This window comes from Vulpes vulpes, chromosome 13 (genome assembly GCF_048418805.1).
Source record: "Vulpes vulpes isolate BD-2025 chromosome 13, VulVul3, whole genome shotgun sequence".
Classification (NCBI taxonomy): Eukaryota; Metazoa; Chordata; class Mammalia; order Carnivora; family Canidae; genus Vulpes; species Vulpes vulpes.
Window position 1 is genome coordinate 16327388 of NC_132792.1, and position 72089 is coordinate 16399476.

Genomic DNA, 72089 nt, shown 5'->3' on the forward strand with positions numbered 1-72089 from the left:
GTTTTGAGTTTTTCATGAAAGAAAAGTTTGAGATTCAAAGCACAAGCAAAAGTGAATCATGGGCTTGGTGCAAGGCCACTCTTCTCCATTCTACCACAATCTCCCATGCAATTATTGGAGCCCAGAAGATGAGGGTGGGGCCAGGGTGGGTAACAGCTAAGAACTTTTGGTTCCAATTAGCAAGCAGCATAAATACCTATGGCTCCCAGGTGAACTGTGCTTTAATGAATGACAGTGACAGGCTACCAGCCTAGAGTGAGCTTTAATCAACAGATATAAACTGCTCTAACCAGGTTATCCAGGTGATCCTTCCAAAGAAACAAATATAATCATGACAGGCCCTGTCTTATTCAATGGCTTTCCATTTCTTAGCGAATAAAAGGCAATAATGAGTACAATGGTATACATTCTGATAACATCCCCACATTAATTACTTAAGGATTGAGTAATTGTGTGATTAGTCATTTAATATTATTCTTCTTTCAGTGTTCCATAAAGTAGACACCATGCTTGTCTTTTCATTTATTCTCAGAAATCAGCATAGAGCCTAGCCCATTGGCTAAGTAAATGAACAGATGCTCTTCCTGAGTTTAGAGTTGGAGTTCCCAAGAAAGTAGTAGATATGTTCTCTATATAAAGATATTGACCCAATGGTGGTGGAAAGATTGAGTTTGTAGCGATAATCTCAGAGTTACATGTAAAAAGGGAAAAGATTTGAGTATAAGCACAGATGAGCTTCAAGCTTCTCATGTCAAATTTGCAAGTTTGGAGATGACATTGTTTGGCTGCAACTTGCAAGCATGGGGTCTGCCTTCCAGAGACTGCTGTTCAGTTCATCTGCCAAAGGGGATTCCTAAAGTGGTTTCTTCCACTTCTGTTATTACACAGGATTTCCCCTTCTTCTTCATGTACCTCCTTTGACTACTTCAGTTCCGGAAGCTTTATAGGAGCACTGTGGCTGTCTTTCAGCAACTCCAGTGATAACATTGGATTTTACCCTTCATTTCTAAGTTTCTTGACATTTATCTTCCCTCTGTTGGTCCTTTCAACCCCTGCTATCTTCCTTAGATGCCTGCTAATCTCTTCTGATAGTTACCATCCTGACAGACACCACAGCTCTACACACAGACTCTTATCTGCCCCAGTTCCTCCACCCCCATCTTTCACTACTGCATGTCTTAAAAAACCATATGTTCCAGAATGTCAGAAGTTCTGTCAAATGTTATGAAATCTCATGAATAACATAATTGAATCCTTGTTGCTCATGTCCCTTTCCTCTTTAGATTTCCTTACATCCTTATCCCAGGTGTTCCTGTGGTTCATGGCCTCTTTTTATAGGAATAATTTACAGAATTTAAGCAATACTTTATACAAATAATCATGACTTGTTAATATCTATTATAAAAGACATTAATCTGGGCACTTTGAATGCATTTCTGTAATTGTGAACAGTAGTCTGGCAAGGTAGGAATTACTATCCCATTTTCTAGATAAGGAACAACCAGACACTCTGAATTCCTTTTGACAGAGTTCACATCCTACACATCTCAGAAGACGAAATGTCCTTTCTGAGAGCACTTGGAAAGAAATGGTGATATTTCCTCATTCTCTGTGCCTCTCAGAAATATGGGAGTAACTGAACTCTCTACCCTTTTCACAAGGAGAGAATCAATAATTCCACAACACTACATTTAGGTAACCTGGAAGATACAGAAGGGGACTTATCAAACTAACTAGTAGATAAGGCAAAAATATACAATGGGAAAAAGACAATCTCTTCAGGAAATGGTGTTGGGAAAACTAGATAGCTACATGCAAAAGGATGAAACTGGGACACTTTTTTACACCATACACAAAAATGAACTCAAAGTGGGTTAACAACCTAAACATTTGTGACACACGAAATCACAAAATTTCTAGAAGAAAAGATAGAAAGTAATTTCTTTGACATCAGTCACAGAAACACTTTTCTGGATCTGTTTTCTTTGGCAAGGGAAACAAAGCAAAATTAAACTATTGGGACTGTGCCAAAATAAAAAAAAAAGAAACTTTTGCACATCAAAGGAAACCAAATCAGCAAAATAAAAAGGCAAACTTTGAATAGAGAAAATATTTGCAACTGGTATATATGACAAAGGGTTAATATACAAAATTTATAAAGAAATTCTACAACACAACACCAGAAAAAAAATCCAGTTTTAAAAAATGAGCAGAGGACCTGAATTTTTTTTTAAGATTTTATTTATTTATTCATGAGAGACACACAGAGAGAGGCAGAGAAACAGGCAGAGGGAGAAGCAGGCTCCATGCAGGGAGCCCGACATGGGACTCGATCCCAGGTCTCCAGGATCACACCATGGGTTGAAGGTGGTGCTAAACCGCTGAGCCACCCGGGCTGCCTTTTTCCAAAGAAATCATATAGATGGGCAAAAAACACATGAAAAGATACTCAACATCACTAAATATCCCAGGGAAACAAACCAAAACAACAATGAGATATCACCTTGTGCCTGTCAGAATGGCTAAAATCAAAACCACATGAAATAACAATTGTTGGTGAGAACATGGAGAAAAGGAACTCTTGAGCACTGTTAGTGGGAATGCAAATTAGTGAAGCCATAATGGGAAACAGTATGGAGTTTCCTCAAAAAATTAAAAATAAGAATTAGCATATGATCCAGTAATACCACTACTGGGTATTTACAAAAACACTAAGTTGAAAGGATATATACACTCCTATGTTTATTGCAGCATTATTTATAGTAGCCAAGATATGGAAGCAACTTAATAGATGAATGGATAAAGATTTAGGTGTGTGTGTGTGTTTGTGTGTATGTGTGTGTATATATATTTGGAATATTACTCGGTCATAAAAAGAATGAAATCTTGCCATTTACAATAATATGGTTGGATCTAGAGGATATAATGCTAAGTTAAATAAGTCAGAGAACAGTAAGTATTATATGGTTTTACTGATATGTGGTATTTAAGAAACAGAACAAATGAACAAAGAAAAAAGGGACACATGGGTGGCTCAGCAATTGGGCGTCTGCCTTTGGCTTGGGGCATGGTTCCAGAGTCCTGGTATCGAGTCCTGCATTGGGCTCCCTGCATGGAGCCTGCCTCTCCCTCTGTCTAGGTCTCTGCCTCTCTCTCTGTGTCTCTCATGAATAAATAAGTAAAATCTTAAAAAAAAAAAAAAAAGAGAGAGAGAGAGAGAGAGAGAGAGAGAGAGAAACCAAAAACCCTGGCTTATAAGTACAGAGAACAGACTGATGGTCACCAGAGGGGAGGTGGCTGGCAGCTGGGGGAAATAGGTGATGAGGATTACGGTACACTTATCCTGATGAACACTGAAGAATGTATACAATTGTTGAATCATATTGCATACCTGAAAACGAATATAACACTGTATGTTAATTATACTTGAATAGAAAAAAACCTGGTAGATAAGTCCCTAAATTTCCCTAGTTAACTGCAAAGATGACTTTGGTCATGACTGAGAATACAATTGAGCTTGATGTCAGTGCTGTTGTCATCAGGAAGTAAAAGCAGCATTGAGTCTATATTAGTGCCATGCCTTTGAAACTATCCTGCAGCTTTGTCCATGTTCTAGCTGTAGCTGCCCTTCTTAAAAATGTTCTTTCAAATGCCACCTGATAGAAATTTCTAAATGGAAATGTATTATCTTGATGTAAACGTTTTTCTGTGGCTCTTACTTACCTTGGTTAAGCTCAAACTTTTTACTGTGACATATAAAATGCTTCAGAATTTGTATCCCACTAGGTCTCCACACAATTAATACTCCTTTCTTCATATCCTACCTTCTGCATTCCAACCATATGAGTCAGATTTAGTTGTCTCTATACCTTGTCATGTTTGTGTGCAATGTTCTTTTTATGGCTTCTCTCCTATTTTTGACTGCAGGAGCAACTGTTACTAATGGAATTGTATCTTATCCTTCATGTGTTGGGGAGAGATAGGAGTTGAGAACCTCTGAATGTGATTTTCTACATAATTATGGTACTACGAAATTCTACAGCAATTAAGTGTTTACCTGACTATCTCTCTTTGCTAGGTTAAAGCTTTCTTTATTATACATGCTTGTATCTCAGTGCCTGGCACATGGTTGATTATAAGTTAGTAATTGAAAGTGTGAGTGTTGGAGTGCTTTCCAGAAAGATGCCTTGCACAATATACTTCTTTCTTTTTTAAGATATTCATCTTCAAGATTAATGAAAGCCCCAGTGTTTGAGTTTTTGTTTCCTTAAAGAAAGAACACTGTAGAAATACAAAATGGTCTTTATTAATACAGTGCTGCCAACTCAGTCTTGCTTCTATTAACTTGATTAATTTAACACTATTTTAAATGTCCCAAACACAAACACAGATATGAAAGAATAGAAGAACCAACCTGGTATGATTATATTCAGAAATAGCAAACCCAGGACATTTTTGAGAAATTAATGAATTTAATGGCATTTAGAACTTGATTTGTGAACAGTTGGGAAGAAAAATCTCCTGGGATCACTACAAGTATTACTTAGGGTTCTGTTTTTAGCAATTCATAAAATGCAGCTCCAAAAGAAAATCTCAAAGGGCACATTCTCAACCAAAGTTTGCAAATTGCACTGTCGTCTTTAAGGACTCCTCTTACTTGAGTAGGGAAGACTTTACCATGGGGATTTCTAGTTTCCAGTCATGCGCTCACCACCTCAGCCCTTCCATCTATATTAATGCCAAATCTGCTTGATGGTGACTGACATATTCTCTCTTTGAAATAGACAGGTCATAGAAAAAAAAGGCATTTATTTTTTTTTTTAAGATTTAATGTATTTATTCATGAGACACACACACACACACACAGAAAGAGAGAGAGAGAGAGAGAGAGAGAGAGAGAGAGGCAGAGACACAGGCAGAGGGAGAAGCAGGCTCCATGCAGGGAGCCTGACATGGGACTCGATCCCAGGTCTCCAGAATCACACCCTGGGCTGAAGGCGGCGCTAAACTGCCCAAAAAAGGCATTTCTTAAAACAAGGGTTGTTCTAAAGCCACAGATGGGTCTATGGCACCCACAATCCTACCTCTGTTTTACAAACAGTACTTGGCAGCCTGTGTTAGTTGAGGATTGCGTAGTGTCAAGAAATCTTGAGGGTCTCTATGGGCCTTCATGAAGACAGCCAGCATTGTCATCTGGTTGTTTCTATGAGGGAGAAGAGAAACCAAAAGTTTTGAATTCAATATTTGAATGAATTAAGAAATGAATAGCAAATGTTACAGTGAGACCAATTCCATCCCCAATTAGCCCATCAGGACTTTGTGTTTCCTAGTAGCAGAATTCATTGTGTCCTTAAATTTGAGCTTTACTTAAAATAGTTATTACAGCTTAATGGAGTAGAGTTTGGATTCTTTTTATTTTTTTTAAGATTTAATTTATTTATTAATGAGACACACAAATAGAGAGAGGGAGAGAGAGGCAGAGACACAGGCAGAGGGAGAAGCAGGTTCCATGCAGGGAGCCCGACATGGGACTGGATCCCGGGTCTCCAGAATCAAACCCTGGGCTGAAGGCGGCGCTAAACCACTGAGCCACCTGGGCTGTCCTGGATTCTTTTTATTTTTTATTTTTATTTTTTTCCTGGATTCTTTTTAAAAAGATAATAGGTTATTCAGTTATTTGTAAGATTTTGAAAGATAATAACTTTTAGGGCCTCAATAATATAGGGAATATTTACTAAAAACCTACATATTAGGTAAAGTAAGAAAAACAGTAAATAGAAGTACGAATATCTTTTTTGACTGTACTTAAGGACCTCAAAGTTAAGCAAAGAGTGACACGGAGAGGCCCATTTGTAAACCAACAATTATATTTGAAAAGTACATAGTCCGTATGTAAGAAATACCAACCCCTATGTATACTAGACTTGTATCTAAAGCCTATCACATAGTATGTACCCATTTTTGTCTGGCATCTTTCATTCAGGATAATTTTTTTGTGACTTATCCATTAATACTATGTGCCATTAGTTCTATTTGTTATTGCAAGTATATTCCATTTTATAATTTTTTCCACAGTTCACTTATTCATTCACCTATTGAAGGTTGTTTCTAGTTTTGAGATAATACAAATAAAGCCATAATAAATGTTCACATGTAGGTCTTTGGACATTCTTTTTCTCTCTTTTTAAAAATACTTTATTGGGCAGCCCAGGTGGCTCAGTGGTTTAGTGCTGCCTTCAGCCCAGGGCCTGATCCTGGAGACCCGGGATCAAGTACCACGTCGGGTTCCCTGCATGGAGCCTGCTTCTCTCTCTGCCTGTGTCTCTGCCTCTCTCTCTCTCTCTCTCTCTCTCTGTGTGTCTTATGAATAAATAAAATCTTAAAAAAAAACTTTATTTATCTGAGAGAGAGAGAGATGGAGCATGAATGGGGTGGAGGGATAGAGGGAGAGGGAGAAGCAGACTCTCCGCTGAGCAGGGAGCCTAATGCAGGACTCCATCCCAAGACCCCAAGACCATGACCTGATCTGAAGGCAGACACTTAACTGATTGAGCCACCCAGGTGCCCCTCTACTTTGTCTTCAGTAAATATCAGGAGCGGAATAGCTGGATTATATGGTAGGTGTATATTTGACATTTAAGAAACTACCAAGTCATAAAACAAAACAAAAAAAAAGTGAAAAAGAAACTACCAAATTGTTTTACAACAATGTTTGTACTCATATATATATGTTATACATATGAGTGTGTGTATATATATATATTCATATACATATACATAATGTATATACTCTATCTATATATAAGTTTATGTACTCATGAGTATGTATACTTTTGTATACAGGCATTGAAAGAGAGCTTTTAAGAAATTGCCTTATGCTGTTATGGGCCCTGGCAAATCTGAAATCTGTAGGGTAGGTCAGCAGGCTGAAAACACACACACTACTGTTACCCTTCACTAAGGAGACAGTCTATAATCATATTCAGTATTTGCTTCCAGTTTAAAGTAAAGGATTTTGAAGTGATCTTCATGCCTCTGTTAGATCAAATGTGACTCTGTTATTCTGTACCCTACAATTAAACATACAGCCACTGAAAAACCTTTCAAATTATAGAGGTCCAGGGAGAACCCCATTAAATCTCCAAGAACAGGAGCACCTGGGTGGCTCCGTGGTTGAGCATCTGCCTTTGGCTCAGGTTGTGATCTGGGGTCTTGCAGTGAGTCCCACATCAGGCTCCCCACAAGGAGCCTGCTTCTCCCTCTGCCTCTCCCTGTGTGTCTCTCATGAATAAATAAATAAAATCTTAAAAAATAAATCTCCAAGAACAGATGTGTACACATGTACAATATGCACACACCTACATACAATAAATAATAGGTAGTAAGTAAATAAGTAAACTGGTGTGTAGAAGATTTCACTTGCTTCTTGCTTAGGGTAAGGAATAATCTCTCTGATAATAGAATGAGTTCCTTGATGTGACAATCTGGCAGCATAGGGAAATGCTTCCTAGGATAACAGTATTTTTTCTCTGGCCACCAATGGCAAAACTCAGGGTATTTTAAGTGAACATAATAAGGGACAAGATGCCATTCATTTTAATTGGCTAGATTATGCAGTAAAAAAAAAAAAACAACTCAGGTTTTTGTATAACATTGTTTGGAGTTTCTCAGGTAGAAATGTAGCACTGTATCAGGCAGCTAGTCAATTTTGTTATAATAAACAGCATGGATTAGAAATGAATGATAGAAATGTTGTAAATCCATAATTGTTGAATCTGGATCATGCACTTGCTTCTTTTTCTATGTGATATTCTTCTATCATTATCCTTTCTTGAAGCCCTCAGAGAAATGACATCCTTGTCTTTTCTATCTAGAGACTATGTAAAGTAATAGGCATGTGTGATGAGGCTTGGCTCTGTGTTCCCCATCATATGGTGCTTCCATAAAATGGAAGCAATTATTACCTCTGCCATTGGAGTCAAGATCAGGAGATTATGGAGGAGTGGAGTAAGAAGAAACAACATCACACATCTCTATAAACACTCCTGGGTCCAAAAATCAGTCCACGCTCTACTTGTTGACTAATTGCTCATTGCAAAATATTTTGTCTTCTTTGTTTTACTCTGCTAATAGAGGTGTAAAATCTTACCTCTTTCTGTCTTAGTGGTGCCTTATAAAAACATTTAGAAGAGAATGGACCTTTATCTGATTAACATGAAGGATGCTTCATCAATAAACAAGGACTGAAGTTTTGAGGTGGGCTTCTTCCCTTACCCAGTGAAAACTCCTTATTCTGGGTAAGTGGTGGAAATCTAAGCAAAACTTGGAGGAAAGAACTCAATCATAATTTCTGTGAACTTGGGCCTATAGAACAGTAGACACCTGTAGGGAAAAGGCTGAAGAAGCAAAAGTTGTAACCCATTGGATGGATGTTTTAAAAATCATTCACTTCCTTATTTTTAATTATTTGACTGCTTTGCATTGTTCACCACCATAATTAATGCTTTCATGCATATGTTTAAATACATATTTCAGACCACAGCCTTAAGTACTCCCTTGGAATAGATTCCTAAGCATGGATTTATAGTGCCGAAGTATATAAACATTTTTATGTTGAAATAGTAAAATTGATAAAGACCATAAATAGCATACACATACACAATTATATATGCATATATATTTGATACAGTATCATATGTTATGTATTTTATATATATATATATATATATATATATATATATATATAGTATTGGTTTTATTTGCATTTTGTTGATAGATGATGATTGGATATCCATACCATCTTATGAATTTTGTGTGTTTGTGCATGTGTGTGCTTGTGATCTATTTATATTCTTTACCAGTTTTACTTTTTTGGCGTTAAAATGTTCTCAATACTTTCTCAATATTCTCAAGCACTTTGCCAGTGTGGATCAAGAGCTCAAAATGTTATTTTTCATTCCAATTTGTAAGCTTTATTAAAAGGTAAAAGATATCCGCCTTTCATTAAACTTTTAATTATGTCGTAGGGAAATAAAAGATTGTTAAGTATGTGATTCCTACCCATATTTCCAAACTCCTGTCACGCTAACCTGAACTGCATGTACTTCTTGTAATGTATCACATATTTTCTCTCATTTCAAGTAGAAGAGAGAGGAAAAAAGAAAAATACACTAAAATTTTTATAACAGTTATTTTTGGGTAGTGGATTTTAGATACATTAATTTTCCTCTTTATACTTTTTTCTCCTTTTCACAATGTTAATTTAATAATCAATAAAAGTCAAACAGAAAAAAAAGTACCAAGGGTTCACAGAGGTGAAACTGGTGACTGGGCCTAGTCCAGCTGGGGCAGAAAGGCACAACAGGCTCCTCTGTATTGATGGGCTTCCAGGGGGTTGAGAAATGGTAGAAAAGATTGTGTATTTCTCTGCACCATTTGTTGAAGTCCTTGTAAGGGCCTCTTTCAGGAAAAAATCACATGTTGCAAAGGTCCTACCTAGAATCCCAAGAATAACAGTCCAGCTGACTGCACATGAAGCCAACCGCACCTCATGGCTGAGAGGTGGAAGCCAAACATTATAAAGATGCTAGATGCTTACTGAAGTAGTTGCAAATCTAAAATGATAACATTTTAGTGGCTTTGGACAGTATAACAATTCTGACTAGAAGAGTCTATTTTGTGGTCAATATCCTTCCCTTTTAGGATGGCTTTATCTTTATCCATTAAGAAAAACATAACAGAGCTCTGCTTTCTTCATGACACTCAAGTTTTTATAGGCAGTGATCTGGAAAAGCAGAGTCTGGGTTGGGTCCCAATAGCTCCCATGTGCTACTGCCTGATATTTACCAAGAAGTCCCTTGGGGTGGAGTAAATGGCGTGTTGTACCTCAGTCACTAATGTCTGAAACAGAGGACTGGTGAGCAAGCCTATAAAAAACTGAGTCACTGGGATGGGGTTCAATAAAGCAGGGCTAGGATTTCTGCTCTGGAAAAAGGAGAAAATAATCTTTCACTGTATTTAAAAGTAAAGATTTCATTTGACCATGCAGAGAACATTGTTTCTTTTTTCCCCCACTATTTTGATGAGAGTGATAATACTGTGTGTGTTTAACTTGGATGCTGCAGTGGGCATCATGCAGAGCTTCTCAGCCTGAGCACTGTCTAGATAGTATCTGATAACAGGGAGAGATTTAGAGACTTAGAGATAGGTCATGTCTGATTAAAATGTGTAATAAATTATGAGAGAGAAAAATTAAGAAGGAAAAAAAGTGACCAAGAGATATGCTAAACGGAGCATAGTCTCCTAGCATTTTATTCAATTAGTTCCCTTAGAAACTCATGGCTGACTCAGGACACAAAAATTTAAATAGGGTAAGGAGGACTTGAAAAGAACTCAAAGAAAAATGACAAAATTATTAAAAATATGTAAAGCACCAAAAAAGGGGGGGCTAAAGACTCTATTTCAGATTGCCTGCTAGTTGCTGTGCCTTTCTGGGTGTCCACTTTCTCACCTGTGAAGGAAAGAGTTAAGATGAATGGTAAGATTTCCTTGTGTGTGGAAATCCACCTCATTCCAGAGAAAGACCTTTCCCTTCTCTTTTTTTAACTGTCAAAACTTTCATCTATCCTTTTTAGCTCTAAGAATTTCCATTAAATATTGATTCTTTTTTGATTCTCTCTCTCTCCTCTCCCCTCCTTCCTCTCACATTTTATGTCTCTCAGATTTTCAATCTCTACTAGCTTTCTTCCTAGGGAATAAACATGCTCTCAATCTAAAAATATAATAATTAAGGAAAAGAAACTCCATTGAAACTTTATGTCTCTCTCCTCCTATTATATTACCTTTTTTTTTTTTTTTTTTAACTTTCAAGCTAGACCCCATGAAAGTTTGACTTGCATTAACTATGTTAACTCACTTTTCACAGGATAGCCATGATCTGGGAAGGCAGAATGGGGCACTTTTGAGGCAAAATTATTTCTAGCTCAATTTGGTATAAGGAGAGAACTAAGTTCATCAGAAGGGGCAGCCTGGGTGGCTCAGCGGTTTAGCGCTGCCTTCAGCCCAGGGTGTGGTTCTGGAGACCTGGGATTGAGTCCCATGTTGGGCTCCCTGCATGGAGCCTGCTTCTCCCTCTCCCTGTGTCTCTGCCTCTCTCTCTGTCTCTGTCTCTGCGTGTGTCTCTCATGCATAAATAAATTAAATCTTTAAAAAAAAAAAGAAAATTTCTCCAAATCTTCTCTCCAATATAAAATTTGGATATTATAGTAGTATTAGCCAAATATTATTATGTAAGTCTGTGTCAGAGTATAGTGTGTATCATATATATATGCATTATATACATAATTTATTGTTAGGTATCAAATACATTATAATTACGCATATATGTATTACATATACATATATGTATGATGTTATATGATATATGTATTATGTGTGATGTATGTGTATATATATGATATATGTATTACATACTTACATGATACGTGTATTATATAAGTCTGCCAGAATGCAGTACAAACTAGCAAGATAAATCTGTCACAGTTCTCTAAGCCACAAATCAAATGCCACCACATCTTTGTATATTTAACTCAGTTTTTTCATTTAAACTTAATTCAGTCTGCAGCTCTCCTTACATATGCTTGGTCTATGTAATAATCATCTTATCTTCATTCTTCAAAAAAATAGCTTTTTGTTTTTATGGTTCCATGCCCTACTTGATATTGACCAAGATACCTAATAATCACTTAATTGGCTAAACTAGTAGGTTCCTTTCAGTTCTCATTTTGTTTGGCTTCCCCGTAGCATCCAGAATTTCTCAAAATTTCTTTTCTTTCAATTTACATGACCACAAGTTTTTCCTACTTTGAATCTTCTTACTCTTGCCTTAGTTTGCTCTTTTGAGAATTTAGTTCTTTTCTTTTATTTAATGTGTTCTTGATAATCTTCTCTTTTCACTCAGTAGATGAGCTCATTAGCTCTACAATTTTACTTCCAGTTATAAACATATACAAACACACATACACATCTGTATATACTTATGTATATACATATATATTATATACAAGGCATATTTCCATACATATGACATATTACACATTTCTAAAGTGTTGTGTATAAGTTTTTGCTCTTCTTAAATAACTGTCCATGAGCTTCCTGTTAGCTGGCAGCTTCAATTTTTCAGACAAGGTCCAAACCCTAAGGAGTCATGGAGCAACACAGATAGAATTAATTTGGAACTCTGGATGACGAAGCAGTGTTGCTTGACCACCATGGGTCCATAGCAATTTTGGACAGTTAACATGAGTGATAAATAGAACCTCCATCTTTCCTGAGGAATTATTTTAGTATCTTTTTGTTGATAGCATCATATGCACATTGTATACTCTGCTTTCACTAGTTTAATGTCTCCCTGTAGAATATCACTAGACTACTAACTAAATTAGTAGAACTCTAAAACAGTGAAATGACTGGTTTTGGTAATGTAGGAGTGTGTGTGTGGAATTAAAGGTTTTTGGAATGGGATAAACCAAGACCCATCTAGACATACCTGGTAGTCACTGAAAAAACCACAACTACAGTTTGCTTGAGAGAATGATCAGCCCTGCTCAATTCACTGGATTTATCTGTTGAGAGCCTTCGGAATATCTTGGGATCTGCTGCAGAAGGAAAGATTCTCTTTCAATTAGACATAATACATCCTGTTAACTTAGAGGGTTCACAGACCACTGACTTGCACTCTTATTCTTCTTCCCCTCTATTAGCATAACATAAGAAACCTTTTTGCAATTTCCAATATTGGAAGGATCTACTGGCTAGGATCTGCCTTTTCCTTATCAAGAGTAGGTGAGAAGCAAGAATAAAAATAAGTAATACAAGTAAGTGTGTGATATACACACTTAACTAAAAATCTATCTCTTCAAAGAGTATGATCATGTTTAGTACTGAGAGCTAATGTGCTAGAGTCTGAGACTATTCTTGTGGCCAGACTACTAACCAATACACCAAAGTATATCCGAGAACTTTGTTTTTTTTTTTTTTATCCGAGAACTTTGTAATCAACATAGCCAAGTTGGAATTCCTTTCCTTGTGATATCAAACCATATAATAAACCATCTTTGACCTCCTGAATTTCTTATCAGTCTGCATATGGCAGCATGAAAGCTATTGCATGAGCTCATCCCTGATGACTATTGCCATAGTGCATTAGGATCTGCCTAAGATCTTGCCTCAGCCCACTCCAGTCATCTACCACTGTTCCAAAAAGATTTCATTTCCATCATTAAAGTGGCCTATTAGTTATCTCCCCCCGCCCCCCAACCCCTTGCACAGTTACTCATGATTCTTCCTAATTGGGTTACTGCCTTCCCTGTAGTCTGTGATCTCACAGCATCATCCCTCGCACTCAGCCTTTCATCATACCGACTGTGTCTTATGTACTTCCTTTAACCTTGATGCACTTTCCTCTTGAGTTCACTTTTCCAACTTCATTGCAAAAATCATGTCAAAAGCTGCCTCTTTTTAAACACCATGCCACCCCTTTTAATTCTCATGTCACCAGCAAGAGTGGAATTAACCAATACCATTCTTTTTGTTCTTTCTGTATTCTATATACATATAACCTACAATACTGAATTTGTGCACTCTTAACAAAATGCATCCCATCACCCAAAATAATACTTGGCACATGATAGTTAGGAAATATTTGCTGAATGCGTAAGTGAGTTAATGAGGAAGGCGATGAAATTACTACTTTAGCAAATATGTCCTTAGAGGGATACTGATTTGAGTTGTAAAATTTTAAAGTCATGGCCTTTTATTTTATGATTAAAATGAATATTCTGACACTGATTTATCGAGATGTACATTGCCCATAGGATTATTTAGCCAAACAACTGGTTCACTTAATTGACCAAGTTTATCCAAACTTATATTTTAATCTACTTTTAAAGTCTACAGAAATTCAGCTGGGGTAAATTGGCAAGGCTAAAGTAAAAGTTCTGGAGCTTTGATTTGGGGATATAGGCATCTTTATACCCCCTCCTGCTGCTAGCCTCCCTTCCTTTTGCCCTGCTCTGCCCCAAAGCTTCTCTGGGGTTGGTGGGGTGGTGTTTTGCATTGAATCTCCTGCCTGTCTTTCTGCCAGCAGAGGGGCCTCTTGCTCTGCACCAGTTTTTAAGATTCAGTATCAGGGAGCTGGCAAAGATCAGTGAATGTTTCCTGATTAGCTGTCATGATATTAAAATAAAAACTAAGGCTTAATGACTCTTTGGGAAAATCTTCAAATGCAGTTAAAAACAACTAGATTAATATTAAGCGTTACAAACTGTCTAAATAAAGTGAACAAGTTTTTATTTGTACATAAATATGAAAATATGGAAAAATTTTCAATCAAAAAAATTTGGAAAGAATCCCTAAAAAGAGCTGAAGTGTTAGAAAAATTGGAAACAACTTTGAAAAGATGAAGAAATCCATAAAGAATGGCATCACATATCAAATGAGGTTTAAGTTATCATTACAAAATATGGAATTTAAGAGAAAAACTAAGTCATCCAATAATTTTCAGGTTTGAAAAGTTGAACAAACAGCCCTTTAAAAATGTTTCTTACAAGTTGGAACACTCTTTTCAAAATAAGATTTTATATCTATGAGGATGTTAATCATCAGCAAAGAAGATTTTGGTAGATTGATTAATTTGTCAAGTTAAATTTTCAAAAAAATGATGCTTTGATGAATTAATTTGTGCAGTGTTGACCTTTTCCCAGTATGAGACAACTAGAGCCCACCTGCGACAGGATGAGCATACTGATGGCCGAGCTGGGGAATAATGTCTCCTGATTACAAATCTTCCTCTTTTTCTACTACAATGTGTTTTCTGTGTTGCTCCTCATAGCCACAAAATATAAAAAAAAAGATAACTTTTATTTATTTATTTAGATTTTATTTATTTGAGAGAGAGGGTGAGTGAGAGAGAGAGAGAGAGAGAGAGAGATATCACAAGCAGGGGGAAGGAGTAGAGGGAGAAGCAGACTCCGTGCTCTGCAGGGAGCCCAACACAGGGGCTGGATCCCAGGATCCCAAGATCAGGTCCTAAGCTGAAGGCAGACTCTTAACCAACTAAGCCACCTACATGCCCCAAAAGAAAATAATTTTCAGGTAAAAGGAATAATTTCTAAGTCATTGACACAGAAGAGACCTAAAATAAGGTGAAGTTGAGCAAAACAACAAAACAAACAACTCACAGATCATCTGTCAAATTTACTTTATAGACTAAAAATAAATTGATAAATTTTATTTTATTTTATTTTTAAATTTTTATTTATTTATGATAGTCACACAGAGAGAGAGAGAGAGAGAGAGAGAGTGAGAGAGGCACAGACACACACAGGCAGAGGGAGAAGCAGGCTCCATGCACCGGGAGCCCGACGTGGGATTCGATCCCGGGTCTCCAGGATCGCGCCCTGGGCCAGAGGCGGGCGCCAAACCGCTGCGCCACCCAGGGATCCCAAATTGATAAATTTTAATTTGTATTTCAAAAGGGTGACTTTCCCAAGGCTAGGCAAATACTAAATTTCTATTATTAATTTTCTCTCATTTCATCTCTTTCATTTTCTGCCTCCACTTTATCTAGGATATTAGTATTTTCTTAGACTTGATTTGGGTGGTAGACCTTCAGTACTTAGCCTAAAGTCCATAGCGATTCTACTAATGACAAATTGGTTCTGGGTTCTTCATTTACTCTATTCTAATGAAATTTTGGATCTTACCACACAAAACTGCTCCTCTCCCATCCTATTCTGTATTCACATTAAGTTTTCCTCACCTTGATATCAGGCCTAGGTATGCAGCAATGATACTTACATTCATTTGATCATTATGTACCAACTATTTGGTGAGGGCATGAAATGTCCTACCAGGCAATGAGTCATAGAGACTTCCCAAAAGAATCAGCAGGCAAAGGGCATCCTGAAGCCACATGAAAGCCTTGGTTTTCAAACCACAGGAATTTTCACCATATCTTAGAGCTGAATGATCTCTCTAGTTTCCAGTATTGGGCAAGTATTCTTTGTGGAATCTCTAAAGGGCAGACTGATCTCTGAATCATGGCTGACAAAGGTTGATGCTTAAAATTAATTTTCAGCATAAGAAAAATTAGTCCAGGAAACACTCCAATCAAAGGGAGCTGAGTTCTGATAGTAAGTAATTCTGTGTGTTTTCGAATGTTGTTGAAATAATGATGGAGAAATGGAAATCCATGAAAAGTGCTGTATGCTGATTCTGCCCTGACTTCTTCCTTTACCTAGATATTTAAAGAAACCAAAGCTTTGTCTAGTTTTTAGTATCAGTTTCTGCAGTACTTCCTGCCACTTACAGACACTGATAAAGTGCATGGGAACTTGATTTGTTCTGTGTCTCTCGTGATATTGGTGTGCTAAAGGAAGTAGCACATATGCCAGCAGTGTAGGCCAGGTACAAGAGCCCAAATTAGCTGTGGAGTTGACTAGCTGAAGGATTCTGAACTTCTTTGGATAGAGGAGTTAGTATAACATCTTCCTTTACATTTTCTGAAATTTAAACTGAGAAAATAGAAGTGACTGTTTCAAAGAGGAAAGGAAATGTTTTGTTTTTGCCTCACTATTGTGTATGAAACACTGAGCTGATCCCTTTTGACATTTGTCTAATATTAACATCATACTAGAAAGATAGGATTTTCTTCATTTAAAAGAAAAAAACAGAAAATTAGGAAGTTTAAATGACTTGTCAGAGGTCACATGGGTTACAAGAGGCAGAGCTGGGATTCAGATTTGGAATTTCCATCTATCTGAGCTTTCATATCACACAAAAGGCTAAGCAAATTGAACATGCCTTTTTATCAGTCTATCATGTGCTTTAGAGAATTTGCTAACCTTTTATTCAAAGAGTATCACTTTTAACAGTTAATAAAACTATAACACTTTCCATAATTCTTTATTTCAAATATTTATATTAATGAAGTCAATGTTGTAAGATGATGGTTTTCAGTACATGCAAAATAGGGTTATACTAATAAAATGCCACTTTTACCTTGTATTTTGGGCTTTTGTATATTAATATATTTAAAGGCTACTACCATAGGCTGAAAAAAACAAGAAAAAAATGAAGGAAGGGGAGAAAAGGAAAGAAGAAAGAAAAGTAATAAAGTCTTCCAAACTTTTTAGAATTTCTAGACAGACTTTGCTAGTGTGTGACTGTATAATTAAGAATTAGAATTTGATTTCCTGATTCTCTGTCCTCTGATCATTCCTTTGTGACATATTGCTTCCTTCAATTATCAAACTCCACAATTCTGAATTGATTATCTTTTAAAAATTTGTTCTTTCTGTAATTTAATATGGTTGACAATTTTTTCTTTAAAGTTAATGTATTAAAATTATGAAATATAGCAGTTATTACTGTGCCATTGTTGTCATATCAAAAAAAAAGTAAAAGTTAAAAAATGTAGCAACAATATCAAGAGAAAACTGGGTTTTCAACAGGTGGAGAAAATCAAGTTCTATTTCTAAGGGGCAATTTTAGATTTTGATAATGTAAGATTCAAATTGCAGAAACAAAGGACAACAGTTTGATTGAGGCTATTCAGGTATAAAATAGTAGTGGAAGACTTTGAGAAGATGTAAAATCCCTAAAATTAGTGATATTCTCTTGGAATCTGGGAATCCAAGGAATTTGTAGAAGGGTTTCAGGAAATTTGTCAACGAAGTAGTTGTATCAAATGGGTATGTGTGTGTGTACATGTGTGTATGTGTATGAGCGGTATGTGTGGTATATGTATGTGTGGTATGTGTGTAAAGTGTATATGTGTGTGTAGTGTGTGTGTGATATATGTATGTGTATATATGTGTGTGATGTGTGTATGGAGTGTGTGTGTTCATGTGTATCTACACACATCCACACCCAGACACATGTGATTATTCAGAAAAGGGGGAGTCCATAGTTTTCTTCAGACTTTCAAAGCAATTCATGTTGACTTTTTTTTTACGCACTTCAGATGCAGTACAAATGGCACTTAGGTCTATTCCTTATTGTAGATTCTGTGATTCTCAGACGACCACTTTCTACCAGAGAAAGACATGAACATTGATATTATTGAGGGTGAAGTGTATGTTATTGAAGAGCATAAGGGTTAGATATGCATGCTAGAAGCTTAAAAAGAACATGAAAGAGGTGGATTAGATGGAAAAAACATATATCCTGAGTATATTCTGAGTTAAACAGGTCTAAAATCCTTGAGGATGGAGTCTGACTAGCCTTAATCTCATATTTGCCTGAAAGCAGCTCATTTAGCTCATAATTATATATCATCTTTTGCTCATCATTCATTCTTTCAAGTATAAATCTGATCCTCATTTCAATGGATCTTATTAAATTCATGAATATATTCTTCAGACCCTAAAATTATCAGCATAATACATCTTTGCAAATCCCTTCTTTAAATATGTAAGTGATAAAAAAGAATTCTTCCTCTAAAATAGAAGCACTTTCACTCTACAAGTCTGACAGAGGGCTTATCTTCCTATTCTAAATGATTATACTGAAAGCAGATTTTTCAGTAGACATCTCTTCCTAGGCTTCTAGATTCTCAGGCTGAAATAAAATCCTGAGACCCCATTCTTCCCCACTGTTATTGTTAATACTTCAATTTCCCAAAGTATATACAGAGAAAGATTTTATTTTAGGAAAAGAATATAATTATATCCCAATTTTAGATTTTTTTTTCCTTAGTGAATGCCCGAGCAAAGATCTTCTATTTCCAATATAAGAAATATAGCTATAGGTATGTTTTCAACTGATTTTCTTAATTTATTCTGTAGGATTAGGAATTCTCAGAATATCTCTAATTTTCTTCCATTCTACCAATTAGATTTGTTTCTTCTATCAATAAAAGATTGTATGTTATTGCTGGTGAAGGTTAAAAATGACAAACCCATATTTATTTGAATTTGAACAGTTGTATGCATTGTAAAAGCCATGGAATATATCAATAGTGGTGACATTTCAGTCACAGTGACAAAATGTTGGGAAAGTACAAAGGGAATTTTAGGCAAGGGTTCCATTTTAGAGGTGTCCTCCATATCAAATCACAAAATCCATTACCTACATTATCTAAAGGTCAATTAGCCACTCCTGAAAAAAAAAATAAAATTGTTAAGAATCTCTAATGATTCCTGTCCCTAAACTTTCCTAGTAATATATTATTTTTTGTCCCTTGAATGATAAACCAGATAAAGATTAAAATTCTCATACTATTGGAAAAAGAATCAGAACAGACATTAAAGTAGGTAAGTAACAACGTCTCCCGTCAAATAGGGGCCAAAACTGGATGTCAGATACTGAGAATGAATGAGAAGTGGGGGAGTGGAGAGAGTCCATATTGAGCTACCAATAGACTAAATATCCCATGAGGTTAGATATCTCTCACACTGGTTCTGACTATTTGTATTACCCTCCTTCCTATATATTTCTCTCAGTGCTTTGCTCAAAAATGTTCAAAATATATTGTCTTTGCTTTTTTTTTCTTAGAGTAACAATTTACTTAATGATGGATGAATGTATACCCATCAGTGATTTCAAAGTATAGATATTTTTCTGATGACTTTTCTGTTGACTCTGCATAAACTCCAGAGGGAAAGTATGTTTCAAATGTATTATCAGTCTTTGTCTATTTTTTCCAGAGGGACATTCAATACTTGGAGTTCATGCTGTGTATGGCTATATTGGGGTCCATGGAAGGCTGTGCTGTGCCAAACTTCCTAGGGCAGGTGCTATTAATTATGTTATATAAACGTCAAATTGTATGCGGTCATTTTGTAATGAAGAATAAATAGTAGGAACTTAACTAAAACCATAAATTATTCAATACATTTTGTTTCTGAATCTTATCAGAGATTTGATTTTCTCAGCAATCTTTTGCTTCCAACTAAAAGGATCAGGGCAAATGCACAATTTTGGCAAAAAGCAAAACTGCCATTAGCATCATAGCAAGTCATATTGGACACAGATATTGGTAAGCAGATCCAAGTTGTCCCTTGATGACATTTTCATAATCACTTAGTGTGTATGCTAGCCATAAAATTAAACAGTTACTTCCCTAACATCTAGAAGAAATGAATGTTCTAGGTGAGAAATGGTCTAAATTGAAAACATTTAAATTCATCTTTCTAATACTTGCTTGAATAATTTTTTTCACAGGCTGTCTATATTTTTTTAAGTTTGTTTGTTTGTTTGTTTGTTTATTTATTTATTTATTTATTTTGACAGAGTGAGCAAAAGAGAGAGAGCACAAGCAGGGGCAGAGGAAGAGAGAGAAGCAGACTCCCTGCTGAGCTGGGAGCCTGATGCAGTGTTCAATCCCAGGACCCTGGGATTGTGACCTGAGCTGAAGTCAGATGCTTAACTGACTGAGCCACCCAGGTGCCACACATAGGCTGTATATATATCTTTTAAAGATTTATTTATTCATTTGAGAGAATGTGTGTGTGTGTCAGGGGAGGGACAGAAGGAGAGAGAGAATCTCAAGCAGAATCTCTACTGAGTGCAGAGCTTGATGCCATGGAACTAAGTTTCACCACCCTGAGATTATGACCTGAGCTGAAATCAAGAGTTGGACACAACCTATTGGGCCATCCAATTGGCTCCCCCCACCCCCACATGTTATTTGTTTGAGTCTGAAAATTCCTGAGTAAAAAACAGCCATGTAGCCCAAATACTGAATGGGTCAGGAAGTGATAATGCGTTAATATTTGGAATTATAAAAGACATAATCCTGCTCTAGTGGACTCTACAGTAAAGAAAGACATAAATAAACACATGATAAATGTATAAGATGATGAGATCCATAAGGATAAATTCAGTGGGATCTTAGATGAAGGGTAAAAGAGACAAATCATAACATCCTTGAGATTAGATATTATGGAAAGGAAATGGGGGTAGAGAAGGCTTGGAAGATTATAGCATAACTGGGTAGGGATTATGATAACATGTTAAGAAATTGTGGCACTACTCTACAATCTAAGGATTCTTTTATTTGGACTGTAGAGTGGTTTAGAGGTAGGGGCTGAACACAGAGTTCATAGATTCACCAAGCATTATCCATGAACTATGTTGTATATACATGCCTATTTTACTATTTCTCAAATGTATATAAGTGCTTCCAAGATTAATGCAAATTCATTACAGGATTTCATTTTTATTTTCTCAATACTCATTTTCTTGATGAATAGAAATGACCATAATCAGTGTAATATAGAGGAGGTCTGGAGATTATTTGGCGTAAAAAAAGAGTTGATATTTGTTGAGCACTTACTAGGTGCTGGTCATTGCACTAAGCTAGCATTTGTCATTTATCAACCTAAAATTTAAAAGTTTGCAAAAAGCAATTCTAGGTAATGGTAAACTATCAAATTGTATGAAGAAACAGAATGAAGTAATGAGATGTGCACTTTAGAAAGATGGTTCATGAAAAACTTAGCAGTAGGGAATGTATAAGGATAACATCTAAACCCAGACAGAAGAATCTTAATCCATGAGATCAACAGCAGAATAGGATAAGGAAGGGCTATAATGAGAATGTTATAGTGACTTGGTAAGTTGTTAGTTATGGCAAATATGTAAGAGGAAGCCATGGGTAGATGTAAACAAGTTTCAGTTTACATACTACAAGATGACAGTGACATGAAAGGGAGGTAGAAGTGGCTGAGAATTAGTGGTGTAAGACTAACCCTTGTGTCATGGGGAATACAAAATTGGCGTATCTGTGTACAGGCTGAAGTCTCTTCCTACAGAGTTTATACTCTTTCAGCCTCTTCAGTTAATTAGCACCACAGAGTCTCAGAAAGAGATTAGAATTTACAGGACTTCAGTTTTATTTTTAATGTTAATTTCTTGGCTTCATGAAGCAAATGGTGTAAGATCACACCTCCTTTATTTTCAAATTTAATTTATTTAAATGCAATTAATTCACATATAGTATATCATTAGTTTCAGAGGTAGAGTTCAGTTACTCATCAGTTACATATAATACCCAGTGCTCATTATATCATATTTCCTCCTTAATGTCCATCACCTAATTACCCCATCCCCCACCCACCTCACCTCCAGCAACCTTTAGTTGGCTTCCTATGGTTAACACACCTTTAAAGGAGAGGCTTCAAGAGTTTGGAGACCCATCCTGTTCAATCTTCTCTTCTTTATGTTAAGACTTCTCCTAACCCATCTCTCCTTTGAACTCATTTGATATCTAAAAATACTACCTTAAAAGAAGTGGCTGATTATGTCTGGATATTGAGTTGTGCATTACTAAAGTTGATTATTGGAATGTGTTTGGTTTGAGGATAGGAATACTGAAGGCATCTTTCCCCCCTATACTATAAAGTCAATTTGCTTTTTCACTTTTAATTATTTTGGGACCTAAAATAAAATGCTCAGAAATCTTGTACATTAAAAATATAAATTATCTGTAATTACTCACATTAAGAGATACTTTGTTATGTTTCCCTTAGAATCTTTTAACTGCATATATGCCTATGTATAATTTCTTTCACAGTGGCTTCTGTGTACCTGAAATTCAGACACTGGATTTTTTTTTTTAATTTTCCAGCTTTACTGAGATGTTATTGACAAATAACATATGTAAGCTTGAGACTTACCATGAGATGATAATACATGTATATAATACAATATATACATGTATATATTGCAAAATGATTACCACAATAAGATTAGTTAACACCTACATCTCCTCACATAACTACCATTTGTTTGCGTGTGTGTGATAACGTTTAAGATCTATTCTCTTAATGACTTTCTTATATTCTTTATTTGTAGTTTTATCTGGTGATTGCATGGTTCCTAATCTTTCACCTTTCCATCTTGGTAGAATATAAATGACCTGAATAGAGTTGTCAATTTGGGTTTTTGCTATATTCCCAGAGCCCAGAAGAGAGTGGAGCATATACACACTCTTTCCAAGATTAGGATAAATTATAATTTTCTATGTCATATTTATTTATATTAAGTGGAGAGAAATAATCAGTTGGTTAAGTATTATTAAAAACATACTTTTACAAGTTAACTATCTTTAAAATAAATGAACCATAATTTATATAGGTGTTTTTGATGTTGAATATTTAGATGTTTTCAATAGCTTTCTTATAAAGTACCAATTTGAATGAACATCTTTCCAATTAAAATGTTGATAGCCTCTATTTCTTTAATGCCAACTTTTAAAAGTGATCTTACTAGTATAAAGGGTATAGATGGTTATAAGTCTTGTAACATATATTACTAAGTTCATTTCTAGAAATAAAATACCAGTTTATAGTCAATTCTGTTAGCCTATTGTAGAATCTCCTACAACCACCACATAACTACTTCTTAAATCTCTTAAGAGAGATGTGTAAGATGTATATATATTGGAATTCTTCCTGTAGATTCCTCCTTCCAGGAGACAGAAACACCAGTCTCTCAATTTTAATGGAAAAACACGGTGGAAACTGCATCCAGGTAAGAATAAGCTGGACTCTAAGCAATTCGAATTTAGGAAGGCAGAGAAAATATGGAAAATATGGATAAAAATTATATATTTGGAAACCTAGTAGATATTCATTTGATTAGAGTAAACATTGATTGGGGAATTAATATTAGACACTGTTGCCTTGATTGTGAAAAAAGGGAAATTAATTTCTTCTGAACACTTGTATGATTTATTTTCTACCTGTCAAAAATGATTATAGATATAAAGGTATTCCACAAATTCTAAGCAAATTGCAATCAAATTGGGCTTGATCTTTCCATTGTAATGATTGTATGCCTTCCTGGAGTAGTATTTTCCCATTTTCAATATAGCTATTTCTGCAATAGTCTTGCAATGTTAGAAATTCCTTACTATCCACATAGATGTACAGGAGCTACAGATAAGAGAACAGGTACTCAAAGACCAAGTCCTAATATGAATTTTAAAAGCCACAGGAAAATGAGAATTGTGTATCAGTAAAGCTTGTTAATCTCTATTTTGGCAGGATAGGAGGAGTTCTGGGTGGCAGGAGTCTGAAAGTCTAGAAAAGATTAGAGGATGGTGTTTTAATCTCCCTACTCAGCACCAGCTACTTTATGTAAGGGAACTGGGAGGCATCACTTCTCAGTATGAATCACAGTACAGTGGTTTACTTAAAACCCTGCTCAGAAGTGTTGCCCTGTACTCAATAGTTCTTCTAACTCCCATGTGAACACAATAGGCAAATAAAAGAAAGATGTATCATAAACAGAACTGTGGCTTTTAAAGTCTGCTCTGGGATCATCTGATTCAGACCTTGAGTAATGGTCTCCAAATTTTGGTTTGAATAAGAAACATGAGGCGGTTGTAACATAGACACCTTTCTAGACCTTGTTTCCAGACAATGAATCTGCATTTTTTACTATTCTACAACACTAATAGAGGTGTAATTTATAGTATCACATCTTAAGAAATATCCCCTAAAATTTTTTCGTATGTTTTGAGGAAAGAGAACAGTTCTCAACTACACTTTGGTTTTATAGGTCTTATATTTGTCTCCAAATTCTAACCACTCAGGAAATACACCCCTGACCTATCTTAACACACCTCTTGCATGGAGAATAAGTAATACTTTTTGATAAGGAACCCGTGTATTTTTACCTTAAACTTAGTATGTGAGATACTGCATCAATTTCCATAAATTATAATCATGTTTATAATTACATTTATATTTAATTATATAATTAAAATTACCTTTATAATCATAATATTTAGAAGAAATACCATCTTCAAAGGCAGGGTAAAAGTTTATGTATAGACTTGACATTGATATCAATGTTTTAATGTAGCTCTGTGACTCTTAGTAATTTAAATGATCTGATCCCTGGTTTACTAGGACAAAATGAGATGTTTGGATATGATTTGTGAAAAACTCATGTTTTTATTGTTTTCTGTTTATTTTTTGTTTTTCGAGCATATTTCTCAAAGTGAATGCTTATAATTCACTCTATTAATTTATTGTTTTTCATTATGCATATTAAAAAAATTTGACCAGTGACTCAAGACTAGCTGGTCATTAGAATCACACAAAGAATTCTTAAATACCTAAGCTTGGCCCCACACCAGACCAAGAGAATCAGAATCTCTAGAGATGGGATTAATGTATCACATTTCTTTTAAAGCTATCTAGGTAATTCCAGTCGACAGCATGAGTTGGGAATTAGTGGCATGGATTATTGGCAAGGCAAGTTTTGATTCTGAGATTAAAATTCATCTTCTCATTCACATGTTGCCTACATTTCTATCTCAGTGGATGTGTGAATTTCAGCTTACATTTCTTCAGCTGCACAAATGCTTCTCTAGTTGTTGGATATTGACACAAATAAGAAGGAGATATCTAAATCATTTTTTCATAAATGACAAGATCTATGACCAAATTTCCTGTGGGAATAGAAAAAACTAGAATAAAATCGTCTATTTTTTCTGAAAGTCATTTTCAGGTTAAAGATTTTTTTGTTTTTTCCTAGATAGGTATTGTTTTACTATTTTGGTGTTGAAATATTTTCCTGAAGAAACTGATGGTGAAATTACATTATTGATGTCTTAATGGCTTAATTCAGTGAAATAAATTTTGGCAAGTCTATGTCAGTATTTAGTTTTATCAAATTTTCTGATCAGTGGAAGTTTGGGAAGCATTGAATTAAATAACTGAGCCATACCCAATTGCTTTGACCTGTAGAGTTTAGGAAAGTAGCTATTTACCAATCATTATGGTTGTATTTCAATTCTAAAAAAATTAACCATACCACTGAGAATGACTAAATATAAACTGTGCTTATTTACATGTTGTTCTTGTATGTTGCATATATATGTACCTGTGTATTATTCTATGACCTGATTTTCTATTTCATAATATATTAGGAAAATATTATTTTCATAATATGTAGCATGATTATATTATTATATTCTATGATTGATGGATTTAGGATATTCTCAAAATTTTGCAAACATAATGAAATTTTCAATCAACATCCTATTACATATATATTACACACATGCAAATATTTCTATAAAGTACATTTTAAAAATATCTCTTTGGAGAGATACTATTTTTAAAAAGCCAGAATTATTTTTCATTCTCCATGAAAATTTATTAGAGTTCTTGTTCTCTTGTATCCCCACACAAGATATTACCAGTATCTATCATTTCTAACAACCTAAGGAAAAAAAATGCATCTCTAAAAGAATGAATCTATGTCTAATTTATGTGTTGGAGAATTGGTAGTTTTTCTTCTGTGAACTGCATGTCTATAACTGTTTTCCGCTTTCTGCTTGTTTTTCTGGTTCAGATTATTTTTCTCTATTGTTCTTATGAGAAAATGGATTTTACAGAGATTCGGTGTTTGCCCAAATGTTAAACACAACACAGCTAGTATGTTGCAAAAGTCGGAACTCAACCCAAGCAGTTTGGCTCTATCTCTAGAACTCTCCACCATTTTACTGATACCATGAACAGAATGGGCTGGAAAGACCAAAGTTGAATAGTAGGGCTAAAACAACAAGGTAAACAGTCAAGGAAATAAAGATTAGATTTCAGAACCTGTTCTTGGAGAAGCCAGTTGGTCAGAAATCTACATAGGAAATAGCAAAAACAAAGATAATTCAGTGCAAAAATTCTTGGATGATTATATTATATTAAAAGCCAGCAAGAGCAAGAAAATAAACAAACTTGGGAAACTAGGCTTGAGTTTTAGCAGGTTTCTATGGAGTTTGTTTCTTTTTCTTCTTGCTTATAGAAGACACAAAAGTCGATGCAACCCAGCAGGGTACTTTATTCTGCTGTAAAGACATGGCTCATCATCACATTCAGGCACAGTTGGTCCTTGCCAAATGGTCCCACCTGAAGATTTACTCTTTTCAGGGTGGTGCTACTGTCACCTCTTTGATATATTACTCACCTAATAAATCCAAGTGTCATTTCCCCATGGGCAATTTTATTAAAGTTTTTACAGTAAGACTCTCATGCTGTGGTTAGCTCTTTATATTTCAAAAAACATAGGTAAAAAGTTTCTACATTTCTAGGTTTCTCTGTATCCTGTACTTGGTGACACTCATGCCAAGTGATTTAAACATTAGTGATTTAAGCTTCATCTGAGAGCTGAACAGAGAATTGGAAGGAAACTCAAACTCATAAGAAAACTGGCTCCGAGGGTGGGGTCTGGCAGCCTCACCTTGTAGGCCACAATTTAGACTGAAAAGGCAAAGGAAATAGAGCAAAGCAAGAGACAGTTTGTCTGCCAGGGATGGAGCCCCACTGAAACACTGGACAAAGACATGTATCCTTGCCCTATAATTAATGTTCATTTTCCTTAGATACAATATTTTTCTTTTCAATTTCATTATTTATTTCTCTTCATTAGCTTGAAGTTTATATCCTCTTTCCATACTGGTACTACCTATCCTTAAAATTTGGCTTAACAAAATTTATATATAGTTGAACAAAACAGGTTTTTGGTCTTCTAAACAATACAAGGATATTAGAATACTTTAAGTGTGGGCTGTATTTTCTCCTGAATGAAATGCTATTGCAACTGAGTGACTAAGTTCCATCTTGTAAACTGTAAGTCCAAAAATTAGATACTTATTGTATTTATGCTTGTTTTGTTTAATAATTTTTCTTATCATAGCCATATATATTTTTCTATTATTCTTCCATTTTTCATCTCTTCTATTCTGGTATTTTTCTTGAATATATTTTAATAATTTTTTAGCAAATCTTTCCAATTTTTAAGTCTGAATTCTTAATTTGCTCTTGAAATGTGTCCTGAGAATTGTTTTCTTGTCTTACATTATAGATATTATTCTACTTTTCAAAGGTTTATATTTTTATTGTTGTGAAATCATCTGTCTCATTCTTGGTAAGTAAACTATTTGTTTTTAAATGTTGGCTGCTTTTTTGGTTCATCTCTTTAATGTCATGTTATTTGATTTCACTCTAATATTTTAAATTGCCAATGTTAAGAGTATTAGAGATTCCTGAAAATGCTATTCCTATCTTTGTACTAGAGTGGAAAATATTCAATTATATTTCAGGTATGTCCTTGATCTCATTATTCTATTTCCTCTGGAATCCTAAGTAGACAGATGTTTTAAAAAACACTTATTATTTTATTATGTAGTTGAGTATTTCTTCCGTGGTTTATATCACTTAGTCCTTCTTGGCTTTTAACTTGCACCTATCTTCAAATTGCTTCACTCTCCTTTTGACTTTGTGTAACTCCATGTTTAAACTGCTATTAAATTTCTAAATTTAATTCTTTTCGGCTCTTAAACTTTCTTGAAATTTTTAATTTTTTTCAAAAGACTATTATTAATAGCCTCTGGATTAGTTATACTTTATAAACATTTAAATATATTAAAATCAATTATTTGTGCTTTGTCTCATAGTTCAATATCAGCAGTGCTTCTGTCTCTGATTCTGTTATTTAATATTAATGATTAATCTTGGTCCTGTCTGCTTGTTTCTTATGTATTCATTGTGAGTTAATAATCCTTGAAACTTGACCTTTAAATTCTGGGTTTAGTTTTATTTATTTAGTTAGTTAGTTCATTTCCCCAGGGACAGTTTGTGTTTGTGTCTCTAGAGTCATAGAGGCATTCCTATCTGGGGTCTTTTTAATCTAAATTATCTCCTTGCCATATTTTTAGGTTGTGAAGGAAGAGTGAGTTCTCTCTCTACATAAGCATGAGATCAGACTTTCGGTTGGGAAACCCCAGGGGGATATTTTTCCTTTCTATTCCTTCTACTCTCCACATGCCTAGATACATTCACATCTTCTGAGAGTAAGCATTTGCTTTGTTTTTGTTTTTCCTCATTCATTCACTGTGAGTTATCTTTCTCAGGGTTCAGGTTTTATGTAGGGGTCTCCTATCAGATAGACTTGTCATTTTGCATGGACTTTAAAAGACTTTATCTCTTAGCTCTGGAGTGGTAAACCAACTGTGCTAAACTACCAAGAACAATCCAACATCCCCAGGACAAAGGCAAGCTTTAACAATTGTTTGTCTGTCTGAACTTGTGCATTCTCACATTTTTTTTCAGAAAATATTCTTTTTCTTTACTAAGTTAACTATATATTTTTAAACTGTCCATTGAACAGTTTTAGCTATTTTATACCTAGAAAATTTCTCTGAACATCTAATCATCTGTATTGCTAAATAATAAAACCCCTGTTGTATTTGTTTTTGATTAGAAAAATGCAAGCTTGAAAAGATGTCAATTTAGACCATATTTATCCATTAATAAAAAGTAAAGTCACTGCAGCATGGCATTTTGAGATTTATTTGATAACCTTATTATTCTAAAGGATGTATATAAGAACAAATATGGAATTTTAAAAAATTAAGACTTGAAAATTGAGTAATGAAAGCAAAAGAATGCTGCCAGGTATTAAGATCTATTTCAGAATTTAGTTAAATGTAAGGGGCAGGCACAAGGAGAATCATGTAAGATTAATAAGACAAAGTAGACTTAGCTTGAGACCCAAACAGATATGAAAATTGAAAGCAGAATTCCAAATAATGTAGCAAAAATGAGTTATATGATACTAATGTTATAAAGGATTAGCTGGTCATTTGGAAACAATACATCTAAATTCCAGATATATATTCCAATATAACCATTGTTAATTACAATGATTTACATAAGATGTTAATACTTGATAATCAGATTTTATCATAGAGTAGATTTTTCTAAGAATAACTTAAAACCCAGAATTCATATAGAAAAATATTGATAAATTTCATTTATATATAGAACACAAGTGAGTGAAAGGTCAATAGGGAAAGATAATGGTAGCTAATGGAAATAAAAGAAGAAAGAGTTGGAGAAGATTAGAGAGAATAAATGAAATAAGAGATGGAAGGAAGGGTTGAGGAAGAAGAGGAAAGAAATGACAGGAAAGAAGGAGCAGGGGAGGAGTAAGGAGAGAGGGAGGATGAGAAGACAGGGCAAGATATAAAATACACAAAAGACAACTTGAGAAAATTATTTACAACAAACATATGATTGATACTGCTAATTTCCCAAATGTAGAAGTGTTATCACTGTTAGACTAAAAGCTCTATAAAATAATGAATCACATTTGTATGATACATCACTATATCATTATTTATCATGTATGATGCCACAGTTTGTGCCACAGTTTGTAGACAAAAAGAAAAAAAAAAAAACTAAGTAGATTTAAAATAAATTAAATAATTCTAAAGAAAAAGAATTAACCCAAGAGAAAAACAGGCAACTCTTTTTTTTTTTCGGTTTGATATTTTATTTATTTATTTATTTTTAATAAATTAATTTTTTTATTGGTGTTCAATTTACCAACATAGAGAATAACACCCAGTGCTCATCCCGTCAAGTGCCCCCCTCAGTGCCCGTCACCCATTCACCCCCACCCCCCGCCCTCCTCCCCTTCCATCACCCCTAGTTCGTTTCCCAGAGTTAGGAGTCTTTATGTTCTGTCTCAAAACAGGCAACTCTTAAAAGATAATAAAAGGAATTGATAAACACTGGAAATTTATTCAAAGTTGTTAATAATTGAAGAAATAAAATAACACATGAAAAATATAGTTCATTTTTCACATGTAACATAGTTAAAGGCTAAAAGTTCTAGATATAGAGATTTGAAAAATAGAAGCATTTTAATTAGGAAAAAGATCAAATGCTTATTATCATCACATTAATTTTTCATTGCTTTAAAGTTCTGACATCTCAAACAGAAAAAAGATATAGATACATAAAATAAAGCAAAATAAAAGAAAGGCATTAGAAATGAAAAATCAGACAGCTATTATTTATAAAGAGATGACTTTTTACTTATAAAAATTAAATACATAAAGATAATTAGAACTTGTGAAAAATGATTGCTTGCTATTAGTGCAATGTAAAAAGAAATCAAATTCCTATGAACCAAGAAAAAAATAAATAAATATAAGTTTTTAAATGATGGCATTTCAAAGAAGAATAATATATGTCTCAAAAATACCCTAAGACAACAACTGCTAAATCTATATAAATCTTCATAGAAAATTATATATAAAAGACTAAAGGAAACTTATATCAATGGAGGTACCCTATTTATTCAAGGAAAATACTACATTTGGACTTCATATAAATTGCATTATATATTATTATTATAGATCTTTTTGGTCTTATATTTTGCTCACTATTTCATATTTATACTTGTATTTATATTTTGAGATTAATCAGTGTTGTCACCTATAGGTCATTTATTTTCATTGCTAGGTATACACAATGACTTACTGATAGATTTTTTTTGATGGATATTTGGGCTTATTCCATGGATATTTGGGCTTATTCCAGTTTTATGTATAATAGACAGTGCTGCTATGAACACTCCTATTCATGTAAGTACTGCAAATGAGAAGATGTTTTTCTAAGGAATGGAAAGTAATGGAAATGTAGATCAGAGAATATGTATATTAAATTTATTAGATAAGGCTGAACTTCAAAATGGCCTTATCAAATTACATACCCATCCGGACTTCAAGTGTCTTTTTCTTGCTCTACATCTTTGTCAATATTTGTATTGTTTTCAACTGGCCACCCATTTACTAGGTAGATAGTCCTATCTTATTGTGGCCTAAATTTACTTCCTCTTCTTAATAATAAAGAGATTAAACACTTTACATATATCTAATAACCACTCAAATTTAATCTTTGTAAATGCTGTTTTTTTGTTCTGTTGTCAATCTTTTTCTAATTTGTTTTGCAGAAATTATTATTTTTTAAAGATTTTATTTATTTATTCATGAGAGACACAGAGAGAGAGAGAGAGAGAGGCAGAGACACAGGCAGGGGGAGAAGCAGGCTTCATGCAGGGAGCCCAATGTGGGACACGATCCCTGGACTCCAGGATCATGTCCTGGGCCAAAGGCTAAACCACTGAGCCACCCAGGGATCCCCAAAATTCTTTTTTATATTTTGAATATTAGTACTTGTTGGTTACAAATATTGTGTTGGGGAGGAAAATATTTATTTTATCCTTCAAGATTCTTCTGGCTCTAAGAATTAAATTGACATGAGACAGGTTGACAGAAAATTGGATTTAATTACATACGCATGGGGAATCCACATAAACATGAGAGATTCCAAAGACAGGTAAAACGAAGTATATATGTTATTGTAGATTGAGAAGAAGTGGGTAGGGGTCTGGGGCTGCAAAGAGATGGAAGGCAATTCATAGAAAGAATGGAAAGAGTAAATGATAAACGAATATTTGCTGGGCCATTCAGAAAAAATGGGACACAGAGGACGTTGATCAAACAGGTCTTGCTAAGTTCCTTTCTACCATACCTAGTTCATATTATATTATGGTTAATTATGGTTATAGCTTCCTTCCTGGGACAGGTTCTTCTCTAACTAAATCCTTTAAGACAGTTAGCATGAAGGCAAAAAAGAAAAATTTGAGTCTTCTGTTCTACAGAAGTCTACAGTTGCGACTATTTTCTCTCACTTTATGATATATCTTTTTTTTTTAAATGCTATTTTAAAGGTGTCTCTAAGCATTCTTAAATTTAATATGATTTAGCAATAGGCTAAATGACTAGTGCTTTTAGTGTCATTCCAGAAGATATTGCCATTCTGTAAGGTCATAAAAATATCCTTCTATATTGTTAAAAATAGCCTTTCATATATAGGTGTATTCTTTTGTGTAAGGTATGAGTTAGTCTAATGTTATTTTTTTGCTAATTGTGTTACCAATAATTTCAGCTTCATTAATTGCAAACACCATCCTTGAACTTTCCTTTGAAGTGGCATGTGTAAAGTCCATATATGTGTGGGAGTGTCCTGGGGATTTAAGAATTATATGAGCATTTTCTACTTTCATTTTTCCCATGTGTAATTTGAATGAAGGAGTCAAGAATGGAAGGAAATTTGGTTTCCTAAATCAACACATGAAGAATAGCATTGGCTGAACAGGAATACCTACATTAATGTTTTCCTGACACACTTTGCTAAAGTAAATAAACATAAACTTCTCTTCACCAAAATAATCTAAAAATGTAAAAGCTAAGCCACACATATGGCTAAAAACATTTTGTCATTCAAAAGATATTTACTAAAAAAAGATATTTACTGAATATTTACTATATATCAGACACCTTTCTAGATATTCTAGATGTATCAATGAATAAATAGAAAAAACTGTCTATTTCTGTGGATCTTAAATTCCTTCTGTCTTCTCTCTTTCTCAAAATCTGACAATAGTCTCCCCTTTTTATACAGCAAACTCCTACAAATCAGTAACTCAAAAACAAAAAGAATAGAAAAGTGGAGAATGTAGGTGTGTGGGCAATTCCAAAAGAGGAAAGCCAGATTATTTGATAGGCATATAAGAAGCATCTTAACTGCACTTATGCTTAGAGAAATGCATGTTAAAATCAAAATAAGATTTTTTATGATAATCGTGTGAGAAAAAATTTAATAAATCGACAATACAAATCTTAGCAAGGTTGTGGCACATCCAGATCCAAGATCACTTATATATTGTTGATTTGGTTTTGACTTATATAATGGCATTAGATCTAAATGTGAGACAAGATTCCATCAAAATCCTAGAGGAGAACACAGGCAACACCCTTTTTGAACTCGGCCATAGAGAGGAATTTAACAGTGTTTAGTAAATGTGTTGTTCCACATCCACCTTGACCCAGCAATAGAATGTAATATTCTCCTAGAAGTCCATAAGAAAATTCATAACAATGTTGTTTATGGTGGGGAAAAATGGAATAACTTTCTGACAAAAAATATGACGTATAAAAATGTGAGATTTATATTTGATGGAATACTGAGTAAAACTTAAAAGAACAAGAAATAAAATAGATCCATGTAGATAAGCACTGTGAAATCTCAAACACATATATTTGAAGGAGTAAAGCAACTTGTGGAAGTATGCATGTGGTGTTTCCAACTACGTAAAGTTTAAAAGTATGTATAACTATATTAGTTATTTTTTAGGAATATATACATTTACAGTAAATGTAGGGAGACTTACATGTGAATAATAAGTTTAAAATTTAGGAAACTATTTTATTAGAAGTTAAAGTGGAGTAGGAGTTCAGGGAGGGCAGGAAGTAGACAGACACTTTAAGAAAGGCTGTTTGTCAAACTGTGGAAGGAGCCTCGGTGTCCATCGAAAGATGAATGGATAAAGAAGATGTGGTCTATGTATACAATGGAATATTCCTCAGCAATTAGAAACGACAAATACCCACCATTTGCTTCAACGTGGATGGAACTGGAGGGTATTATGCTGAGTGAAATAAGTCAATCGGAGAAGGACAAACAGTGTATGTTCTCATTCATTTGGGGAATATAAATAATAGTGAAAGGGAATATAAAGGAAGGGAAAAGAAATGTTGGGAAATATCAGGAAGGGAGACAGAACATAAAGACTCCTAACTCGGGGAAACGAACTAGGGGTGGTGGAAGGGGAGGAGGGCGGGTGTTGGAGGGGAATGGGTGATGGGCACTGAGGCAGACACTTGACGGGATGAGCACTGGGTGTTTTTCTGTATGTTGGTAAATTGAACACCAATAAAAATTAATTAAAAAAAAAAGAAAGGCTGTTTGTTGTTTGGTTCTCTATAGTTTTTTATGTAATTATAAAATATTTCATAAGGAAATAATTGAAAATAAATGAAAAGCAATGAAATATTGTATTGGAAAAGTTTAAGGCAGTATTTTGGATGTGACCACCTGCTGGGTCAAACACAAAAATCCAGGATTTATCCTTAGATATGCTCCCTCCTCCCCCCCTAAAAACCACTAAATATCAATACCTGCTGATTGTACCTAAATATTTTTCATAGTCTTCCTTCTTGTCTTTCCTAATTAACTCTCCCTAAGCTTAATTCTCTTTCACGTGGATGGTAGTATTGACCTTACTATTCTACTGGGTTCTAATTTTTTTTCTCTATACCAACTTTAGCTAGAGAAAACCATAAATCCAATCATGGATCCTTTTAGTGGCTCCACATCTTACAGGATATAGTCCAAACTCCTTAGTGTAGACTTTCCCTGATCCATCTATACTTTGTCCTCAGTCTGCTTCTGACCTTTACATATTTACATTACTTAATTATTAAGATACTATTACTATAGTATTACTATACCACAATAATAATATCTGCTTATTTTTTTCTTTGTCTAACATATTGTATGCCTTTTACCGTAATGCTCATTACCCAAAGAGCTCTTATTTCTCCTTCAAACTAAGATCAGGAATTATCTCCTCTAGGAAGGGTTTTTTGAATTCTCTGACAGACTTACATATTTAACTTCTTTGCTCCTGTAGCATGGTATAGATATCTTTTTTTTTTTTCACATGTAACAGCTTATTTCAAAATAACCTTTTTCAGATTTGTTGTATCTTTGTGGACAAAGAAAGGGTCGTGTTTTATTCTTCTGCATAGCCTTAACATTTAGGCCTGGGGTCAGAAAGCATTTTCTGGTTTTGCAAAGCACTCTCAACTCTGCGGTTGTAACAAGGAAACAACCATAACATATAAACAAATGAGTGTGTTTGCATTCCAATAAAACACTATTTAGAAAAATGGGCTATGGGCCAAATTTGATCTGTGAGTCATAGTTTGCAGACCCCTTATTTTGGCAAATGTCTAGCAAAAAGTGGGTGGATATGAGGGCAGGTAACACCTAACCTTTTGTAACACACTGCCAAGGTCTTTATCCATGCTCTTGTAGCTTCTTCCTTTAGTAGAAATCAGATTCAAACTGGTCTAAGATGGTGAGGAAATGATCTGCCCTTGGGTTCCTCCCACATCTTTTCTCTCTAACACCATAACACATGTAGGCTCTCATTCTAGCAAGGGCTGGTGACAAAGGAACATTACCATGGCCTGTCAGAAGCTGGTTTTCTCTTGAAGCAGGGCCTAGTTCCTTTCTCCACCTTTGTACTTTCTTGTCTGTATATATCCAGGTTGCTTCTACATAACAACTCAGGGCCCATAGAGTTGTGATTTTTTTGGACCCACTCTAAGTGAACATGTGTGCCAAGACCTCAGAATGTACATTCAGAGGCTATCCCTGAGCAAAACACATTGCAGAACTCTGCTAAGAAGCAGAGAGCATGGGGGCTCTGGGTTAATTTGGCCACGTTTCTCAAATGTGATGCTCACAGAAAGAATTTCCCACATTCTGATGTCCTTTTATTTCAAGTTCTTCCTGACTTGGCCCTTCATCTTTTCTCTCTCCAAGCACGCATTTTGTCCTTCTCATTGCATTATGAAATGCAGTGGTGTTATGGCACTGAAATGCAGTGGCATTTCAGAAGGCTTGGAACATTTCAGACCCCATCATAATAATACCCCTGGGAAAGGGGCACTGATGGACTCAGGTGTCTCTTTTAAACACAATAATCTATTTCAATTAAAACAGTAGAGTTTGCCATCTTAGAAGCCTGTCTCCATGGCAGTTGCCAAGATGAATGAATCAAAATTTGGCAGCTCCTAGGTTTAAAGTCCCTCAAAGCCAAATTTCTGCAAGGGAGACGGTGGGAAGTGGGAACTTTGGTAATTTATCTCTACTGCTTTACTGAACAACCCTGAGAAAAAGTTGCTTTTTGTTTGTTTTTGTTCTTGCTTTGCTTTTGCTGTTTAAGAGAATGGGAGAAGAAACATTTTCTCAGCTTCCCTGAGTGGTTCTCATATCTTCCTTTCTAATTCATAGTCTTTGCTTTTCACTTTTTTTTTTAATGGTACTGTATATTTGACCAATTTCATAAAACAGTGTGATCAAGTGTTCAATTAATATTAACCTTTTGCAGTTAAGGATCATTCAGTAATTTTAACTGAATATGTGAATTTTCACCAATTTTAGATGTCCTTCAAAGTGCCTAAAGACAGGAAGTTTATTTTATTCAACAGGTTAAATGGAAGCAAATTTCCATTCTTTATCAGGAGAAGCCTCAGCCCTGCATTTAAGACTTCCAATTGATTAAGTCAGACCCAGCCAGATTATCTAGGAAAATCTCCCTATGAAATTAATAAAGGGAAGCCTCACTGAAAATGGGATCAGGAATCCCTGAGGGGGAGCTCTCATGCATATACCACCCGTCCTGCTTATTTTATATCCCTTGGCAGGAAGAAACTTTCCCCCTAGCAGGAGGAAGAAAGTTTTCCCTGCCTTAGCAATAGCCCAGGCAATGAGATGCTTTCATCTACTAACCAATGAGAAACTATACACTTCAAACCCCCAGTTTCCTCCAATGGTTTGGACTTCTGTTCAAAACAACTCCTCCCAACACCACTTCCTCTACCCCCATACTTTTCTCTATAGAAGAACTCTCCTCTCTTTTGTTCTTGGAAACTGCCTGTGGTTTGCCATCATTTGTAGGTCCCAAATTGCAATTCCTCTGCTATTTCTGAATAAACTATGCTGGTAAAATAACTGGCTATTTTTATTTTTAGGTCCATAGCCCTTGCTTAAAGTCAAGTGATTAAGGACTTTAATTACATTTTAAAAATCTCTTCTGGAGCTGCCTAGGTGGCTCAGTGGTTGAGTGCCTCCCTTCTGCTCAGGGCATGATCTTGGAGTCATCGGGCTCACTGCATGGAGCCTGCTTCTCCCTCTGCCTGTGTCTCTGGCTCTCTCTGTGTCTCTCATGAATAAATAAATAAAATATTAAAAATAAAATCTCGGGATCCCTGGGTGGCGCAGCGGTTTGGCGCCTGTCTTTGGCCCAGGGCGCGATCCTGGAGACCCAGGATCGAATCCCACGTCGGGCTCCCGGTGTATGGAGCCTGCTTCTCCCTCCGCCTGTGTCTCTGCCTCTCTCTCTCTCTCCCTCTGTGACTATCATAAATAAAAAAAAAAAATTAAAAAAAAATAAAATCTCTTCTCAGCAACACCTATATTAGTGTTTCATTGAATAATTGGAGACTATCTCAACCAAGTTGACAGGTCCAAAGAGCTGACACAACTGTAATCCTTAGTTACTATGTTAGTATTTTCACTTACATAGCTCTTTGCTTTGTTTTTCTTTCTTATCTCTCTTCTTTTCTCTCTTCTTTCATTCTTCCTTTGGAGTCATTACCTGTCTTCACAAATATTTCTGCTTCTCCTCCTCTCTGGACAGATAGTGGGTTTCCATTTCCTGGTCCTTTCATTGGATCCTGCATCGTTTTGTCAGTGATCCGTGAAGAATGTGACTGGTGAGAAACCACCTAACACAATGATGGACACAACCTATGGCTTGTGTAGGTACAATTAGGATGGGAAGATAAGCTATCAACCCATGAGCTATTGACCAACAAGTCTCATCAATTCATTGTAAGTTCTAGGGCACAGAGTTCAAAGAAAGAAGATATTCCAATGAGCCTAAATATAGGTGTAGATTAGCTGGGCAATGGAGTCTAACAAATAAAACAGTGAAGGCAGGGTGAGCCTGGGCATTGTGAAACACACCTGGTTTCAATTCCTTTTATTAATTTTTTCCACTTTTAAATGTGTTCATTTCTTCACATTTTTGTGTGCATATAGTTTGTTCTAAATATTATTCTAAGGTCCCTGCCCTCACAGAGATTGTAAAATAAAAAGAAAAATTATGTAATTGTATAATGTGATACTTATTAAGGAACAGGTTTCTGAGACCTCTTTTAGATGAGAAGTTCAGAGGAGGGCATGAACAACAACTGAGTAAGGAGAAATGTGCTGTATCAAGAGGCGAGGCAAGAGAACAGACACAAGGCTATAAGGCAGAGAAATCTCTGATATGTGGAAAGCCAATGCAATTAAAATATAGAAAGAAAGTAAAGACTGGTATGAGAGAGGTGGGAGACCTAAGCTACTGCCAGATTTATTTAGAATCACATAGGCTCCAAAGCCAAGGTAACGACATTTGTTTTTAGATACTAAAGGAATCTATGTCACTTATGGTAAGGTGATTCTGTCTCTGAGCCTCAGTTTCCACATTGTAAAATAAAAATACTTCCCTCAAATCAATATAATAAATAAAGCAAGACATGTAAAAATGTAAAAATCTTAGCTTAGTTCTGGGCCATTCAAACAAAACTAAACACCAAGATCTCCTCACTTTCCTTAGTGAACATAATTTACAAACACACACACACACACACACACACACACACACACATTTCTTTTTTTAATTTTTAAAATTCTTTAATTAAATTTAATTTAGTTAACATATACTGTATTATTAGTTTCACTGGTAGAATTTAGTGATTTATCAGTTGTATGTAATGCGCAATGTCCACAATAGCCAGAATAAGGAAAGGACCCAGATGTCCATCGACAGAAGAATGGATAAAGAAGATATGGTATATATACACAATGGGATATTGCTCAACATATATATATTTCTAGAATAAAAGAGAAAGCTGACATAGTGTATGTGAAAAATCCTAGGACTTTTTTGGCTACTTGGCATTCACTTCACTTTGGTAGTCAGGTAGTATTTAGGCTACAGCCAATTTAAGAGAGAAAAGTTTTGCAAATACTTTAACAATGAAGTATTACGTATTTTAACTACTCTTTTTCAGTCATGTGGCACCACATACAAGAACTCAAACAAACAACCTGAGTTTTCCATATCCTTTCTCTCAACTGACATTCAGTGATTTATAAGATCCAATAGTCTCCACATTATTGTTTGTAGAGCAAGTTATTCTAAATTTTATGGGTGACTGAGGTTCATTGGTCAGAGATGGGAAAGATATGAAAGGATGTAGCATTAGAGCTGTATTCCAAATTACTTTGGACAACAAATAGAAAAAAAAGAACAAGAAGTGAATACATGACCATTTAGAACTGGTAAAGATGTTGTGGTTCACAGAAAAATATCAGATAATAGAAGCAGATATACTTGCAAATTTTGTTTCTCAGAGTTCATTTCTTATTGTATTTTACCACTACATCTCCATAGAATACGTTTATTATTTTTCAATAAGACTTTGCTGCAAATCCACTGTGGAATTTGGCAGCTGACATTAAACCCTCTCAGCACTAGTTTCATTATATGTAAAATGAGAAAGTTGGATGAAATGATCTCTAATGTCATAAAAAATTAGGTCTCTCATTTCTTTAGTTCCCAGAGAGATATGTTATGCTGCAGTTTAATTTGTGAAGTAATTTGACAGCCAATTTTCTTTGATGATATCTTATTGTTGGGGGAGTTAAAATAAAGATGGTAATTTTCAGTCATGGCTACAAAAGCCAAAATTCTCCACGATGAAATGCAATGATTTCTTCTTGTTGTCTTGTTCTTCCTCCTCCTCATTTTTCTTCTTTTTCCTCTTTTTTTTTCCTTCATTGTCTTCATTACAAAGGTCTCATAAAAAAAATGTTCCACTATACAAACAAATCTCCAGCATTAAACCATAACCTTTGAAAATGTATCATCTAAAACCACTAGCAGGATACACTTTACTGTCTTTAATTTATGGAAGCAGATGGAGATCGGGCCTTACTGAGAGTCCAGAAATATCTGACTGATCTACCAAGAGGTGAGTTCCATCCATTTCACTTTACTCACTATAGCTCAGCTCAGATATAACTTCCTACTAAAAGCCTGGGTTTTCTAAAGATTAAGATGGTTTTATATCACAGCAAAACAAAAACACAAGTAACTGTCACTTGTACCTGATGCCTTAAAGGACCTTCAACCAGCCTATCAGAGTAACATTTTCACAGATGGTTTCCAGAGTCTTCTTTTTCCTCCTCCTTTTTCCATCTTTTTTTTTTTATCATTTTTCTTTATAACATACCAATATACCCATAACACCATCACCAAAATCAAGGGGATAGACAAATCAAATACCTCTCAAAGTTTCCTTGTAACCCTGACTTACTGATTATTTTTGTGGTAAGGGCACTTAACATAAGATCTACTCCGTTAATACATTTTGAAGTACATGATACAGTATTGTTAACTGCAGGTGCTATGTTATATAGTAGGCCTCTAGAACTTAATCATCTCGCACGATTGAAACTATACCCATTGTACAACAACTGCCCATTCCCTCCCAGCCACTGGCAACCACTTTTGTGTTCTCCTTCTTATATCCAAATCCAAGGTGTATACTAAAACAAAATGGCTTTTCTTTTACCAGGATCCACCTCCGTTAGAAAGTAATGGCATTTGTCAATTATTTGTTTCAGTTGTACTAAGTTCCAATTAACTCTCCTCTAAAATGAGGACAAGAGTACTTACTGCTTGTGCTTAGCATATATGCAATTGTGTTTGTATAAAACACTGAGGAGAGGAGCTAGATGTAAGTAACCTGGAAGTGCTTAAAGGATCCTGACTGTGGCTGAACCATCTTGGAGATTTTTCTCTTCAAATAGATTTCAGAACACTAAATTATAGACCTCAGGCCTTAAATATAATTTCCAGGAGCTTTTGTTCCCCACATCAAACATGAGTAGTTATTTATAAGCCTTTCTCCATGATATTTCCTCTTCGGCTGCAAAGGATAGAGGGGACTTCTGTTGTCCAGGAATTTTCTGCATTTTTACTGATGGGTAGCTAGTGTTCACAGCTTCCCTGTAGTTTGAGCTATTGGTTCCCAAAGTCTTCTGGGTGCTATACAAATAGAGGATCCAAATCTACATTCTTCTCCTCAGCCTGTTAAAGTCTACAGAGTCTGTGGTCGCATCAGGTTACCTGCCCTCCAGTGAGGGTAAATAACAATCCGGATGTGCCCATATTCATGCAGACCGTGTATTTTCTAGTCGGCTAATTCATGCTCAGTGTAGCTGAAAGGATCCCAGCTCTAGACAGCTTCCTTCTCTCTGAGGCCCTCAGGCTGAGAAGCCAGCCTAACATTTTGTTTTCTTTGTCTACGCAAAATGAAAGCTTGCTAACTTAGATCAGACTGTGACAACTCTATTTCTGAAAGAATCTATTCATTACTCACTGAGCCAATGTTAATGTGGGAATTTCCCAGGAGGTAGAGCAAAAAGAAGCACTGATTCTCTTCTTTTCCTATACAGGCTGGGATCTGGCACTTCCTAGATATGTGATTGTGGTGGAGTCACTGAACTTTCGGGGGCCTCAATGTCCTCCTCCTCCTCATTTTTAAATAAGAGCAAAATCATCCATTGAACAAAGGTAACACAGCTGAAAACATGCTTTGTAACATATTAAAAGTATAGAAATGTAAAGAGTTTTGCCTACTAGAATTTCTAAAGTAACATATTAAAAGTATAGAAATGTAAAGAGTTTTGCCTACTAGAATTTCTAAAATAGCAAAAATAAAATGTTTCCTATAGATTAAAACAGCAGATTTGAGAAAAACAGCTATTTGAGAAAGAAGCTCTGGAATCTGAATTAAAAAAAAATCAATATTTAAATTCATGCTTCTACTCATATTACTCACACAGTATGTATTACATTCATTACTTGATTCTTATTTTAATTCTCTTTTCCCCAAACTCCTTCTCATTATTTATAAATGCATGATTTATAGTAACAATTAGATGATATATTTGCTTACCAAGTGGATAAAGATTTTAACAAGCCAAGATATTTAATGTTTTCCAAAAACTTAGAAACATGGCTGTTAGAATGAAAACTGATGTAATCTGTCAGCAAGCAAATTTGGCCATATGGATTAATATTCTTATAAATTTCATAGTCTGATGGAGAATTCAACTTCTAGCCACTGTTCAAAGGCCAAAACTGGAGATAATTTTAAAGATTTAGCTAATAGGAGAGTGATGATAGCATTGTTTAGAATAGGAGCAAGAGCAATACTCTCAAAATGTTGAGAACTTTACCATTGGTTAAATAATGCAGTGGCAACCAAATGATGATGACAAATATTTATGAAGGAGAAAATAACAAGTGAACTATAAATTTCTCAGATCATCAAAAAGAAACCTAGGAATTATGAAAAGTGATTCTAGTTAAATGAGGAATTTACTTTAAGTAGTGTGTGTGGTAGGGTGAGGGTGGGGGAGGAATGGTGAAAATGTTTCCTTGGGTCAGAGTCATTACTTTGCCCTGCCCCCTCAAAAAAAATAAAAAAAAAAGGATCAGATTGCATTAAGTATATGTGATGAATATCATGTTTGTTAGGAAGATTTCACAAAGCAATGATTCTTAATGGTCATAAGGTATAGGATTTCAGAAACCTTAGGAAAATGTGAAACACTTGCCAGAGTGGAAACTCCCTACTGACTCTCCCCAAGTAGGTAAAGACACTGGACATAACATCACTTCACTCTATCCTAAAACCACACAGCAGAAACTGGGCAGAAGAAGAATTCACTGACTTTCAGAGAATTCCAAATGTTCTTGAGATTCAAAACCTGAAAAATGGACAGTAAGTAGGAAATTATTTTTCTGGGAGAAGACGTGACACATCCAGAAGAGGATATAGTGCAAAAATCTCAAATGGGAAAGAAAATATTAGTAGAAGACCATGGGGCATGAGAAGTGAAGGGAGAGAGTTAGAGACCAAGAGAACACCCCAGGAGGCCTTCTCTAAAGATTTAGGCAATAAACCTTTTTACTTGTTGAGGTATAAGATAATAATATCAATGGATGAGAGGTTTAATTTCTAATTTTCTTCCTCTAACCTCCTGTAATTAATTGTACCCTCAATAAAAGATTACTTAAACCATCATCAGAATCTTATGTATATTTGATTCAAAAAAGAAGGAAACAATATTCCTTGATAGGTGGTAACCAGAACCTTTTCCATAATCCCACAATGGAAACCAGTAACAGTCCATTTGTCAACCAAAGTATAAGTGGTATCTCTTGTTGATAATATGGGTGATTTTATTATGGCTTGTTTTGATTTCCTTTCCTTATTATTTTTTTTTACCTAATTTTCTCTAATTACCATGTATAATCTCATAATAAGGAAAATTAAAAAATCTACACTGATGACCAATTTTACTTTAGGCTAATGTTCTCAGTCAAGGCCATGAGATAGAATGACAGTGTAGACAAGAAGTCACTCTACTGAGTGATAAAATGAAGAGTGAGGCAGGGAACATGGAAAGAACAGTGGGACCCTCTGGGATACTGATGCTATTGGTGGTGACAGGATTTTTAAAATAGTTATATCAGTAAGATGTATGAGAGAGGGATCCCTGGGTGGCGCAGCGGTTTAGTGCCTGCCTTTGGCCCAGGGCGCGATCCTGGAGACCCGAGATCGAATCCCACGTCGGGCTCCCGGTGCATGGAGCCTGCTTCTCCCTCTGCCTGTGTCTCTGCCTCTCTCTCTCTCTCCGTGTGACTATCATAAATAAATAAAAATTTAAAAAAATTTAAAAAAAGATGTATGAGTGAGCTAGAGTTTTAGAATGGAACCCATATTCCTCAAGTTCAAAAAGTTTGTTTTTTTAATAAAATCTGTAATTTATCTGAGGAACTGGCTGCTTCACCTAGATGACTTCCCAGGGTAAGGTTCTAGCTTTATTTACCCCAAACACCTGGCTTCCATTTGGACAAATGCTACCTTTTCCACTCCACCATGGGGTGAACAGGGGCAGAGTGATAGAGGGGAGGGTGGGTTACTTGGGTGTGTTCAATTCCAGGCCTGTCACAATCTTTTCTTCTTTTTTATCCCCACATAAGAAGCCTGCCCTGATGAAGACACTAACATTTAGGTAGACTCTGCTTTTTTCCCAGGGTTTGTGTTGTAAGAGATGGGGTGAGGTGGGCTGCTGGCATGAGGAAAAGAGAAAATTCTTAGGAAGGTAGTAACAAGACTATGGCTGTGTGTTTAATGTAAGAAGGAAATTACCCATCCTACTGGAATACTCATATATAAGGCAATATAGCACAGACCAATATACTGGATTTTCTAATATTATTTTTGGAAGGGCACTTTAATGTTTGAGTTTTGGATATTTGATTTTGAAAATAATTTTCAGGTTCACCATATGTGTTTTTACCTTTCTAAGCCTCTTAATTTATTTTCTACTATGTGGGTATATTAAAAAAAAAAAAACCTCTGACAAGATTGTTTTAAGGAAGGAATAAAAGAATCTTTACGAGGTGTTATAAAGAAGTTGATGATTGTAGCTTCATTACAGTTCTTATTATTTGTTTCTGGGGAACTTTCTCCTGATTCCCAGATGGGGTCTTTTCTAGAAAGGACCATGATTCTTAACATTCTGGGGAACTTTCTCCTGATTCCCAGATGGGGTCTTTTCTAGAAAGGACCATGATTCTTAACGTTCTATCAAAAATGCATGATATGCGCCATGTTGTGTCTCTTTTTTCCTGGTAGATTAGAAGTTCTTTGAGAACAGGGATATTTTTCTGTTTTCATCCTGACACATAGTAGACACACAGTTAATAAACATTTAATTAATGAATAAAAATACATTTGGATGCAGTATGATAAATACAATATAACAGATGTGAGTAGAAAGTGCTCTAGGAACCCAAGGGAAGAATAATTAACCCAGCATATGACAATCAGAGAGTGCATGCATCTCTTTTTGGGGTGTGTTTTGGACTAGGACTCAATCAACTTGTGATTACAAAGAAAGCACCCTCCTTTCCCAGAGGACTTGTAGGAAGAAATGTGGCAGGTGGCTAAGTTGGCAGAGCATTTAGAGTAGACGTGATCACACTGTCATACTGGGCTGTTTTCAGTATCCAGGAAACAGCATGAGCTCACCTACTTGGAAAAAGCAGCCTCACTGATAAGAGAGGTGCTGTGATTCCAGATAAATGTGAGGGGAAAGTCCATGAAAGAGAAAGGAAACACAGAAACTAAAACGCAATGGAAAGTAGAAAAGAAGACAGTAGTAAGGGGCATATATTTTGTTGTTAGAATGAAAATTTCGAATCACACGCACACACACACACACACACACCCCAACAAGGTCAACAAGAAGAAAATTCTCTTGAACATGTCAGTCTAATAGGTCTATGAAGTACAATTTTCCTAGTGGAGATGTGTCAGGGAATCTTTAGGAATTCTTGGCTAGAAAAGATTCCCCTGGATAGGGTATGATACTTAGAAGAAAAGTTCCTATTTTGCTAGTGATTGGCTTTGAAAGCTTAGACAATTTGCTTAGACTAAACCCCAGACCAAGGATTGTGGGAGAATAAAATGAGATAGCAGATATTAATGTTATATTTTTAAAAACACTAAAAACCACACTATTATTGCTTTCCAAACTGAGTGCCATATAAAGGAAGCATAATATAGGGTAGATATAAATGGGCACATTATTTTTAATATTGCACTTATAGGAAACTGCCTCCAAAAAATAAATCCAAATATTAGGGACTCATGCCAGAATTAGAGTACAGAGAACACATGGATCCAGCAGAATTAGTGAATAACAGGAGATTGTTGCTTTGGAAACCACTAACAGATGGAAATATAAGATACAGGTTGAATTCCCATTACATTATAAGCAGGGATGGTACAAATGCCTGCATATTCTTTTGTTATTTCCTGTTTTGTTGTTTTGGTTGCAATATATTTAGCCAAGAAGCCTTATCATATTGCAGTTGTATTTGCTGAAATAACCAAACTCCTGAATCAGTAGATTTTTTTTTTTTTTGACAGACTTCATTTTAGGAGGAAAAGAAATGTGTAAATGCATTATCAAATGAGCTGTCAGGAAATTATTTAATGATGATGAAATTTGCCTAATAAATCCATATAACCTTCATCTGAAGCCAGAGACTTATATATTAAGGTTTACTGATTAGAAAAGAGCCATGACCACCTCAAGATCCTAAACTGAGGAATGACTGGAATGATTCAGTTTTCTCTAGAGCTTAAAAAAAAAAAAAAAAGAAAAGAAAAGAAAAGAAAAAGAAAAAGAAAAAAAGAAAGAAAAAGAAAACGGCTGAAACAGAAACTAGATTCTGACAAACACTGAATTCAAAATTTACATTTTGAATTAAACTCTTTATTATTTCAAATGTTTTATTATGCATATAAATTTATTTTAAAAAATTTTAATTCCAGTGTAATTAACATATAGTGTTATATTACTTTCAGGTGTACAATATAGTGATTCAAGAATTCTATACTCAGTGCTCATCATGTTAAGTACTCCTTCCTTTTACCTATTTTGCCCACCTCCCCCTAGTCACCACCAGCTTGTTCTCTATATTTAAGACAGTATTTGTATAAATTGATTTTTAAATTCTTTTCATATAAAAGAATTTTTCCTAGCTATATTTGTATTTCTTAAGCTTAGGAAATGTGATAAAGAAGATCTTAGTGAAGGGAGATTTATTATTTGTTATAAAAGGCCTACCTAAGCAGGCAACTTTGCTGAGAATAGTACTGAATTTGAAAATAAATATTACCAATCATGAAATGGGCAAAAGACATGAACAGAAATCTCACAGAGGAAGACATACACATGGCCAACATGCACATGAGAAAATGCTCTGCATCACTTGCCATCAGGGAAATACAAATCAAAACCACAATGAGATACCACCTCACACCAGTGAGAATGGGGAAAATTAACAAGGCAGGAAACCACAAATGTTGGAGAGGATGCGGAGAAAAGGGAACCCTCTTACACTGTTGGTGGGAATGTGAACTGGTGCAGCCATTCTGGGAAACTGTGTGGAGGTTCCTCAAAGAGTTAAAAATAGACCTGCCCTACGACCCAGCAATTGCACTGTTGGGGATTTACCCCAAAGATACAGATGCAGTGAAACGTCGGGACACCTGCACCCCGATGTTTCTAGCAGCAATGTCCACAATAGCCAAACTGTGGAAGGAGCCTCGGTGTCCATCGAAAGATGAATGGATAAAGAAGATGTGGTTTATGTATACAATGGAATATTCCTCAGCCATTAGAAACGACAAATACCCACCATTTGCTTCAACATGGATGGAACTGGAGGGTATTATGCTGAGTGAAGTAAGTCAATCGGAGAAGGACAAACATTATATGTTCTCATTCATTTGGGGAATATAAATAATAGTGAAAGGGAATATAAGGGAAGGGAGAAGAAATGTGTGGGGAAATATCAGAGAGGGAGACAGAACATAAAGACTCCTAACTCTGGGAAACGAACTAGGGGTGGTAGAAGGGGAGGAGGGGGGGTGGGTGGGAGGGTGGGGGTGAATGGGTGATGGGCGCTGAGGGGGGCACTTGACAGGATGAGCACTGAATGTTATTCTGTATGTTGACAAATTGAACACCAATAAAAAATTTATTATTAAAAAAAGAAAATAAATATTACTGAAATAGGACTCTATAATGCATTTTAATTTAGGAGCTAAGGATAACATAATATTCTAAGCTTACTTCTTAAGGCCAAAAAAAAAAAAACCATACAATTTTAGATGAAAATCTCCTAAGAAATGATCTAGACCAAAAATGAGAAAAACTGAAAAATATATGTGGCAGAGAAAGAAATTCATTCATGTAGAAGACAAGTTAAAAATCAGGAAGTTAGTCAGAGGCTTTATTGCCCAAATATAATATTGTTTTAAGATGACTGACACCCTGATGCATTTAGAATATCAGCGATCCAAGAGAATCTGCCTAAATCCATGACTGAGTCAGTCATGTGAAATCTGTACTGGACTGTATGTCTAAGATAGTTCCTTCAGGTCTGGCATCTCAGTTGGAATGAGCTGGAGCCTAGTCATCTGTCTCTTAAGATGGCCTCTGCTTGTGGCCAAGTTGGGTTTCTTCAGAATATGGTAGTCTCCAGGTAGTCAGACTTCTTACATGGGTTATAATTTTCCCCACAGCATGTGTTCCAAGACATCCATTTTAAGTTGCAGGGCATCATAGAACCTGGCCCCAGATATCTCATGCCTTATCCATTCCAGTTCTCAACAGAGAATCAAAGAGCCAGTCTAAATTCTAGGGGAGGAGATTACAGAGGGATGGAAATACAGCAGGACACACTGGGGACCACCACACTGCCCTTTATACTTCATTAAACTGCTTTCTATGGATCACTGAAACACCTTTCCTTTCATTTCACTTATAATATTGTTTTCAGTTTAATTCAGAGACTTTTCAAAAGTCTATGGCTATAATGTCTCATGTCAGAGGTATTTAACTGTTCTTGGTTTCCTTTTTATTTTGGCAATCACCCTCCTAATACATGAATTAATACATTTATTAATACAACAAACACTTTATGGGTATACCTGTTCTGGGTTGGGGTTACAGAGATAAATATGTGAAGATCTCAGCTGCCAGAGTGTGCCCAGTATAACACAGATAATCAATATGCTAATAAGTAATTATAGCTATTGTAAGATTAAAAAAAACAATTTTTGTTGACCTTATTGTCAGTACTATGTGAGAAGCAATTTGAAGAAAGAGATAAAATTTGAATAGAGTAAAAAGGATACGTTTTGAAAGGGATGCTTGAATGAACAATGTGAAAACTAGGTTTCAGGAGCTTGGATTTTGAAAAAGGGTAAATTGAGGCCCAGCAAAATGTTGAGGAACTGTTCATATGATCTTACCCTGGTAATCCTGAAATACCCAGTAATGTTGCTGAACTAGTAAAAGCCAGTCTGTTTTCTAATGGCTGGAAGCAAGGGGGCCATGTCTGCCTACCACTGACTTAGGACTCAACGAAGACAGAGAAAGTAGGGGTGCAAGAACACAGAAGATGAAAGAAGCACAAAGAATTGTGGGAATTCATGAAAAGACATTTTAGCTGCCTCAGGATCTGAATTGTGGGCCACTTTTACCAGGTCTTCAAGCATTGGTGGGGTTCTCAGCCCATTATTGCAGTACAGTATGGTGGAGGATATTCAGAGTATGAGGGCACAAAGGAGAGTGCCTGAGGCTATTTTGTCACGTCACACCAGGCATACGTCTTAATAGTCCACAAAACAATTCTAGTTTACATTTGTTTGTCAATAAAAACTTCTCTGTCTTGTTATGAAACCAAATAAACCAAGTTGCTTCCAAGTAAGTATGGCTATCCAAGTGCTCCTGGGACCATGAGTAATTGATGTATCTAAGATCAGGTGGTGCAAGAACACAACCACCTGAGGAATGTTTGAAGAGAATAGGAAGAAAAAGAAGAAAGGAGAGCAGGAGAAATGCTGAAGAGAACTTTGAAAGAAACAGTATCTCTGACTCCACAAAAAAATTACAAATGCAGGACACACTGATATACTCGATTCTCCTGGTTTTGGATTCTTGATTAACACATTTCAGGAAGATGTCAGGCAAAATGTGTAAGCATTTTATGGACAGTGTGACATTATTCTTCCAACCCCCTAGAGTCAATGAATTTACTTTGCTAGAATGAGAACTCCAGGAAAGTCAGAATTATGCCATTTTTCTCACTTGAAAAAAATGTCTTTGGTGTGTGAGTGGGGAAAGGGGAGGATACACAGGTGCACAAGGTCCACCATGCTTCTGGAAGTTTTGGTCTATACAAGGACACCTTTTTGTTTTAATTTGATCTGCTTTAGTTTGATTTTCCTACTTTATTACTAATCCTTAGCACCATTTCTTCCTAAGAGATAACTACTCAAATGTTTTACGTATTTACATGCATGTATATATTGTGTACATATAACATATGTGCATGCATATGTATGTATACATGTACATGTATAATAATTTTTGGTATTTTATATTTGTATAACCTCTAATATGCATGAATTTTATTGTGGTATACATTTCTCACTTGTTTTTTACTCAGCACTATAATTTTTAGATTTATCACTGTATATACAGCTGGTATCTCCAGCCACTGCCCATTTGCCTACTAATACAATTCTAGTTTACCTATAAGACCACACTACACAACTAATGCCATGGTGAACCTGTGTCTTTGAGGCAAGAGTATTATCATGGGGCTTCAGGACTTGTGAATATCAAATGACGCTAACTTTGGCCACATTGTTTACCAATTTTGTTGATAAAATTTATACTGTACCAGCAGTGCAAGAGATTGCTTATGATCCCAAGGGAAAAATTTAGCATCTAAACTTTTGTCCTTTGGATGTGGAAAAATGATATTTTACTCTCATTTTTTTTCACTGCTGCACCCCTCCTCCCAGCACAGTACCTAGAATTTAGTGGAGGCCCATAAATGTATTTGAAAGGGCACTGTGATTCAAAAGTAAAACACTTGAATCTAAAAATATATATAGAGAGATTTTTTTAAAATTAGAATTTAGTATGGTTGAAGGATGTCAATACTCTGGGAAAGTTATATCTTTTTGAGCCAACTCTTTGGAGTACTCTGGCAAAAAAGGTCAAGTTGAACAGAGTTCCATTGCCATTTGGACCCAATATTTTATATGATGTTGATTTCTTAGCATCTCAACATTTCTGCTAGGGATCTATTTTCAATACATGAAAGAGCAATGATTTAGTAACAAATTTGTGTTTGTAGTAGACACACCTTTTTTGTTTGTCTTCCTTATTCATGCCTCAGTTTTCTGAGAAGTGACTTCTGTGCTCACAGAAGCCCAGCCATCCAAAACTGTTGTTGTGCGCAGTAATTGATGTTGTCCCTGTGGCAATTACTAATCAGGTGAGGTTTGGATGCATAATCTAAGCAAAATATCTCAATGATTACCAAAAGCCTATACTCAGACTTTATACTTTGGACATTAAGGAGTACTCACTAGCAGGAGGCAAGCCCCAAAAATGCCACTTTCTTAATAGCTGACACTGATGAACAGAAGGGAAAGAATGTAATATACCTCAGCAGTATACGGGTCTCTTGAGGAACTCTTTTCATCTTCTTCCAGGTAGGAAAGAGAAACCACTTCTGAGCATGTGCAGCAGTATCAATATAGGAAAAGCAAGTGTTTCTGCTGCAGAGTTGTCCCAGAGAGTAAAGAGTGCTTTTTTCTTTTAAGGCTACCTTAGTGTAGCTGTATTCCTAACAACTGCTACTTATAGAGCCTAAATTTCACATTTCTATTCATGGTAAATATTAAAAATTCATACCTATGACATTGTTAATAGGGTATGCTGATCAGCTTCTAATATACCCAATAGTCAGAGGATTATCTACAAGAAGAGCCATTGATGGTTGTATGTAAGCTTGGGAGAGTTGGTTTGAAAGGATTTTAGTTCACAGTTTCCTCAGGATGAATTAAATTAATTAGATTCTGCCCTAGGAGTATACAATCAAGACATACTAGTTTTAATTAGTTTTTATCAACAGTGTGACTTTGGAGGAAAACCTGTAAGTTAGGGAGATGTAGGATGTCAAGTTTGGCAAAGAACATGCAAAAGAGAAAACTGGATTTGTAGAAAGGGAGCCAAATACAAAGAGAAGTTATAACAGAGAGCACATGAGATGGGGAGGAAACAAAAGAAAGACATAGCCAATGACTGAGAGTGTGCATCTTTTCTTAATACAGAGGCAGACATACAAACGTACACACATACACACTTTTTCAAACTAACCTAGTTTGAGTGAATTTTATCATTGCAAAAATTTATAATTAAGAGTTCTTTCTGACAATTATGTGGATAAATTAATTGTTTAGTTGGTTTAATCTAAAACCTGAGGAATAGATAGTACAGTAATAAGAGTTATGGCCATTCCTCCTAAGATGTGTTGATTCACACCATGTGTAAACATACATGATGTGTACAAATAAGCTCAGGATTATTATACAATCTTTTTGAGAAATATGGATTGATATATTTTTGGAAGTTTTTTTAAAAGACAATTTTGTTTCTAATAAATGTACCTTCTTTGACTTTTTGTGAGGTTTTCTTAAATATGGTTCTTTGTAATCTCATATGTAATTTACATAAATTAAGGATAATGATATCTTTTTTATATGCCATATTCATTCCAAAAGATGTTTGGTTAAAAACTAGGAAGGAAGGGTTAATTAATGGTGAATTTCTTGAGAAAGCAAACAGTGAGCGGAAACAAACATTTAAAAAAGGAGAATAAACTTTAGGAAAAGTAAAGCAAATGGTAGAGTACTCAGTAACATAAAGGAGAGATTAGGGAAAGCAAATAATAGATCTATATAAGAGGATTATGTTGGAAATCAGAAAGCTGTAAGAATACCAGCTGATTTTAATATAGGTAAGAATAACTAAAAAAGTGTGCAAAAGAGATGAAACAATATATGCTAACAAAAAAATATATGCAAAGAAAATTCAACTCTGTTGGAACAAAATGGTTAAGAATTTTTTCACAAAGTATATGTTCTCTAGAGCACCTCCCCATTTGGGGCAGTAGAATTCATTAACAGAGATTCTTCCTGGAATACCAAATTTCTATCTTACAAGAAAGGGCTCATTATCTCTTAGCCCGAGGCTGGCCCTGGAAAGTGTAAATTTCAGAGCAAAATAAGACTCAAAAACCAAGAGAAAGACCCGAGTCTCACTATAACCAACTGTCAGAATTGTAACTGAAGCCCAGCTGATCTTACTTGCAAATTTGATGCCAGAGGCAATTAGGAAAGGCACAGACACCTGTGCTTTCAGGAACATACAAGGAAATAACATGCTATGTGTGAGAAATGACAGATTTTACATTTATATCCACCAGATTAAAAGTTTTAGTTGAGATCTAAATGAGATATGTATCCTCCCAAACAAAACAAAAACCTAAAACTTTTGATTGGCAACTCCTAAAGTTTGTTCTTTCCTATATCTAAATAGTGCTTTAGCTATGAGATATTGATCAATAGATGATAGATAGATAGATAGATAGATAGATAGATAGATAGATAAATAGATGATAGATAGATGATAGATAAATAGGTAGATAGATGATACACTTCTTCAATTAAAGTGAAAGACTCAGTATCATGAAGGAATATAGAATCTAGATATCTGCCTATCCTGTCCCAGACAGAGTGAACAAATAGAAGGAAACACATTCAACAGTATCAGATGGAAGACTCAACCAATCAAGGATTTTAGTTTGGGTTCCCTTCTTGTCTGTTTCTGAAAGCCACAACTGCAGTATAGCCAGAGAAAACTGATAAATCTGAAAATACACTAATAGAATGATCCTGAAAGTCTGAAAACTGTAGATATGCAGGTGGTAGGTGACATATCAGAATTTAAGTACCGCAATGAACATTCCATGACATTGTTAAATCCCAACTTTCTGCTGATTTTTGCTCTTTCAAAACACCATAGATATTTTTCTGAAGGTATGTTTCTAGAAAGAAGTAATGCATATTATGTAACAATTGAATAAGAAAGATATATGGCCATGCACCTTGAGTTATACACTCCTAAACAGGTAACATGTGTAATATTCCCAGCACTCCATTAAAAAAAGCTGAGATTTGAACTAGAGTCTTCCAACTCAACATCTGTCTCTTCTGAAGGTAGATCATTGGCAATAATAGCTGATATCCTATTGTATTTAATACATCACACTGCATACTCCCTTCAATGAAAGAAACAGCTATTTCACATTTTTACAAGTAGCCGGTTTTATATTGCTAATTTCTTAATAGTTCTGTTTTAAATTCAGTGGCAAATCAAGAATGGCCAGATAATCTTTACTCATTAGAATAGCACAAAGCATAAAATTCTATAGGAAATCAACTAAAACATACAAAATAAAAAAGTACATGGGATGGCCATGGTGCATTTTTCTTTAGATTTCTGTGATTTTATTATTCTAACTCGCAAAATTATAAACATATTTAGGCTTTGAGGCACAATCTTCCTCAGCAGTGGCTTTTTATACTTACAAATTAATGGACCTGTGTGTGTCTATGTTTATGGGAGATATTGGGCTGTGGTTTCCATTTCTTGTGATGCCTTTGGCTTTATGCGACAAGTGAAAACCTTTGTTTTCTGAAAGACTTTTAGTAGGACTTGGTACTCTTCCTTCCTTCCTTTCTTTCTTTCTTTCTTTTGTTTTTTTTTGGTACTCTTCCCTTCTTTCTTAAATACTGTCAGTGGGAAAACGTGGTCTGCCCCTTCCTGTTAGAGACAATCACTCCTGATTTTTGCATGAAGATGATGCAAGAACCACTTTCTTTTTTTGCAAAATAATATGAGCCATCTCTCTAGGAGACCCCCCTCTCATTTCTGGCTACTAGACTAAGATAACCTGCCCAGAAAGTGCTGATACTACCAAGGATATAAAGAAGTATATTTAAAGGATCCTTAGGAACTAGCCATACTGTACTTTGGGAACTTAGAGAGTACATACAGATCTGGATTTTGAGGATATGAGATGAAGAGGGGCAGAACATAAAACTTGAGAAGATAAGAAGAATGTAATGATTAAGAGCAATACTATTTAATTCCTATCAAAACTTTTTAAGATGGGGTTTGCACATTGTTAGGTTGGGCCTTAAAAGTTTGGAGAAAAGAATAACTTAGGGTAAGCTAAGTCAGAATTGCCATGAGAAATGATGGAATAAATGACTAAATGGTCCTGAGTAAACATGCTGGAGTACATATCCTGTGTAAGGATTATTAAACTTCCAGATTACTAAAATCTGCAGGAGCACCTATGGAATATCCTGTTTACCAAAGCAACCAAGTAATTTACTGGTAAGAGGGGCACTTCCCTCACTGAAAAATTCAGTGTTGGCTCTGCTCTGCAGGAGAAGGGTGATAGTAATTGATACCAATACAGAACCGGCCTCACTCATAACAATGAGAAGGATGGGATCCTCAGAATAAAGAAAGTATTTGTTAGTACTTTAACATTAGAAAGAAGATACAATTATTGTAATGAACAGCCAAGTCAACATTTCAGTCATAAATTCTTGACCCACAGAATGATGGGATCTTTAGGGACAAGATGAATTTGCACTTAACATGGCCGATGCTTGATCTAAATAACTAAAAGATATCATGGATGGATGAATAAGAAATTGAAATCTGCCTCCAGCAAAATGTGATGATCCCTTTTTATTTTTCGGACATGAACGAATTTTCAGATTTGAAATCCACTCTTGAATAGGCTGGCTCCCCAGGAGGCAGGACCCTGAAACACCTTGAAAGTGTATATGGTTAATTACTTTCAAAGATTAAATGGGATCCAGAGCAGAAAAAGGGGTCAGTATTATGTGCAAGATAGAGTGCCATCATTCTAGCAAATACAATAGGATCAAATATGTCTGTACTGGCAAAAACAAACAAACAAACAAAAACACCCTAATAATAGAATCACAATGTAGATCTCTATTTTTCTGGAGCAAAGCTTTCTGTGTTCCAGGATTATACAAGTTCTAAAAAATATCCCTTAGGGTGTATTATTCCCTGATATTAACCTTAATGCCTGAATAAGTGCCAGAATGGCCCATCAAGAGCTGAGTCTGTCAAAACCACCAAATTATACATTCAAACCAGTCCAGAATCAATAAAAATTAAGGTTGAAGTGGTAAATCAGGGATTGGACACAAACAAGTCTGGAAGGTAGAGGTTGTATGAACTGATGGCCCAGATCCCCCATGGCATCCAACACTATTATACCAGTACCTATACCTCAACTGTTATCTGTGGATAGATGGGGATGATCCTTATGACCAGGTGACAGAGGAGAAAAACAGCCATATTGATTTACTAATACATTGGCTTTGTATGTGTGGGCAAACTAAAAGTAAATTGCACATACTGCAGCCCCCAGTAACCAGTGATCTTTAAAAAATTCACCTAGTGAGCCTAAATCATGTGCAGAGCTTTGAGAGGTATACTTGGTTATCCATTTTCTGTGGATAGAGAAATGACCACGATTAGTATATATGTGTGCTTCTGGGTGATGGCAGATGACTTGGCTAGTTTGTCAACGCATTTAGGAAGAGAATAATTGGAAGATGAGGGAAAAGGAGGTTTGGGGTAGAGACATTTGGATGTTAATATGGGAGTGCAGTGTGTGGAGGTCTTTCTATCACAAGAGAATGCCGGTAGAAAGCAAGTACTATTAAACAGAAACAACCAACTAGATAAATGACTAAACCTGCTGATAATTAAAACTGCTGTTTTCTGTCATTGACCACCCTGGTGCTGGCACAAAGGGTATATGAAAGGAGTAGCTATTTGGGCAGAAATGGAGGCTCTCATGTGCCCCAAAATCTGAGTTCCCATTCCCAAAAAGTTGATCTAGCTGTTGTTCTTGGCAAATATCCAAACTGTCAGCAACAGAGACCAGTGCAGAGTCTCCAATATTGTGTCATTTCTTCAAGATACAAATCTCCTATTTGAAGACAAGTTGACTACAGTGGGTCTCTTCCACTATAGAAGGAAGAAGACTTTATTCCATTGTCTGGAATAGGTACATATTCCAGATATTGTGTTGCCTTTTCTACCCTTAGTTTACCTTTGCAACCCTCAGAGCTTCAATTAACATTAAAGCTTGCAAAGTATTTGAACCACTAATGTAGGATTGCAACAAGCTATTGTAACAGACCATAGAATCCATTTTGTAATAAAAAGAAGAGGTAATGAGCATATGATGATGGGATCCAATATTCCTCTCTATTTCACTAAATTTTTGGCCTGATAGAATGGTGGAATGGCCTGTTGAAGGTACAGATGAGGCACCATCTCACAATAATGACTTGTGAGGATTAAGAGCTACCCTCGTGGATTCAATAAATACACTAAATTTTATATGGCACTATGCCCTCAACATGTACGGTGCAAAGATCCAGGAACCAAGGTGTGAAAGTAGGAATGCACTCACTTATCATCATTCTTATGACTTGCTTAAGGAATAATTTGTGTTTTCTATCTTCACAAATGTGGGCTTTCCAGGCTTTCTGGGTTTAGAGCTCTTAGTTCCTTGTTCTTAGTTCCTTGGCTCTACTGGGTTAAATAGCAAAAGTATTGTTTATATTTAAGCTAAGGCTACTTCCTGTGTGTTTTTTGGGCTCCTTACCATGTGTGACTTGCCCACAAAAAAAGAAGCCAGCACCCTAGCAAAGAGACAGATGTTTGGCATAGAAATTCCCCATTTCAATGTCTCTTATTATACCCCTGGCCATTTTATACGACAAATGAAGGAGGAAGTAGTGATAGCCTGAACATGGCATGATGACTAGAGGCTGATACCTTTCAGGGATAAGGATCTGTGTTATACCACCAGGGAAGCCACCTAGGCCTATACAGGTGCCTGTTGAGGGGAAAATGAATTTAGAATTGATAGAAGAAGGAGAGAATGAGCACCATGATGTCAGTATCAGTGGGACAAGGAAGTTTACTGGGAGAGGAGAGCACTACTAAATGTTGTTTTTTTTGTACATTTCCTCCATCAGGAGATCAGCCAGGATCTTGGAGGAGCTACTCTAGAAAACATTTTTTGAAGAGGGGGAGCTGCATGGTACAAAAAGTAAATTATAGTGGACCATGAGCCATGTGTCCCAGATCAGCTTGCAAGATTGAAGGAACCATTCCCCTAGATGCTGAGAGAGTAACTGAATGACAACCCTAATCTATTAACTCTTCTCTGGAAGTTGTCCGGGCTTAAAAAGAGCCATCTCATCGAGGTCCCATCTGCTTCCAGAGGCAGCCTGGATATCATGATGGTTGATGTAGGTATATAAAACACTACTCTCTTTACTTAATTCAGTAGTATTAACAATAAAATTCCATCCTTAGAGCCCCTTATGGCCTTGACTGAGGCCGTCAATGTGATTACATCATTGCCAACCTCCTTCACTACCCAGTTCGCTACCTTTCCCTTCCTAGCCCGAATCCTGTGAGCTTTCCCTGATAAACTTTCTGCATGCCAATCTCCATCTTGGAATCTGCTTCTCTAGGAACCAGGTCTGCAATAGTAGTCATCAATCAATCAATGTTTAGGTGCTTTTTAAAAACATGTCAAGATCCCCAGCCTGCTGGAGAATGCCAACTTTGACATAACCATAGTAAAATAGATGCTATTTCAAAACACCCATATGAAAATGTTACAGACTTTTCCTTTATAGAACTACCTCAAAAAGTCCTGTTGTGTTGTTCTCTTTTGAAATCAATTCTTTTTTTTTTAATTAATTTTTATTGGTGTTCAATTTACCAACATACAGAAAAACACCCAGTGCTCATCCCGTCAAGTGTCCACCTCAGTGCCCGTCACCCATTCCCCTCCAACACCCGCCCTCCTCCCCTTCCACCACCCCTAGTTCGTTTCCCCGAGTTAGGAGTCTTTATGTTCTGTCTCCCTTCCTGATATTTCCCAACATTTCTTTTCCCTTCCTTTATATTCCCTTTCACTATTATTTATATTCCCCAAATGAATGAGAACATACACTGTTTGTCCTTCTCCGATTGACTTATTTCACTCAGCATAATTCTTGATAACTATGTAAAATAGAAATGAAAATTCATTGAAATGTGTACTAATTATACTGTAGGTGATATATTTTTACATACAATCTTTGTAACACTTGCATAGAGTAGATACTAAACTTATATATTGCTCCCTCCATTCAATAGATTATCTCAGAGGTAGATATTATAAAGGCAAAGAAGTCTGTAACTGCGTGGGCTCTTTCCAAGGCTCTTGCAGGGGTCATAGCACTGTAGGCTTGGTTGTAAATTTCACAAAGTATGGTATTTAAAGTTAATTTTCTAAAGGAGGAACTCACGAAGTATGTAAGTGTCAGGCCACAGAAAACCTGGATGTGCTTCTGGCATTATTCATTGCTTTGGATATTTTCCTTCTTTTAAAAAGCTTTATTTATTTATTCATGCGAGACACACACACACAGAGGCAGAGACACAGGCAGAGGGAGAAGCAGGCTCCATGCAGGGAGCCCAGGTGGGACTCTGCGTGAGACTCCACGGGGGACTCGACGTGGGACTCGACGTGGGACTCGACGTGGGACTCGATCCCGGGTCCCCAGATCACGCCCTGGGCTGAAGGCGGCGCTAAACCACTGAGCCACCCAGGCTGCCCGCTCTGGATTTTTTCATATTGGCTCTATACTCAGTGCAAATTGAGTATTTGCTCTAAGTGAGAGCTAGCACTACTTTTATTCCATTGATTTTTTTTTCCCCTGTGATTTGATCAAAGTTTTGGGTGGAAGCTTAGTTTCTTTCATTGGATTTGAATGGCTATTTCTCCAGGACTTTCATATTTTCCAGGACAGAAATACCGGGGTTCCTCATTATCAAGATTTCTAGGTTTTCAGCCTCAAGATTTTCTAACCACATCACCATGCTAGAGCACGTTGATAGGATGTGAGGAAAATTAGCCTGTACACCAAAGAAATGCTTCCAATAACTTTCCTCTGACCTTAAGGGTGTGAGAGCAAGACTTGAAAATGGTTCTCTGAACATTGGCTTATCCCATATAAGACACCAAAGGTTTCAGCCAAATCGCTCTTTCAATGCTGCTTGCTCCTGGAAGCTCTATTTTCTGGCCCAACAATATCCCCTGTCACTTATCACTAGGGCATGTCACATTTTCACGTAAAAATGTAGTATTGATTGTAACAGTAACATTGAAAGTTGATCTGAAATCTCTGCATAAAATAGATGGATTTTTTAATGTTAACAAAATTAATAATTTATACCATATACTTTTAAAGTAGCTATATGTTGAGACCAACTTCTATTTGAGTAAGATATGATGATGAATATAATGAAAAATATTGCTGAATTTACAGAATAAAATCTTGATTATTTTTAGTTAAAATTAGCATTGAACACATGATATAAAGTAGCTAGTTTGACAAAAATTCTTCTTATTTAATGTTTTATAAGTCATTTTCAAAGCATATAAATAAGACTTAAATAGTTTGTTTTTGAAATTTTTTTCTTTCTTCATTTTGGAGGGTAGAGTTTGGGAGAATGCTCTCTTCTGAGTTCTTAAATATAGATATTGTTCCTCTCTAGACCCTCTCTGGTTTTCAACAAATGCTGCGATCATATACACTGAGGTTGGTCTTATCTCTACCATATGTACCTGCAAGCTAATACTTAAATAAGATAGATCATAGTTTCCTGACCTGCATCTATTGACCCTTGGTCCAAGAATATACATTTACCTCAAACTGAATCCAAAACCACATATATCTCTTTTTCTTAATTTGTCTATGAACAGTTAATAATCTCCTGTAAGAATATATATGTTAATTCAATACTTAAGCAAGAGGGAGATGACCCATTACCTTTTTTTCTAGAGACCATACTGCTTTGGTGTTGGTGTCTAAATTCAGACATAGTTTATTGGTTCCAAAAATATGATCTCTTAAGCAATGTGAGTTGAAATTTAAAAATTGATTATAATCACGATTTTCCACAGAAATTGCTAGTCTCAAAGGTTATGCCCCTGTGAGATGGGTAGAAACATGTTCTCTCAGTAGGGAATACATTTCTCAACATGAATTCATCTCTTTAATCCACTCTAAATCAAGGAGTCTTAGCTTTTTGTTTTCACACTTTAGAAGGCATAGTGTATATAGAAAGATGAGTGTGGCAAAGGTTAAGAAAACACACAACAAGAGTGAATCTCACTGGAAAATACATTTTCTGTCTTGAGGCTACATAGTCTTTATTACACTCACCCCAGAGGCAGACATTATTTTTGGACAGGGTCATTCTATGATCTTATCCCACACTCCAATCCCAATAATATTTTAATGACAAGAAATCCAAATACTTACCAAGACAAAACAAACTGCATGATGGAACAATGGAAATGGATATTACATGAAGAAAAAACAGTCCAACACACTCCTCTTGGTCAAATAGAGAAAAATGTGGGTTAATTCAGTGAGATAAGCCTGTAGCCTAAGACTAAATATTTGTGAGATATCCATTCTCTCCAAGTTAATTTATAGATGTAACACAATCCCATTTAAAATTCCAATAGGGTGTTTTAGCTGAATGGATTCTAATTACTTTTAATTCAATAAAGGTAAAATAACATGACACACAATTGTTTTCCTTGAGATGGGAAAGCTTCAAACTTAGTTTTCCAGTTTTTTTTTTAATACTCCATCTTTGTTTTACCATGTACTATTTATAGATTGCACATCTTCTATAAAGCTTTAGGTAATTTCTCCCAAATGGAAATAATTGTCCTGCCACTCTTTGATCCCATGAGCAATTTTTCTGTACCTTTCTTTTCACATGTACTACTTTCTACCAGGGTTGTATTTCTGTGATTTTACCTTCCTGCTTTACTGTAGACTCCATAATGGCGGTTGTCTGTGTTCCCACCATAGCCTTCATCATTACCATCTCTTGAGAACCCTGGAATTTCTTTAATAATGTCTTCTTGCAGTTTACTCCTTAAGCTCTAGCTCTGCGACAGAACTTCTGTTAGAACTTGTGCTTTCCTTGACGGGATGAGCACTGGGTGTTATTCTGTATGTTGGTAAATTGAACACCAATAAAAAATAAATTTATTAAAAAAAAAAAAAGAACTTGTGCTTTCATCATGAACAAAAGTTTTCCAAAACCCAGTCCCCAAAGAATATTTTCAGTTGATTTAAATGCCAAAAGGCAGAGGTGTGGCTTTCAGTGCATTCCCTCAGCTCCCTTGCCTTGCAAAACTCTGCTCCCTCCCCATTAAAGAGCTGTCTGTGCCAAGCAGGCAGAGCTTCCCCACCGACACCCCCTGTCACAGTGGAGAGAACATGTTTGACTCTTTTGGTTATTATGTTTTAGTCCTTGAAGGGAGACAAGCCCAATGATATCAGTTTTCAGCAAAGTCTCTTGCTGCCATGAGGAAGCAGAGACTGTGAACTTGTTGCTTCTCCTAGATGAAGCCAGAAATATGTCTACGGTGGGATTGTCACAGGGTGTGCTCTGTGCACTGGTGTGCTCAGCATGGTGAAGAACAACATGTGCTCATTCCTTGGTGACGACTTCCTCCTCTCTATGATGTTCTCATTTCTTCAACTCTGTTCTTTTGTGGCCTCTCAAGTTTGTTTGGCAACTGTATGCTGTGGGTACATCTAGGAGCTGAAAGAAAAATGGTTCTAAAATCTGTTGAGACAGGGAAAAAAATTGTCCACATTTCACAAAGTTTAGTTATTTGATATCTAATGTAAAAAAATAAAGTTTTTTTTTTTAATTTTGGAATTGAAATTGGAAGAAGAAAGTGTAATGGAAAATTAAGTTAAAATTCATTAAGTAGTTAATTAATAAATGAATTCCTTCATGTATTGAAATTTTTTTTTTTTATTAAGCCAGCTCCATGTATAGAGTTTCAGGGAACTCCTTATCTTATCAGTTGCAATGTGTTTGGAAGACTGTTTCTGACCCAAAGTGCATAATTCCTGGTGATTTCTAATAAAATGTTAGAGCGGGGTTTCAGTCTTATTTCAACATACAATCAAAAAGCCACTATTGAAATGGAGAAATAGAAACATAAGTGAGTATTTTATTTAGTATTGTAAGACTTTTCTTACATTGTTCAGTTTAATGTATTTGCAGTGTGTAGCAAAGTTAAAAAAAAAAAAAAAAAAAAAAAAAAGCAACTCAGGACAGCCCGGGTGGCTCAGCGGTTTAGTGTTGCCTTAGGCCCAGGGCCTGATTCTGGGGAACCAGGATCAAGTCTCACGTCGGGCTCCCTGTGTGTAGCCTGCTTCTCCCTCTGCCTGTGTCTCTGCCTCTCTCTCTTTCTCTGTGTCTCTCATGAATAAATAAATAAAATCTTTTAAAAAAAGCAACTCACATTTTATTAGTAAATATCAACATAGTATATCATTATGTGTAGTAGAAAAGAACAATTTTTACTGATGACTCAGGCTAATGGTTTTCAAATTTTGGTTAGCACCTAAATCTCCCCCACCACAAACAAAGGTAATCACTTTAAATACCAATATTTATAAATTGATTGTGAAGACTTGAACCAGCTCTACGTTTCCTATAATCTTCAATCTATGCAACATAGTGCATCTGCTACCTACATGAAACTCTAGGATTTGACACTGAATTATGCCACAGGTCCCTGCGTGATTCTAATCAGTTTTATAGCTGTGAATCTACAAAGTTTAATAATGAATATCAAATTATACCAATTGCAGCATAACCCTAAAACATATTCAAAAGAAGGGAAGATGGCATCAATATCAGCAATGATAACATTAACTAAACTCAACACCCCAAAAATAAATAACCCAGTTAAGAAATGGGCAGAAGACACGAACAGGCTCTTTTCCAAAGAAGACATACAAATGGCTTAGAGGCACATGAAAAGATGCTCAACATCATTCATCATCGGGGAAATACAAATCAAAACCATGATGAGATACCACCTCACACCTCTCAGAATGGCTACAATTAATAACACAAAAAACAGCAGATGTGGGCAAGGATGTGGAGAAAGGAGAACTGAACCCTCTTACGCTGTTGCTGGGAATGCAAACTGGTGCAACCACTCTGGAAAACAGTATGGAGGTTCCTCAAAAAGTTAAAAATAGAGCTACCCTACAATGCAGCAACTGCACTACTAGATATCTACCCTAAGGATACAAAAATACTGATTCAAAGGGGTACATCCACCCCAATGTTTATAGCAGTATTATCAACAATAGTCAAGTATGGAAAGAGCCTAAATGTCCATCAACTGATGAATGGTTAAAGAAGATGCGGTATATGTACACAATAGAATATTGGCCATCAAAAAGAGTGAAATCTTGCCATTGCAATGATGTGGATGGAGCTAGCATGTATTATGCAAAGCAAAATAAGTCAGAGAAGGACAAATATGTGGAATTTAAGAAACAAAATAGATCAACGTGGGGAAGAAGAAATAAAAATTGGGAAGCAAACCATAAGAGAACATCCATAAGAGACTTTTGCAAATCATAAGAGGACAAACCATAAGAGACTTTTGACTATGGAGGACAAACTGAGGGTTGTTGGAGGGATGGTGGGTGGGATACAGGCTACATAGATGATGGGCATTAAGGAGGGCACTTGTAGTGTTGAGTTCTGGGTGTTGTATGTGAGTGATGAATCACTAAATTCTATTCCTGAAACCAGTATTACCCTATATGTTGACTAAGTAGAATTTATTTATTTATTTTTAAAGATTTTATTTATTTATTCATGAGAGACAGAGAGAGAGAGACAGAGAGAGAGAGAGAGAGGTAGAGACACAGGCAGAGGGAGAAGCAGGCTCCATGCAGGGAGCCCCATGCGGGACTCGATCTCCGGACTCCAGGATCGCGCCTTCGGCTGAGAGCAGCGCTAAACCGCTGAGCCACCCGGGCTTCCCCTAAGTAGAATTTAAATAAAAACAACACATTGAAACAAACAAAAAAGTTAATCAAAATTTATTGTTTGTTTTGAGACTACTACTACTGCCATATTTAAGCATTTTATTTTTATTTTTAAATTTAAATTCAATTAGCCAACATATAGTACATAATTAATTCCAGATATAGAGTTCAATAATTCAGCAGTTGCATTTAATACTCAGTGCTCATCACATCACATGCCCTCTTTAATGCCCATCACCCAATTACCCCATCCTCCCACCCACCTCACCTCCAGCAACTCTCATTTTGTTTCCCAGAGTTGAGTCTCTCATGATTTATCTCCCTCTCTAATTATTTACCATTCACTTTTCCCTCCCTTCCCTATGATCCTCTGTGCTGTTTCTTATATTCCACATATGAATGAAGCCATAAAATTGTCTTTCTCTGATTGACTTATTTTGCTCACCTAATGCCCTCTAGTTCCATCCACGTCGATGTAAATGGTAGGTATTCATCCTTCTGACAGGAAGGATATTTATTCACATCTTCTTTATCCTTTCATCTGTCTATGAACATCTGGGCCCTTTCCATAATGTGGCTATAGAGGACATTGCTACCATAAACATTGGGGTGCAGGTGCCCCTTCAGATCACTATATTTGCATCTTTGGGTAAATACCTAGTAGCACAATTGCTGGGTCATAGGGTAGTTCTATTTTTTACTTCTTAAGGAACCTCATACTGTTTTCCAGAGTGGCTATACCAGTTTGCACTCCCACTAACAGTGTAAGAGAGTTCGCTTTTCTCTGCATCCTCACCAATATTTGTTGTTTCCTGACTTGTTAATTTTAGCCACTCTGACAGATGTGAGGTGCTATCTCATTATGGTTTTGATTTGTATTTCCTTGATACTGAGTGATGTTGAGCATTTTTTTCATGGGTCTGTTAGCCATTTGTATGTCTCCTTTGGATAAAAGTCTGTTCATGTCTTCCTGATTGGCTTATTTGTTTTTTGGGTATTGAGTTTGATAAGTTCTTTATAGATCTTGGATATTAGCCCTTCATTTGATATGTAATTTGCACATATCTTCACCCATTCTGTAGGCTGCCTTCAGTTTGTTGACTGTTTTCTTTGCTGTGCAGAAGCTTTTAATCTTGATGAAGTCCCAATAGTTCATTTTTGCTTTTGTTTCCCTTGCCTTTGGAGACATATCTAGAAGTTGCTGCAGCCAAGGTTGAAGAGGTTGCTGCCTGTATTTTCTATAACTTTGATAGATTCCTGTCTCACATTTAGGTCTTTCATCCATTTTGAGTTTATCTTTGTGTATGGTATAAGATGATTCAGTTTCAGTTTTCTACACATGGCTGTTCAATTTTCCCGGCACCATTTGCTGTAGAGACTATCCTTTTTCTGTTGGATATTCTTTCCTGCTTTGTTGAAGATTAGTTGACCATAGAGTTGAGGGCCAATTTATGGGTTCTCTATTCTGTTCCAAAGATCTATGTGTCTGTTTTTGTGCCAGTGCCATACTATCTTGATGATTATAGCTTTGTAATATATAAGCACTTTATTGTAGCATTATCACATTTAATCTTTGTGATGACCTCTCTATGATGTGGGTACCAATTTTACCTTTAAGTAAACCTGGGATTAATGATATGAAGCAGCTTCCCTAAGGTCAAACATCTAGTAAGCATCAAAGATAAAATTTTTTATCTGTCTGATTTTATCTAATTCCTAGTCAATAATGTTATTTCATATGCTGTAACAATTTCTGCATCGAGTAGGTCTCTTTGTTAGATTCCCCAATTTTCATAGTGGGATGTCAACATTCCCAATTATATGTGGTTAAATATAAAAATCCACTGCAATTCAGAGCTAAAGAAATTAACTGTAATATCATGCTGCGATAATAAATGTAAATTCTGTTACTGACCATTTCTAAGAAAAGCCAAAATAAGAGATTTGATATGTATGAAGATCCTTTCATGGGAAACCAGTCTTTTTATTCTTTTAGAATTCCTATCATTTAACTAGGTATAAAACAAGAGTAGGTGAAATATGAGGTATAATAAACACAGATTTTGTACCTGAGCACTAGGGAGAAAAGTGTACCACAAATTAAAATCATACAGAAAGTTGGATCGACGGAGAAGGACAAACATTATTCGGTCTCATTCATTTGGGGAATATAAAAAATAGTGAAAGGGAATAAAGGGGAAAGGAGAAAAAATGAGTGGGAAATATCAGAAAGGGAGATAGAACATGAGAGACTCCTAATTCTGGGAAATAAACTAGGGGTGGTGGAAGGGGAGGTGGGCAGGGGTGGGGGTGACTGGGTGACAGGCACTGAGGGGGGGCACTTGATGGGATGAGCACTGGGTGTTATTCTATATGTTGGCAAATTGAGCACCAATAAAAAATAAATTTATTAAAAAAAAAGAAAATTGGATTGAGTTTTGTATTTGGTTTTGGTTTTGGTTTTATTATGCTATACATATACTGAGTTTGAGGCTATGGTATAATATACATGTGGAAATTTCCAATATTTCTTGGAGTTACAGATTCAAGATTAGAGAAAGGAGGCCAGAGCTGTGAGTAGAGGTTTGGTAGTTAGCTCTGCAGAAGTGACAGTGAAATTAGGAGAACAAAAGTTTCAGGACAAAATAAAAGAAAAAAAGAAGCTAAAAACTACATGCCCCAAACTCCTTTGCTTAAAATTTAAAGGAGATCTCTTTCCTGCTACAATTTCTGTTAACAAGCAATAGGGTGAAATGTGACATGTTAGAACAGTTTAGTCATAGGATTTGGATCCTAGTAGCTAGACCCCAGCTTCATGAGCAGAAGGGCATGTGCAGTGATAGAAGTGGTAGGGCAGAAGCAGCATCCTGACCTCTGAGTCATATGAATGACAACATGCTCTTGGATTCAGTAGTACAGTGGTGTCCTTTCTGACTTCTACTCCTCCAATCCATCAAATAATTTTGTAAGCAACTGATTCCCAGTATTCAATCCCATAGTGCTTGAAATATACACTTTATTTCTACACTGGACTCTTATTGACACGAATGGTCAACAGGGCCACATTTTGTGAATGTAAATCAGGAAGAAAAAAGATTGTTGAAAATCTACTGGTTTTAAAAGTTAAGAGTAACCTAAATGATTTTTAAAAATATTTTATTTATTCATAAAAGACAGAGAGAGGGGCAGAGACATAGGGAGAGGGAGAAATAGGCTCCCTGAGAGAGGCCTGATGTGGGACTCGATTCCAGGACCCCAGGATCACGACCTGAGCCAAAGGCAGATGCTCAACCGCTGAACCACTTATGCACATCAAGAGTTACCTAAATGTTACTGACAATGTAACTTCAGTAGAATTGGGAGAATGGTTATAATAATAATAATGGTGATGGTAATGATGAAGATATTAATAACTCTTGAGTGCGTATTGTGTGACAAGCACACTTCTAATTGTGTTATCTGCTTTAACTCAATTAATTCCATGACTACTTTTTGAGGTGTGTGCATTAAATCCCTGTTTTACAGATGCAAAAACTGAAACATTAAGATTTTATATCCGGTACCCAATATCATTCAACTATAAAGAACTGAGGATGTAATTGGAAACCCAGGAATCTGGCACCAGAATTGATGCTTCTAATCACTAGGCTATTTTGTCACGAAATTTGAGTAGAGAGTTTAAAGGGGCAAGATAAATGTTGAAAAAGCAAACGATGAGATTGACATAAGAGTCTGTGTAAAATGGTGGTGAAAGAAAGCAAAACCCAAGCCTTCCTTTAAAAAAATCAGGAGAGCAGTAAGTTTTTTTCTGATGGTTGTCATTGCTTCAGCACAGGAGGTATGTGTGCATATTTCAAAGTGGAGTGGAATTAGCACAACAGGAGTCATCAGAGTCAGAGAAGTGAGGATAATACTGGGTGCAGAGGAGAAAAGAGGCAGTGTGTGGGAATCAGAGTCAAGAAGAGGGAACAACTAGGAAGAGAAATCAAGGTGAGGAGAAATGCATATCAAATTACTGGAAGACCAGAGATAAACTAATTCACAGTTGGTGGACCCAATATCTGGAGGTAAGGAACTACGAAATACTCATTTTTTTTTTTAACGTTATGAGAAATCTTCTAAAATATACCAGCATTTTCTAGCCTTTGTAGGCAGAGTAGGGTGACTAGAAATGATCCTGTATTGAATGATTGTAGAGACATGACAGTGATTTGTGGGAGGATGGGTTACAATTTTGAACTCAGAGTTCTTCATACTGACCTGCTGCCACTGGGTTTGAAGTCACAGGAAAATGAATTAAAGGTGCATAGAAGTCATGGCAAAACATCACAGTTTCTTTTCAAATATATGTGTCTGCTTTTTATATTGCCATTCTCCTTTGGTGAGTTAAACGGATAACAGGACATTTCCAATTAGTCAGACTTCTGTTGGAAATTTTACAATAAGTAAAATCACAGACAACTGAAATGATTTCCTAAGCTCACCCAGCCAGATTGTGATCAGATATTAGTGTACAGCCCTCAAACCACACTCATTTCCAGATGCCTAAGCAACAGAGTATGAGTAGACAGCAGAAAAAAACAAAACAAAACACCAACATTCTTCATTTTCTAGATTCCTTCATTGTGTGTTCAGTGTCTGCACATTTTGGTTCACTCAACATATGGAAATACCTACTAAGTGCCAGATCTGCACTAAGCTGTTGGAATATCCTGGATGTTCTAAGTTCGAAACTCGGGTATGGCTTGCTCTAGGAAGTTACCAGTGCCCATGTGGTGGTGATGACAGTAGTTACACATAAAGGCAATGATTACGTAACACGATGACTCAAGAATTTCAGCATTGGATCCAGCCAACACAGTTTCTCAGGATCTGTAAATTTGCTTCCTTCTTTCAATCTAAATGTCTCAGTCAGAAACCTGAAACTGATGTAATCATGTCTGGCAGATAAGACTTCTTTGAAATTCATATTTCATAAGAATTCCAGTAGCTGATTCTAGTGTCTTGCAAACAGTGCCTTTCCTAGAGTTTAAATAAAACATGGGAGAGCACCAAGAGGACAGGTTACTGATTAGAGTTGAGGGTGTCTTGAACCCAGAGCACCAACCTGAGGTAACAGCTAAATCAAGGCAAACCATGATGGTATACAGTGAAGATGTACGCAAGGAAGAGAAAAATCTGACAATACCATAAAGTATTACAAAGCAATATGTTTTGCTGTGTACAGGTTGGCATGTAGGTGTGCACACAAATTTACATGGTGTGGCAAATGAATGACATCTTAAATTTATTGATCTCCTCTTTTCCTGATCCAGAATATCTGTTTCCAGTTTACTGAGGTATAATTGACATATAATACTGTGTAGATTTAAAGTATACAATATAATATTCATCTTTGTATACGCTATGAAAAGATTAACCGCAATAAGTTTAGTTAACCTCCATCGCCTCAAAATAAACAAACAAGCAAACATCCATCATCTCATACAGTTCTAATTCCTTTTCCTTGTGATGAGAATTTTTAAGATCTACTCTCTTGGCAACTTTCAAATATACAAAATAGTATTATTAGCTACAGTCATCATGCTGTACATTTTATCTCCAGAAACTATCTAATAACCAGAATACTTTCAAAGACTGTATCATCATTTGTGTTTCAGCTATCAGATGATTTTTCTGGTAACATTTCTCACAATGGTGTGAAAGTTATGAATACTGGGAACATGTACGTGTTTTAAAAAAGACAAAACAACCACCAGCAATTCCTGAAGTGTACTCTAGATCTCTTTAATCTAGGTTTCTGTGGTGGGGATTGTGCAAATGCATTTTAACCACAACATCTGAAAACTCATCAGAAATTTTAAGTTGGGCTTACAAAATACACGGTGTCTTCAAGAAGAGTTTTATACATTTATTTATTTATTTATTTATTTATTTATTTATTTACTTATTTTTAAAGTTTTATTTATTTATTCATGAGAGACAGAGAGAGAGAGGCAGAGACACAGGCAGAGGGAGAAGCAGGCTCCATGCAGGGAACCTGATGTGGGACTCAATCCGGGGTCTCCAATCACACCCTGGGCCAAAGCCAGATGCTAAACCGCTGAGCCACCCAGGGATCCCCATTTATTTAAATTCAATTTGCCTACAGATAGTATAATAGTATTATGCAAATTTTCACCTCTATGGCTATTTCTGCTTTTCTAGGAAGAAGGTCTATAGGTTTTTTTCCCCAAAAAACTGTTCCATAAGGCCAAAATCAATACATCAAATTTAAGCTCTGGACAGAGTTCTTCTAGCCATCTACTTTTTGGTTTTGTTATTGTTGTCATATTGTTATTTACTTTGATTCATTCTAGAGATAACCTGAGTTGATCTAGGGACTTGAGAAGAGTTTCCTTAGGGAGTGGTGCTAGACCAAAGCAAGCAATGATTGCAGTTAGTTATAAAAAAGCACGGGGATTCCTAGGGGAAAGCCTCCCAAACAAAGGCAGCAGTGTGTTCAGTTTTTTATGTGGGCAGGGACTCCACTCATCTCCCCTGAGGAAATCAAAGGCCAGGGAGAATGAAGCCTGTAAAGGCAGGAGGACTAAGGTGTGAGCTGAGTCTGGAAACAAAGGCTTAGCCAGATTTTGTGGCTTCATAGACATGTCGAAGTTTCCTCTGGGAAGCCACTCAAGTGTTTTCAGCAGAGATATTTCAGAGTTAAATTAGTTTAACTTTCAAAAAGAAAAAAACAACCCATACACCTGTTGTCACACTGAAACATTCTAGAGGAAGGCAAGTATGAATATAGGAGGGACAGCTGGAAGGAATTGCAGGATTCTGTGCAAGCTCTGGTTGTAACTTAAATTAGGAAGCATGAATGGGAGAAAGAAACTGAAGCACAGTAGCAAACCAGTCATACCTA